At 37.6% G+C, this 71,280-nt stretch overlaps 1 protein-coding gene and 1 pseudogene across 1 annotated transcript; one reads left to right on the plus strand and one right to left on the minus strand.

Moving 5' to 3' along the window:
• Positions 1-4,852: 4,852 nt before the first annotated feature.
• LOC116865806 lies at positions 4,853-7,016 on the plus strand (annotated as a pseudogene).
• Positions 7,017-39,458: 32,442 nt separating this feature from the next.
• On the minus strand, positions 39,459-39,928 carry LOC116865503 (60S ribosomal protein L23a-like). The gene has a single exon (XM_032853715.1). It carries the CDS (start codon positions 39,926-39,928, stop codon positions 39,464-39,466), a length of 465 nt encoding a protein of 154 aa, XP_032709606.1. The 3' UTR covers positions 39,459-39,463.
• Between the last annotated feature and the right edge of the window lie 31,352 nt (positions 39,929-71,280).

The raw sequence follows: 71,280 nt of genomic DNA on the forward strand, positions 1-71,280 counted from the left end.
TAGTGGATCAACTGATTAGGGCAAACAGGCCATGACCTGTTTGCCCTCTGATCTGCCTCTTGCTCCTTTTCTGCTGGTCCCTGGGTGACAAAGGAGCTATCTCTGCAGGCTCCCAGATCAGCTGACTTTTAGCTGTGTTCAGAGACTGAACCAAGAGACTGGAGAGCAGGAGGAACAGGATGTCCAGGGATTTTCTCTTCTTTCTCTGCCTCAGGCTGGGTCTATACAGCATCACAACTACTTTACTGGTTCCAGTTTAATCTTGTCCTTCTCTTGGTTCCTCCTGCCTAGGATGGCATAGACATTTTTTTTTTAAGATTTTATTTATTTATTTATTTGTCAGAAAGAGAGAGAGAGCACAGCAGGCAGAGATGGAGAGAGAAGCAGCCTCCCTGCCGAGCAAGGAGCCCGATGTGGGACTCGATCCCAGGACCTTGAGATCATGACCTGAGCTGAAGGCAGTGGTTTTACTGAGCCACCCAGGCGTCCCTGGCATAGGCTTTTTGCTTTTGCTAATCTCTGGGTTGTACCAGAGTCTTCTTCTGGTTTCTTAGCAATTCTATCATTCATATAACAAATTCCCAGCACTTTCTCTACTGTGGCTTATGTCCTTCTAATGGCTTCTGTTCTCCTGATTGGACTCTGGCCAACGTGAAGCATTCCTACACTACAAAACATTGTTTAAAAATACTGATGCATTGTTATTTTCTCATAGGACTCCAGAGATGAAAATGATCTTGGAAATTGCTTAAAGGTCAGAATGCAGTGGCTGGTAGAGAGAGGGAGAGAGCCAAATGGATAGGGATGAGAAACCCTTACCTTTATTTCAACAATATCTTTATAATATTTTACCTGTTTACATGTGCTAGTTCTATGTAATAAATAAAAAGAATTCCATAGATGTATTTGTTTCCCCTAATATTGAAGAAAAGCCCAGATAAGGATTGACTTTTATTTTGTCCAATTCACTTTCCACTATATCCTTCCAGGTTCAACGACCTTTTTATTGAATGGATCTGTTCTTTTGCTTTGTCTTTTTTTTTTTCCTCCAAGTATCATAAGGAACTTTAATCATACAGTTTTGCTTTATCTTCCCATCAATCCTATGGAGGTGGAAGTCGTATTCAGAAATTGAGGTTTAGAAAGGTAAAATAGCTTGCCTACACCTACACAATAAATAAGCATCCAAAGTCAGACCTAAACACCAAACGAAGGTCTTTCCACAACACAATCCTGCTTCCCTTGATGATTAAATGCTTATCTGATCTTAAAGTTACAAGAAGAGAAAACGATGCATTTAACTGTGCAGATGTCAAAGAAAAATCAACTGAATGTGCCTTTTAGCAAGAACTTAACATAAAGCCTGATCTAACCCTGATATGGTAACTTTTGCCAACTCTGTTGTTTCTGTTTAAACAATGTCTTGTGAAATAGAGCCTCCACCCTTAAACTATACCTTTCTCACAAATTATTCCACCTCAGCTTCTTGAGTAATATTAATGTTCTAACCACCATCATTAGCCTCTCCAAAATAATTCAAGATACACGCTTTGTCTGATGAGGGAACAAATAGACAAAAATCTTTAACAGATTCCCATACAGGAGGGAAAAACCAATTAAAGATTATCTCTGAACCAGGACTGCCAATATGAGATGAGATGCATAACTAATCAGCCCCAGATATACAACAGGTGAAGTGATGAAAATGTGATTGTGAGAAATGTAGCAACAGTCTGATGTGCATAATTCATTTTTCCCGTGGAGCCCCTGCCCATCTGCTGTGACTCAACTGAATATCAGAAGAGGGAAGGAGGCCATCATTCATTAACTCAACAAACTCCTTCAGGGCCCGGCTTCGCCTTCATTTTATTTTTGTTCCTGCACCAAAGACTTGGAAACTGTTAATATTGCTCTATAGGCTTCTGAGCTTTCCAGGCTAGGATCGACTCGGCTCCTCTTCTAAAGGGGGCAGAGGTGTGAAGTGCTTTTATACACAAAGCGAAGAGTGTCTACTGTTTGTTGATGCTCCAAAGAGTTACCTTCTCCTGGGCTATGATGGATTAAAACCATGAAAACACAGGCCTATTCCCAATGTTCTGGCACACAACCCTCTCAGGTTTTATTTTTTCTGTGTCTATTCTAGGTTCATACAGGTTTTTGACACTAAGCATTTCCAGCTGGCCTTTGGAATCATTGTTGAAAAGAATTTCTGGAACTTTAAGGCACACATGGGATCAGTAGGTAATTTTAATCTGATTTCTGTGTCACATACTGGCCATTTATTTAAAAGATCTTTATCAGATGATGCTTTGTATTGAAATGTCCTTAATTATTCTCTTGTATTTTAGGAGCAGCTTTGTCTCTCTCACTTATGTACTCATGGATTCATTTGACAAATACACAGTGAATGTTTTCTGTGCCAGGCCCTGGCATATACATTGGGGTTCAGTGGACCCTAAGACCTAGTCACTTTCTTGAATGAGCTCGAGTTCTGGTAGTACCTGCATTAATGCCGCTGCAAGAACGGGCATTATTTTCCCCTTTCAGGATATCCTTCTCTCTAAATCTCGGAATCCTGAATCTTGTCCTCACATTCCTCTAGATCTGTCTAAGCTATAAACTCCATGAGAATGATGACTGTGTCTGCTTTTGCTCACTAGTTCTTTATTCTCAGTCCCAAAAGTGCCTATCCCATAGTGGGCATGCAACAAACATTTTAATTAGATATTTATCAGAAAATCCTTTTGTTATAAATTAAAGACAGTATACAAATAAGGAATATACAAATATTAGGATTGTTCTCTATATGTTATAAATCTGTATTAAAAGGCTTGATGTGAACATTATTCTTTTTTGGCAGCTTTAAAAGTAACATTATTTTGTTAAAAATGTAAATTTAAAAAGTTTATACTTTGGTGAGTCTCTACAAATGCATAAAGCCTTGTAACTGTCAGCAAGATTGAACTATGGAACATTTCCATCAACCCAAAAAGGTTTCCCTCAAAATATCTCAAAGAGGGAGCTACTCTTCCGTTCTCATACTTCATACAAATGGAGTCACACAGGAATATAAAGCAGGTGTGATAAAATATCTATGATAACATTACTCTTTCAATACTTTATACACAATTCAGAGCTTTATATACATTGGGTAACTAACCAGTGGACTGAGCATGCAAGTTTTTCTGCTGGAAATATGAGAACACACATAATTATTTTATTTTTTTCCCAATTACCACTCCAATTAACCTATTTTATTTATTTTTAAAATAACAAGTCAAACCAATGTTGATCTTGAAAATAACATATTGTTAAAGGAGTGAGTGGAATGGTGTGAGAGAACCTCTTAACACCTTTGGGGGAAAAAGGGCATAGAGCATCTTGTGGTGAATGCCTATCTTGAAATATAAAACCTAATTCATCTCATCAGGGAGTCTTACTTAAAATGGGTATGGTTGGCCAGAATCTAGCATCTTGGGTTCCAGCAGGACAGTGGTGAAATGTTTTGGTTCAGCTATAATTTCTAAAAGCAGATTAGAACTATAAAGACTTCAGGAGCTGCTAGTGGAATGCAGAAATTCTGCAGCTCTGAGTGTTATATTTAAGTATGTCTACCAAGATCCTTAAGAATGTAGGCTTATCTGTAGTTGGAAGGCGGCAAGTCCTGTTTTCCTGCCAGAAATCATAATAAACTGAAAGCATTGGCATGGTCTACAAACAATAAACAAGATTAGCGGAAGTTACACATCCCACTCATTATTGCTTTGTTGAAGAATCACTCAATTGCGAGAAGAGTGTTATAGGAGTTATTTACACTGATGTGAATCATTTGGTCCATAAACAAATGAGTAATGACCTGTTAGTCCAGGAGATTAAAACCAAAGCAGATGTTTCACAAGAACAAAATTAGTCTGGGGGAGGAAACAGAAAACAAATTCACAGTTGCCAATGGCTTTCAGACTGGATGGAGTTAGACAACTTGTGTTTGTTGAGTGGGACCAGGGAGCACCTTTGCCTTTCCTGCTCAGGACCATTTATAAAGAAGTTTCAAAAGTCCTTTTTGAAAAATGATGCATTTTTCAACAAGAAAGTGGGTACAGAGAAAATGTGTCTTCAAGCAGTTCACCTTCAACTTCATAAAAGGCCACCAAACCTCTGTGGATTGAAATTTATGGCCCAGGGACTGGTTTCACTGGCTTCATCCCAAACCATCAATCCAGGACGTGCTCCAATAGGTCACGCTACTTCCTGTTAACTGTTTAGGCTACCACCAGTGAAGTAGAGAAGAACTTTTTCCAGGATATTGGACAAAGATGAACAAAAGGAAAGTGGAGTTCAGCTGATCAAAAAGGCCCATCTAGTAACAAGGTAATGAGAGTACATGATTCATAAGGAACCTAAAGTTGACAATTATGTGCTTTTATACATGGATTGTCTACAATGAGTGGTGCACTAAACTGAACAATAGTGATGCAAAGATAAGTCTCCCCACTACGAAGGAACTTACCAACTCATGAAAAAGACTTTACAGCCTTGTAATAAGGTGTTTCCAGTCTGGATCTCTGGGCCTCCAAGGATGCACAGACTTTCTTAGAAATCTGTTAAGTCACTTAGGTCAAAAATATTGCTGATGCTGGTCAGATGCGAACATGGATTTACCATGATCAAGGTAGCTGACACTTAATCTTATAATCTCACATGCTTCTGTTTTTTAGAGAAAGATAACTAGTCTTAAGTGGGCAACACTAAATCCTGAGAATGCAACATTCTTTTTCTCAGTTGACATGATCAGTTTGCATACTGAATACCACAGTCTTAACTTTTCAGTTAAGAAATCTATGAGGCCGAAGGAGAGAAAATGGCGTCCACGGATTACAGTACATACAGCCAAGCTGCAGCCCAGCAGGGCTACAGTGCATACACCGCCCAACCCACTCAAGGATATGCACAGACCACCCAGGAATATGGGCAACAAAGTTATGGAACCTACGGACAGCCCACTGATGTCAGCTATACGCAAGCTCAGACCACTGCTACCTATGGGCAGACCGCCTATGCAACTTCTTATGGACAGCCTCCTGCTGGTTATACTACTCCAACTGCCCCCCAGGCATACAGCCAGCCTGTCCAGGGGTATGGCACTGGTGCTTATGATACCACCACTGCTACGGTCACTGCCACCCAGGCCTCCTATGCAGCTCAGTCTGCTTATGGCACTCAACCTGCTTACCCAGCCTATGGGCAGCAGCCGGCAGCCACCGCACCTGCAAGACCGCAGGATGGTAACAAACCCGCTGAGACTAGTCAACCTCAATCTAGCACAGGGGGTTACAACCAGCCCAGCCTAGGATATGGACAGAGTAACTACAGTTATCCCCAGGTACCTGGGAGCTACCCCATGCAGCCAGTCACGGCACCACCATCTTATCCTTCTACCAGCTACTCCTCTACACAGCCGACTAGTTATGATCAGAGCAGTTACTCTCAGCAGAACCCCTATGGGCAGCCGAGCAGCTATGGACAGCAGAGTAGCTATGGTCAACAAAGCAGCTATGGGCAGCAGCCGCCCACTAGTTATCCCCCCCAAACTGGATCCTACAGCCAGGCTCCAAGTCAATATAGCCAACAGAGCAGCAGCTACAGGCAACAGAGTTCATTCCGACAAGACCACCCCAGTAGCATGGGTGTTTATGGGCAGGAGTCTGGAGGATTTTCCGGACCAGGAGAAAACCAGAGCATGAGTGGCCCTGATAACCGGGGCAGGGGAAGAGGGGGATTTGATCGTGGAAGCATGAGCAGAGGTGGGCAGGGAGGAGGACACGGCGGAATGGGCGCTGGAGAGCGAGGTGGCTTCAATAAGCCTGGTGGACCCATGGATGAAGGACCAGATCTTGATCTAGGCCCACCTGTAGATCCAGATGAAGACTCTGACAACAGTGCAATTTATGTGCAAGGCTTAAATGACAATGTGACTTTAGATGATCTGGCTGACTTTTTAAGCAGTGTGGAGTTGTTAAGATGAACAAGAGAACCGGACAACCCATGATCCATATCTACTTGGACAAGGAAATAGGAAAGCCCAAAGGTGACGCTACAGTGTCCTATGAAGACCCACCAACTGCCAAGGCCGCTGTGGAGTGGTTTGATGGGAAAGATTTTCAAGGGAGCAAACTTAAGGTGTCTCTTGCTTGGAAGAAGCCTCCAATGAACAGCCTGCGGGGTGGCATGCCTCCCCGGTGGCATGCCTCCCCGTGAGGGCAGAGGGATGCCGCCGCCCCTCCGTGCAGGTCCAGGGGGCCCAGGAGGTCCTGGGGGCCCCATGGGTCGCATGGGAGGCGGTGGAGGAGACAGAGGTGGCTTTCCCCCAAGAGGGCCCCGGGGTTCCCGAGGGAACCCATCCGGAGGAGGAAATGTCCAGCACCGAGATGGAGACTGGCAGTGCCCCAATCCGGGTTGTGGAAACCAGAACTTTGCCTGGAGAGCAGAATGCAACCAGTGTAAGGCCCTGAAGCCTGAAGGCTTCCTTCCACCACCCTTTCCACCTCCTGGCGGTGACCGTGGCAGAGGTGGCCCTAGTGGAATGCGGGGCGGAAGAGGCGGCCTCATGGACCGCGGTGGTCCCGGTGGGATGTTCAGAGGTGGCCGTGGTGGAGACAGAGGGGGCTTCCGTGGTGGCCGGGGCATGGACCGAGGCGGCTTTGGTGGAGGAAGATGGGGTGGCCCCGGCGGACCCCCTGAACCTTTGATGGAACAGATGGGAGGAAGAAGAGTTGGGCGCGGAGGACCTGGAAAAATGGATAAAGGCGAGCACCGTCAGGAACGCAGAGACCGGCCCTACTAGACGCAGAGACCCCGCAGAGCTGCATTGACTACCAGATTTATTTTTTAAACCAGAAAATGTTTTAAATTTATAATTCCATATTTATAATGTTGGCCACAACATTATGATTATTCCTTGTCTGTACTTTAGTATTTTTCACCATTTGTGAAGAAACATTAAAACAAGTTAAATGGTAGTGTGCCGAGTTTTTTTTTTTCCTTCTTTTAAAGATGGTTGTTAACTAAGACTAAATAATGGGAACCCTTTGTGAGCATGCTCAGTATCATTGTGGAGAACCAAGAGGGCCTCTAACTGTAACAATGTTCATGGTTGTGATGTGTTTTTTTTTTTTTAAATAAAATTCCAAATGTTTATAAACAAACAAACAAAAAAAGAAATCTATGAGGCAGACAGCTTAACAAAATAGCTAAAGTTGCCCCAAGGTAAGTAACAGGGTCAGGATAAAAAATTCAGGTGGGTTTGAGTCCAATCTGGTGTTGTTTCCACAAACCTAAAGGTAAGGATCTGTAAGTATGAATCAAATGGGGAGCTTTTGCAACTGTATGTATCAAAACTCCATCACTGTGAAAACCATGCCCCACTGTAAATATACCAATTTTTAAAATATTGTAATTTTTATTGAAGATGTGTTGGCATAGTGTTTAACATGTCTTAGATTCTTTAACTTATGCAAACTATCTGAAAATCATCTAACTATGCAAACTAGTACATTACCTGGAATGCCCCAATTAAGAACATCCTAGTCTTCTCAATGTAATTTAACTAAGCTTCTTAGTAAAACTTTAAAACTGCATGAATATTAGGAAATTTTGAATGCATTTGCTAATATGCTGATTACATAATCAATGTAATCAATGATACTGATCATGTAGTAGGATAAATTGCCATTGACTTTGAACTGCCTTCAAATTCCCCAAACATAGATTACCATAAATTTTTAATTAGAACTAACTTTGTTTCTGGAAAAAGCAACAGACTATCATTTAGTCTATGTAGTTATTTGTAATTCATTGACTACAATTAGTGTTCTTAATATATCAGATGAAGTCTTTTAAGTGAAAATTTTCCTGGAAAAAAAAATTTAGGGTAGACTTCCAGTGTCCCTAATATGCACCATGTGCTTATATAATCCCACACCTGATACACAGTTCCATTCCTTACATTTTCTGTCCTAATACGTTCCTTCTTCCTTCCTAAAGCATCACTTCCTAAAACAGTATCTTTCCTGCAACTACAGGTTATGGTACATAATATATGTGTAATATATTCTCACAGACAGAAAGGAAGGAAGGAAAAAGGAGGATACAATATTAACTATGCCAGTTCTGCTGCTAGGAATAATAGCAGCTAACATTTATTGATAATTACTCCATTAAGCACTCTACATACAGTCCTCCAATCAAAAACCACCGGGACCCTGGCTATGCTTAAAAAAGTCAGTTTATTATTCAGAACACAGGAGAATGCATCCCATGGGGAAGCATGGGATAGCTCAATAAAATTGTGGTAGGTAGGACCTATTATAGATTTGTGCTCTGGTTGGCTTGGGGTGGGTCCAAAGAAGCTGCTGGACCTTGCACTGGGTTGAGGGATGTCAGAAATCAGGGATAGTTCTATGATTAAGATTCTCAATAAACCTCACCTTTAGGAAAGGAGAACTTAATAAAGGGAGGCTAACACTGTATTTGGTTTAAAAAAAAAAAAAAAGCAGCAGCAGCCATTCATACTAGCGAGGAGAATACAGTGCTTGGTATTTGGTGCCTTGGACAATACTCATATTTGGTCAGTTTTTAGACCTGATAATGGAGAGGTCTTATTTTCCTCTTGGGCCATCATGACCACAGAGTGGCCTTGTCTGATGTTGATATTCTCTAAAATTGTTTGTGTTCCACAGCAGAACAACAGGGTCTAGCAGTGAGTGCCCACATAATGTGTAGCAACACCAAGCCTTAGCGGATAGGACCAGGCCAGCTCTTGGATGTCAGAGACTGCTTTTCTCTTTATTAATACATATATTATAAAATTTATTTAATCAAAATCCCATCAACTTTAGGATATTTCCATCTCCATTCTATTGGTGAGACAAATGCAAGTCAGATGGGTTATGGAACTTGCCCAAGGACACAGTGATGGTAATTGGGCCCAGTATTTGAACATTAGGCCATCTGCTGCCCTGATTTCAGAGGCCAAACCATTAATCCTAAATTAAACTCTTCATGAATAGACATATGAGAGAATTAATAATTGTCTTTTTCCCCTTTTGAGTCAACTCATTACTCTAAGAGTTACACACACATTTTTTTTCTACTACTCTAGATCCACTGATAATGTCTAACATTTCAAATTTAGCTCTTCCCTCCTTCCCTTACCCCTTCCCAGTGTTTGGTTTGTAAAGTGGTCAGTTTGCTCTATACTGTCCTTAGATCTACTCATTCAAAGTATATTATTCTCATGCTTTTAGGATGAAATACAGAAGGCATATAAATGTCTATAGGCTGAGCCAACCTAAACCCACGAATAGGCAAAGCCTGTCTTTCGCCCAAGGAGACGAGCAGAAAAACTTTCTTGCATAATCCCTGCAACAGATCTAAGATTACTTAGGGATCTGTTTGGCTCACAACTGCGGTCATGGCGGCCTCAGACAGTTCAACAACACAATGTGGTTTCTCATGACTCTTTTTTTTTTGTACAGACTGGCTTTATCTTCCACCTCGAATTCAGTTATTCTAGGAAGGATTCAGAACCATGTGACTTCAGGTTTCACAGTTCTAAAATAAAAGATAGTTGACAGCTTGATGCAAAATTTGGCTAATGTTATTTTATGTTTACAGATAGGTAACATTTTGATACAATCAGAGTGTTTAATATGATAATTATATTTCAAAAGATCTATCTAATGTTAGAGATAAACCACTAGTTTTAGAACATCATTGCAGGGGCACCTGGGTGGCTCAGTGGATTAAACCTCTGCCTTCAGCTCAGGTCATGATCTCAGGGTCCTGGGATCAAGCCCCGCATCGGGCTCTCTGCTCAGCAGGGAGTCTGCTTCCCCCCCCCCCGCCACGCCCCCCGACTGCCTGCCTCTCTGCCTACTTGTGATCGCTCTCTCTGTCAAATAAATAATTAAAATCTTTAAAAAAATAAAACATCATTGCAAATTCTCTGATATACCTCCCAGTGAGAGGTAGATAAGTCCCCTCCCTTTGAATCTGGGCAGTCTTGTAACTGGCTGTTAAAATAAGGCAGAAGCGGCACAGTGACTTCTGAGCCTAAGGCATCCAAGGTTATGCAGCTTCTGCCTTGGTTGCTGGAAAACTCATGCTTGAAGTCTTCAGTTACCATATGGGCGGTCTGATGACCCTGAGATTACCTTGATGGGAGTCGTGAGCCATCCCTGTCAAGGCATCAGACCTATGAATTTCATTGTTTTGGGCCCTTCAGACCATATGCCATAATAATACCACTTAAAAATATGTGACAATACCATAGAGGATAGAAAAATCACCCAGCAGGGCCCCACCTGAATTTCTAAGACACAAAATCATGACATAGGGTAAAATGGCTATAGTTTTGTCAGAGTTTCATGTACAGAAGTAAGTAACTAGAATAAATACATTTATCTCTGAAAACATGAAGGATGCATGAATTTCACATGGCTGGAGAAATGGCTCTTTTTATTTCCATTTTTTGGCTAAGAGAGATCTTTTTCACAAACTCGATTCACCATGAATGTGATGCAAACATTTTTTTTCTTTTCTTTTTTTTCTTCTTCTTCTTCTTTTTTTTAACCTAAAGGCATACAGTCTGAATGGGGTTAGGAAGAAAACAAATAGTCCTCTAAATTATTTTGTGTATACACACCAACTACTACTTAAGTATTCATTCATTCAATCAATGAACAATTGTTCACTGCAGAGAATAAATTCTGATTTGGGGTTTACTTTGTACTAGGCATTGCATTAAGCACTGTGGACATAGTAGTAAGACACACACTATTTCTTCCCAATGATTTTTTTAGTTTAGAGGAAAAATACAAACATTTTAAAACATTCTGGCATTTTTTCATGAGATGGTTCCAGTTATTTTTAATCCTTTCAATCATCTGTTTCAATTTCTAAATTCAAATGTCAGCAGGGAAACACATTTTAGTATGATGGGCAGTCTCATGAATGATGAATATAAAATGATGTGAGGCAGTAAGAAGTGATTCTGATACCAATACATGCAAACAATACTTAATTGAAGGGAAATGGTTACTTAATAAAAACTAAATTACCCAATGTAAAATATACTATGTAACGAATGTATGTATCAGATTTCTTATTTTGAGTCCATATTTTTATTTCATATACTTTTCAGCAAGTGTGCCTAATATTTTTTGCAGTTAAGAAAAACCTCAAGATTCTATTTGTCAGTTCTCACTAAATCAATGTATTATTTGTCTTTGGGACAGGAAATATGTAAACTCAGATGAGGAAAATCTTGATTGATCCCATTTTTGAAGTTTTTTTTGTAAAAAAAATAAATGTTAGGAAATAGGTTTTAAAAAAGTGTAATTTACATTTGATTACAAGTTGCTAAAAATGTATAACCTCTTATGAAATTATATTCTATAATAAAAAACAAGAATTTATTGACTAAAAATAAGCTAAAACTAATTTCTCACTCTAAATGGTTAGGATACAGGAGTAAATGATAAGTGAATTTTTTGGAGACCCATGAGGAGACTGCAAATACAGCATGACTAAGGCAGAAGCAAAAGACAAGTCAACAAATAAAAGGCCAGAGAAGGAATTGAAAGAAATCCTAACACTCATCATTGATAAGTGCTATGCAGACTTCAGAGAGAAAAACACGTGGGGAACCCTGGGGTCACGTACACCTGCACACTGATGCTGTGGGCAGCCATTCACGTAGACCAGAACTCATCCTACATGTGGCCCATAAAATGATTTTGGGGGTAGAATAGCAAAATATGAACGAAAATAAGATCTCCTGTTGAGAAAGCTATCTTTCTTTTATTTCATCTTTCTTTTTTTTTTAAATTTTATTTATTTATTTGACACAGAGAGAGATCACGAGTAGGCAGAAAGGCAGGCAGAGAGAGAGGAGGAAGCAGGCTCTCTGCTGAGCAGAGAGTCCGATGCGGGCCTCGATCCCAGGACCCTGGGACCATGACCTGAGCCGAAGGCAGAGGCTTTAACCCACTGAGCCACCCAGGTGCCCTATTTCATCTTTCAATTCTTTTGAATACACTCAAAGATTCAGTCTGGCATTGGTATGTTCTGAACACAATTCTAAAACTTGCTTCATCTAACAAAGAGTGGGTTCATGGCACAGAGCCTTCAGAATGAACAGTCTCCTTAGAATATCATTGCACAGCTTTTTTCCTTTGCATTTATTTTTATATTTACCTTACATTTTTGTCAAATGATACGGATTTTTCCACCCGGAAGTAAGAGAAAAATGGGCTTCCTAAAATGCTGAAAAGCTACACATCAGTATTTAATGAGACATACATGGTCACTGCCTGAGAGTTCTTCAGAATGAAGGTAAGTCCTTACATGGAGTCTGAATTTGATTCCACAGCCAAATATATATATGCATGCTATATGATCTTTTTTTAAAGATTTTGTTTATTTGACATAATATATATATAGGATATATATATATTCCATAGCCATATATATATATATATATATATATATATATACACACACACACATCTCAGATATAGATATCTATCTCAGTCTCACATCCAGAGTCTGATCCTCCCCACTTCAACCACTACTTCCTTTGTCAGAGCCACCATCATCTCTCATCTCAATTAAACGGCAACAGCTTCTAAGTGATATACCACTTCCTACCCCTTCCCCTATACTCCATCCTCAAAACAGCACCCAAAGTGTCCCACAAAAACTGCAGCTGCTTTATTCAGACTCCTCCAATATCTCCCCCATTTTATTCAGAATGAAAGTCTATCTATCTGCAGTGCCCTGCTAGGGTCTAGCTGCTGGGTTATCTACTTAATCTCGTCTATTACAAACCTCATCTTGTTTCCACTTACTGGCAAGAAGTGATCCTAAGAACATTATGTCTTCAAGAAGTTTGAATACTAATACACATATTTTCAGTTAAATGGGATTCTGCTAATAATTGTTACTAGATGTTGCTATTTCATTTCTAATTTTTGAGATAGGTATGTAACCTCTTAAATAGCTAATGTTTTATGCAATTGAGATAGTGAATTTCTGATCTTTATACAATACAATGTTTGAGAATAGTAACATTTTATAAGTTCTATTGTTCACTACCTCTCAAGCCCAGCTTTATTTTTCTTCTGAAAGGCCAAAATCGTATGTTTTCGAACCAGATTTAAGGAGCCCAAATAACAGGATTCTGAGGCAAGCAGGAAGACAAGCTGATCATTCACACACTCCATTATTACCATGTTCCCAAAGCTCTCTGTTTTACATTTCACATCATGTATCAGTAAAATTGTGGCAATGACAAGGTAATAGAAGGATGATTAGCTTTAATGTACTCCCTTTCATGTTTGTAGTTAGAGCAAATATGAACTAATTTATACCCTTAGCTATTTTTCTTTTCTGTGTGTATTATAACAAATGTGAAAATTGCTGGTGTAAGTGTAATCGATCAATTGAGATAAATGCAAGTTGAGTTCGATGAATCTTTAACAAATTTTCATATGGCTGCCCTTCTTGGTAAAAATTGTTAGTAATTTCTATGTCAGCATAAGCACTGTAGAATCCTGTGAACTCCAGGTTCCGGTAGGTTACATGGATTTTTTGATTAAGCAAGTGAATCAAATAGCAACAAATCAAGTTAGCAAACAATTGGATGGTACAGAACAAAGAAATCATAAAGCATGCATTTTATCTTAAAGCTGCATTTTATGTTATCAACAGTACAGCTAATCAATATTTTCAAAGGACTTGGACAAGAATAAAATCATACAGGCAGTCAGTTCTCAATAACTCTAAATAAAATGTACCTACAAATTATTCACTGTTTTTATTTGGGTTTTTATTTCTGGATATGCTTTATACAGTTTGAAATATAATCAGACTGATTAATAGAATCCTCATCAAATTTAATGATATACTTAACATATCTGCAGTGAATGCATCCAGAAAGACAGCTGACATTGTTTACCAGAGCAGACATTGCTGGAGCCATAAACGGGCAAGAATACTTACATGTAATGGAATATTATTCAATGAGAAAAGGGATGAACTGTCAAGTCATACAAAGACATGGATGGATTTTTTAAATGCATGTTGGTAAGTGGAAGAAGTCTGCCTGAAAAAGGTGCATGCTATATGATCTTTTTTTTTTAAGATTTTATTTATTTATTTGACACAGAGAGAGAGAGATCACAAGTAGGCAGAGAGGCAGGCAGAGAGAGAGGAGGAAGCAGGCTCCCTGCTGAACAGAGAGCCCGATGTGGGGCCTGATCCCAGGATCCTGAGATCATGACCTGAGCCGAAGGCAGTGGCTTAATGCACGGAGCCACCCAGGCACCCCATGCTATATGATCTTACATAACATTCTGGCAAAGTAGAATTACAGAGATGATAAACAGATCAGCTGTTGGCCTAGATTCAGAGGTTGAGGGGAGACTGGGTGAGGCACAGGGTAATGTTTATGTATGATACTGAGTCGTGGATACATGACAGTTATACATCTTTCCAAGTGCATACAATTATAGAACATAGAGTGAACCTTAAAATATACCAATAATTAGGAGGTTGGGGTTCTAAAATATAATATAGAACGTGACCAAAAATAAAACTTACTGTTTGACAAATGTATGGGAACGACTTACGTAAGAGGTGGGTAGAAGAAGGTGCAGAATTAAATGACTTTGGAAGTGGGTAAAACCTGTAAGACTAAAGGCAAAAAGAAACTGTGTATGCACATGGTGCTGCAGTCAATAACGTTGTTTCCTATGGGAGTACAGGTTAAAAATTCAGAATCACTATACAGCGTAACAGAATTAAACACTATACAGTGCTGCAGAGAGTGGCAGCGACTACTAAAGTGAGAGGTACAGATAAGCAAGAAGAAAAGGCTGGAATGATCCATGGGATAACGGATTAGAGTTGATGACATCAGTTTAGCTAGTGACATCTGTATATGGATACAAATGGTTACAATTAGAAATATTATAAACACATGTGTATGTACAGGTTAGTGTACTCACATACTTCCTTTCTCAGTCAGTTAAAAGGTCCTAGAAGTGGGGCACCTACGTGACTCAGTTGGTTAAGCACCTGACTCTTGATTTCAGCTCTGGTCATAATCTCAGCGTTCTGAGACTGAGCCCTGCATTGGGCTCTGTGCTGGGTGTGGAGCCTGCTAAGAATCTCTTTCTCTCTCTCTCCCTCTGACCCTCGACCCTTAAAAACAAAAACAAAAACAAAAAACAAGTCCTAAAAGCAGTAACACTCCAGTAACAATGAGCTCATCTTGCATTAAGCTCTTGGTTACTAACACCATTTAAAAAAATAAACAAAAACAAAACACAGGCTCCTTGGAGAAATAATGAATCCTAGGAATGGAGAAGGATATATAGGCATCAGAAACGTCTTTTAGTGCCAGACACTAAAGAAATGCTGAAACAGAAATAAAACCAAAACCAAACCAAAACAAAAACCTTCGTAATAATAGGTCTATGTTAAAGGGACAAAGAAGCCAACTGATAGAGTTGCCAGCAGCCAAAGCTGAAACAATTTGACCAACATGATAAATCAAGTAGCAATGGATTATAACCTTAAATATAATATATATATATACATAAGTCTTTACTGACATGCATAAATAACAGCAAAAATAAATATATGGAGAAGAGACAAATTTCCCATGCAAAAGAATCTCAAACTAATAATCAAGGATAGAAGCATACATAACCATTCCTACATGTGAACTGTCCATGAAAACTTCATTCCAAGGGGAAAAGAATGAAAAGAAGATTTGTCTTCACTTCTTACAGCGAAGACACCTCACAAACATTATCTTAGCTAGTGTTATCAAGGTCAACATCAAGAGTGATAAATCATGTTGATATGATATATCATGACTTGATATGATTTAATACCATTTGATAATAATGATATGATTTAATGATAATGCCACTTTACTTCTGGGGTCTTCCTCCCCAAAACCCTAACTCCAATCTAATCATGAGACAAGAACACCAGTGAAATCCCATTTGTGGTCCTTCTATAAAATACCTGATCAATACTCATCAAAACTGTCAAGGTCAATAACAACTAGGCAAGTATGAGAAAATTTCACAGCTCAAACAATGCTATAGAGTCATAATAACTAAATGTAATATAGTGGGTGGGATCCTTTAAGAGAAGAAGGCTCTTAGGAAAAAACGAAGGAAATCTTAATAAAAAACAAAATTTAGTTAATAACAATAAATTAATATTGTTTCATCACTTGTAACAACTATACCATACTAATATAAGATATGGGAAATTAGGTTTGGGGAGCATGGGAACTCTATACAATCTGCCATTTCCTTGTAAATCTAAATTATTAGAAATAAAAAGTTTAGAAAGGAATGCAGCACTGTATCTGAGTTTTAACTGTTATTTTTTGAAGGGTGCATTAAAGTTGCAATAGCACTGGTGCAGTCACTATGGAAAATAGTATGGATGTTCCTCAAAATACTAAAAATAGAGCTACCATATGATCCATGAATCCCACATCTAACTATATATCCAAAGAAACTGAAATAAGCATCTTGAAGGGATATTTGCACTCCCGTGTTCACTGCCACACTATTCGCAAGAGCCAAGACATAGAAGCAACCTGAATGTTCACTGATGGATAAATGGATAAAGAAAATGTGGTATATACATACAGTGGGATGTATTCATCCTTAAAAAGAAGCAAATCTTCCACTAGTAAAAACACGGATTATGCTAAGTGAGATAAGCTAGAGAAAAAAGGACACATACTATAAGACTATAAGTCTTATAAAGAGGAATATAAAATAGTCAAACTCACAGAAGCAGAGTGGATTGGTAGTTTTCCAGTAATTTGGGAGAGGGAGAAACGGAGAGGTATTAGTCAATGGATACTAAGTTTTAGTTATGCTAGATGAATGAGTCCTAGAGATCTACTATTCAGCACAGTGCCTCTAGTTCACAATAATGTATTACATACCTAAAAAATTTGCTTAAGAGACTAAATCTTAAGTGTCACACACTTAAGATTTACATACAAAAACATAATAATAAAAAAGAGGGTAGAAGGAGACTTTTGGAGGTGATGGTATAGATTGTGGGAATGGTTTCACAGATACATACCTGTATCCAAACTCATCAAGTTGTATACATTAAATATGTACAACTTTCCATACATCAACCATACCCCAGTAAAATAGTTTAAAAATGAAAATTTAAAGCAAAAAATGTACGACTGGCCAAAACCCACCATTGTAATCCTGACTGTTTAAATTGAAAATCTGTACCCTTTATGAACAATTCATGATTTCCCTAGACAGATAAATTCTCTTTCTCTATTCCCATATCATTTTATTGGTTGATTTGGCCTCAACAAAAGAATAATTTCCTTTTCATAGTAAGAAAAATTGCTAAAGCACTATGTACCTCATTTTCATGTAGGGTTTAGAGTGGTCCAGTTTTAGGACAAAATTATTGACATAAATAAACATGGTCCCGACTTATTTTAAAAGGTAAAATATTCTCTGTGCTATTTTTATACTCAATTCATAAGATGAATAAACCTCTTTTTAGAAATATATATTTAAGCCCCATTTTAAATAGGACTACCTGAACTTTAATGAATTTTTTAGTTGTCCGAAATGGTAAGAGCACTTCTCAATATATTCAGAAAATTTTCACATCTTAGTGTGGCAGTCCCTCAGCCTGGTTCACACCAAGTACTTCAGTTTTCCTTCCACTGAAACAGCAGAATTGCATTTCCCTACCTCTTAAAGTGAATGTAGTCATGTGACTGACACTGGCCAATGAAATATGAGTGGAAGTAATATATATGACTTCTAGCTGGAAACATTTAGGAGTTATTGTACAATTATCCTTATTTCATTTTTCTATCTTTGCAAGCATGACAACATAGCTAGACACTGAATCTACTTTGTATCTACTTCATACTGAGTCTCTGAATGAGGCTGATGTAGACCTAATCTATCTACTGGCTACTCTGTACTGTTCATGTATCATCAAGAAGAAATAAACCTTTGTTACTTTAATCCACTGAGATTTTTAGAGTTGTTTGTTACCACAGCATAATCTAACCTGTCCTGACAGATACATTTATTATCTTTGTTATTTATTTATGAGAAATATATGGCTATTTTCTGGAGCCATATGTTAAAAATAAAATATCAAATATTGAATGCATATATATTAAACATGAACTACATGAACTGATGTGATGTGTTCTTTTCCTTCAAAAAGATCATTTCATCAGAATGGAGGGCATGTAACAGTTATCTGTCAACAAGTCGTCACTTTGATCATGTAAAAAGAAAGTTACTTTATAAATCCTTTAATTTAAAATGTTTAATTATTAATTTTACCCAGAATCCTATCTGCCATGCTCAGTTATGACACCAATCAAAAATTAAAAATTATACTGATCAAAAAAAGAGATTATAATAACTTGACAGCTGAAGGCACCTAACTTTAAAGACTGATAAAAGTTCAAAAAGTTGATAAGTATGTTTGAAAATGCACAATTTCTGTAATAAGTATCAACTTCCTGGAAAGGAATTCACTTTGTGGTTTGCATATTAGATATGCCGATATCAATTATATTTAAAAGAAATAAGACCATAGGGTTGGAAATGTCTGTTTCTGGCCCCTTTCACCCTCAGGTGGGTCCATATGACAAGCTCTGGCCAATAAAGTGTGAGCAAATTTGATGTACATTATTTTGGGGGGTGCATAAATGTAAAGTCTTCACTTGATTTCTCAATCTATCTTCCATCTCTGAAACTCAACGAAGCCTCATATTCCAGGTAGGGTGGGTGAAAGACAGTTTCAACTTTGCTAATCCTGCACTATCTCCTGTGATCCCTTTACACTCTGCACACCTTAGCAAACTGACTCTTGATTAAATATTCCTTGAATTATACTAATTTAAATATGCCATCTGCTTCCTGCTGGGTCTCTGACTCACAGAATCAGACCAGGTCCCAGAGTGTTATATAGATAAAAACACTCCCCCCTCCAACCGGCCTATGATAAACATGTAATATCAAGAAGAAACAAACCTCATATATTAAGCCACTGAGGTTTGGGGATTGTTTGTTAAGGCACTATAACACTAGTCTATCCTGGCAAATATACCTTCAGACTAGATAAGGATTCATATGAATCCTATTTTCCTAAAGATCTCCTGTCAGAAGAAACTGGAGAAGGAGTGGATGTAGAAGGAAAAAAGGCCAAAAGAAAATAAAATTTCAGGATAGTTTTAGCCTAGTCTTTCAGGGGAATTGTGAAAGTAAACTTTACCTCAGGGTTTGTACCAAACTAAGGCAAATGAGCTCGAGTTTCATCCTGAACACTCACTGATCATTTGTGGAGCTTTTCTTATACCTCTGTAAGTGGCAGAGACTCCAAGAGCAGTGTTTGAAGATGTACTCAAAAAAGCAGTAAAGGTGAAATGAGCCTAATTTGAAATTAGCACAAGCAGTACCTACTAGAACAACTTTTAAAACAGAACACATTCTTATAATTAACATTAGTTATAACCCACATTATAACATCAGAAGGAGGAATAACAACAGTTATATTTATAAAGGTCACAGAAAAGTTAAAAATATGAGGTCTCAACAGAAAAAAATTAATTAGGTACCCAAATTTTGGAAAGCTTTCTGTTCTAAGAAAGACAACTTGATTGATTTACTTCTTATACTTTAAGTCACATACCCAAAACAGCAATGGAAGAACAGTATCAGGTGGTATGTATCCAAGAAATTTTATTATTTCTTTAAAGGAAAAGTGATTATGGAACTACTACATACCCATAGTGAATACAACAAATGTAAAAGACTCTATTTCCTCAACCAGCATATATTCTAGCGAGAGAGAAAAATATAAATGAGTTATAATATACTATCAGATGGTGAAAAACATTATGAGAAAAATATCAGCAAAGTAGAGAAAAAGCAGTGAAAAGAGAGTGGGCAGTAGTGAAGTATTGGAAGGTCTCTGATCAAGTAACTTCAGGTAGAGACCTCAGTAAATTGAGGAAGTGAGCCTTGAAGGCATCTGGGAAAAAACATTCCGGTAGACAGTACCTTAAGTGCAAGTTCTCAGAGCCTACATCATGTTCAGTGTGCTCAGGGAACAACGAAGGCCAGCATTCTGGTCATAGCTAATGGAGAGAAGAACCGAATGTTGGAATATGCTGTTGGAGAGAGACCCAAAGCCAGAACATGCAGGTTCTTACAGGCCAAGGCAAGGTTATTTGTGCGGATGTGTTTGTTGTTGTTGTTATTGTTTTCACTTTGAAGCCACTGGAAGATCATTAACATAGAAGTTGCATTAACTTATTCTGGACATGAAGAAGCAAGAGAAGCTGAACTTAATCTCCCACTATAAAAGACTAAAAAACTATATATAATATATCAAACAACTGGTTTCACATATTGGACAACAGGTAGCACTAGAACGTGATCCCCAAAAGAAATGAAAAATGAGTTGAATCCTATAATTTTCCTAACTTCTTGCCTGGATACACTGTCTAGATTGTATTCAGAGACAGAGGCAAGAATGCAAACAAAAGCCCGCTAGTCTCATTCAGCTGAGTAGCTAGAGACTAGGGTTTAGGGAAGCTTAAGTGACTGAACTAGTAGGACAGTTACTGGAGGGTGGGGGGTACTATGTAGAAAGAGAGCTTCAGAAATCTGCATGGGATTCTCTTTAGTCATTGCTGAATACTTAGTAATATGTACATACAGTAGAATTCCAAAACACTTGGCCAAAAATACCAGTAAGGTATAAAATTAAAAAAGAATGGCAGGGGCACCTGGGTGGCTCAGTGGGTTAAGCCTCTGCCTTTGGCTCAGGTCATGATCCCAGGGTCCTAGGATCAAGCCCCGCATCAGGCTCTCTGCTCGGCGGGGAGCCTGCTTCCCCCTTTCTCTCTACCTGCCTCTCTGCCTGCTTGTGATCTCTCTCTGTCAAATAAATAAATAAAATCTTTAAAAAAAAAAAAAAAAGAATGGCAAAGCTCACCTAAGGTAGGCAGTTGTCTAAAGTTTAACCAGAGAGTAGCATCCTCGGTGATTAGCCAAGTCATTTGGTGGAGGCCTCAAGAGAGTCATATCTCAGAAATATGGCTTAATTATCCCTAGAATGAAGTGTACTCTAGATACATCCTAGAAAATCTTAAAAACAGGGTCAAGGTCATAAATTTTTCCACAATAACTCAATTGCCAAAATTAACTGCCAAAACAGTAGTATAGGATCATAAAGTCCAGGTACTAGTCAAAATATTTTAAACATGCTAAGAATCAGAAAAAGGTAACCAATAGCCAAGAAAAAAAATCATTAGAAAAAGACAAAGAAATGAAAGAAATGCTAATGGACAAGGATGTTAAATAGCTATTACACCTCTGAGCAAAAATTAACTAAAAACATGAAGACAGTGGGGAGAGAAACTGAAGATATTAAAAAAATGGAATTGTTATAGATTAAAACAATATCTGAAATTAAGATATTGTTGTATGGGACTGGCAGATAAAACACTACAGAATAAAAATATCAGAGAACTTGAAAACACAGCAATAAACTCAAACCAATATGAAACAAGGAGGAAAAAAAGATTGAAAAGAATTATAAGAGCCTCTATGACTCATATAATATATTGAACAGTCTAACATACATAGACTTGGTCTCTTAGAGGAATCAGAGAGGAGACATAAAAATATTTGAAAATACCGTGGCTGAAAATTTCCAAATTTGATGAAAAACTGTAAACCCACAGATCCAAAAATATCAAGGAACTTGAATAGTATAAACATGCATGCACACATTCCAAGATATATCACATTTTAACAAAATTTTTGAAAACCATGAATAGAAAGAAGAACTTCAAAAGCTACCAGAGGAGGAAAGACACAAGTGCAGAGAAATGACCGGAAGACTAAAGAGAAGACTTTAAAAAAAAAAAATTATGCAAACCAGAAAACAACGGAATGATATCTTTAAACAAATGAAAGGGGGAAAAAGAGTACCTGTTTATCTAAAACTGTTATCTAGCAAAATATATCCTTTAAAATGATTTCAAAGAGCCTAAGAAGATGGCGGTGGGGTAATGGAACTATTCCAGAACTTGATTGTGGTGAGAGTTACATAACTCTCTATATTTCTAGAACTATACACACACAAAAAAAGAGTGATATTAACTGAATGTCCACTATATGTCAATGGAAAAGAAAAAGATGAGAAATAAAATAGTTTCATTCAGGGGAGCCTGGGTGGCTCAGTGGGTTAAAACCTCTGACTACGGCTCAGGTCATGATCCCAGGGTCCTGGGATCAAGCCCCACGTGAGGCTCTCTGCTCAGCAGGGAGCCTCTTTCCTCCTCTCTCTGCCTGCTTCTCTGCCTACTTGTGATCTCTGTTTGTCAAATAAATAAATAAAATCTTAAAAAAAAAAGTTCCTGATTTCAATTTAAAAAAAATAGTTTCATTCAAATAAAAGCCATGAAAACTTGTTCCCAATAGACCTATACTCCAAGAAATCTTAAAGAAAGTTTTTCATAAAGAGAAATGATACCAGGTGGCAACATGTATCTACACAAAGGAAAGAAGAGTCTAGCAATGATTTTTAAAAAATACATATGAAAATATGTAATATAAATATAATTAGTATTACATGATATATAAAATAGTATATATTAATATATAATATACTTTAAATGTGTTAAAAGTATATCCTATACACTAGGGTTGTATATAGGATACCAAATAATGGCTGCCATTAAGGTTGTATGCCAGTATAAGGACATTGTAGGAGACAACAGAGGAAAAGAGTTGGCCATCATAACAAAGGAGTTCTGTTTCTTCCCCACATACTCCTAATATTTACTCTTCTTTTCTCCACATACTAACACTAGATATGGTTAGCATTTCTAATTTTAACCATTCCAATAGGTGTGTAGTAATATCTCATTGTGGTTTTTATGTCCATTTCCTTAATGAGTAATGACATAGCATCTTTTTGTATGTTTATGCTCCCTCTTTGTATCTTCTTTGGTGGAATGTCTCATCAAATTTTTTCCTCATTTTTTATTTGTTTTGTTCTTCACTACTGGATTTTGAGATGTCTTTAAATAGTCTGGACATGCAAGTACAAGTAATCAGGTATACAATTTGAGAATATTTCCCTCAGTCTATAGCTTGTATTTTAATTCTCTTAATAGTGTTATTTGAAAAGTATGTTTTTTCTAATTTTGATTAAGTTCAACTTATCAATTTTTTCTTTATAAAGAGCATGTTTTTTATGTACCCAAAAAGTCATTTTATAATGTATAAAAATATTGAGTCATTATGATATACATCTGCAACTAATATTGTATGTCAATTACATTTCAATAAAAAAAAAAATCTTTGCCTAACCCAAGGTCACAAAGATTTTCTCCTACTTTTTTATATAGAAATTTTATAGATTTAGGGGTTAGAGTTCAAAAGATATGGATCAAAGTTCAATATTTTTTGGCCTATGAATAACCAATTATTCCAACACTATCTGTTGAAAAGGCTATTTTTAATCTATTTAATTGCCTTTGCTCCTCTGCCAAAAATCATCTTTCCATATATGTATGCCTAATATCTTGGACTACCAACTCTGTGTAATTGATCTATGATGATATTATGATGATACCAATCTCATACTGTCTTTATTACTTTGGCTTTATAACATATCTTGAAATCAGGTAGTCTTTCAACTGCGTTCATTAATTTTGGAAGCTTGTTTTGGCCAGCTTTTGTTCTTTTCACTTCATTAAGAATGTTAAAATTAGCTTGTGAATTTCTACAGCCATGCCGGCAGAGATTTTGTTTACAGTTATGCTGACTCTGTTGATCAATTTGGAGACAAAGAACAGGGATGTTCAAAGTTGGAGAAACAGGTGGAGAGTGGGAAATAACCATCTGAGAAAATGCTAAAATAGTTTTATTATTGCATGAAATTGTAGGATACTACATTTGTACTACTATCTAAAGTAGAAGAATCCTAAATTCCTTTTTTCATGATTTGTGAATTTCTAATACAAGAGATTTTCAGGAATTGAAATCATGGCTGGAAATGGTGAGAAAAAAATAGTATTTGGTCCTATCAGGATTGAGTTATTATTATTATTTACATGTGAATTTTTGAATTTTTTTCTTTAGATATTGAAAATAAAAAGATAAACAGGCCACCTAAGACCCTAAATGTTTTGGATTTTTCCTGTCTTCTTGTACTTTGCTTCACCCTCAACCTAACTCACATACTGGTTTCTTCCTGTCTTCTGAGCATGTCCAATCTAATTCTACCCTAAGTTTTTGCTCTAGCTGTTCTCTCTCCTGGTAATGCCCTTTCCTAAAGGATGGCCCCTTGGACATTCAGATTTCTGCTCACCTACCACTTCACAAAAATAACTGTCATCTGAGCAAGGGGGGCTGGGAGAGAGAAGAGAAAAAGCTTAGACTGAGAGACTGTTCTTACTAGAAAAATGATGCTACAGTTCTTTTTTTGTTTGTTTTTATTTTTTACTTTTAAGACATATCACTATATTAAGTTAGTGTTAATTTGTTTCCCAGCATCCTCTAAAAAGTAACATAGAGAATAGAACTGTCCTGCCCACTGCTGTATCTGCTGCTCACAGAAGAGTCCCCAACATACAGTGTATACAAACAAATACACGTGCGGAAGGAAGATAGAAAGAAGAAAAGAACTTTCAAAAGTGGATTTCAAACTTTCTTCTCATCTGTTGGCCTCGGGTCATTTGCATTCTGTTTTGAATCTGCATAAATTAGCTTTCTTACTGGGAGTTGAAATGTTATCTAGTTTGTTCTTTGGGAAATAATAAAGTGAGATGAAATTGAGATGGCATTTGGCCAGTATTCCCTCTCCTGAATTCTTCTAGGGAGATGTATACACAAAGGATGAAGGAAGGCAGAGCAAAACTTTATTACTGGTTGACATTTTGTCCCCACAGCCCAATGAAGAACGCTAGTGATACAGGCTAGAAAAACTGGAGGAATTATTTTTTAATCTGCATTAAAGGTCTATGGAAACCAGAATAAAGAGGGCCAAAAGGTTGGGTTTTCTTAATTTCCACCCCAATGAACAGACACAATTATCAAGTCTGCATTGCAGAGGGAGAAAAGGAGGGACAGGATACAACTGTGATGGTAAAAACTGATTTAAAAAAAAAAATGTATTTTATTTTCTATCATACCAGGCTATGATTACTATCCTCTGCTTAGCTGCCTTTTGGAAAGAAAGACACAGTTTGTTAAAAGAGATGAAACTGCTCCCTCCTCACCCCCCCCCAAAAAAAGAGATTTCTAGGCTTTTTTCAGTGGGAGCAAGCATTAAACATTTAAATGATGAAAAGATAATAGATTGATGAGATACTACCATGGTTTACTATCTCATGCATCCCTATTTCTATACATGGTAAGGAAAGTAAAAAATGAACAAAGAGAAAAAAGAAAAAAAAAAGACTGGAACTTGTGTAAGGCAACAGCTTTGTGTGATCTTTCTTCTAATTATTACAAAGTTACAAAAGCACGTAAAGACAGAAAAGAAGAGATGGTAGTAGTATGGGTCCAACGTCCTCCATCATGGAAAGGATCTCTTTCTAGTTTCTGTGAATCAAGTGAGAGACTGAATGCACAATGGCCAGACCACAGGGACAAAAGAACTCTGAGCCATCACCACCGCAGCAAGCATTCCCGAGGCCAAATCACAACTTCACAACCAGCCCAGAATGAGTGTAACTTAGTTCTAAATTCTAGCTTCCCAATTTTGGCCCCTGTTCTCCACACCAGACCAACCAGAGAAAGCCAAATATACTCCCTCAATCAATCCCATAACAGACCTCCCTTCTAGTTAGTTCGCCTCCAGCTTCCTCACACCAGCAAAGTCTAATCAAGAAGATCTGAAGTCCTCTCAGCTTCTCACTATAAAATAGCTCTCCAGCATCCCTGTCTGGTTTTGAACCTGTCCAAACTCAAGGGATGGCAGTTGATTCTCTTGCTGTAGTAAGCTCAGAGTACATAGTGTCCTGTTTTTATTTTTATTTGGGTAGTCATCCTTTATTTCTACCAAATAGAGAAATAAAATAAGACACATAGAACCTTTACCCCCATGTACAAGAAGAAGTCATAAATTGCTATATGAGCATTCTAATTTCTAAAGATTTTTTATTTGAGAGAGAAAAGAGAGCAGGGGAGAGGGAGAGAGCAGACAACCCCCCCACCTCCCGCCGCCACTGCGCACAAAGCCTGATGCAGGGCTTGATCCCAGGATGGGATCTGGACCTGAGCCAAAATCAAGAATTAGACACTTAACCAATTGAGCTACCCAGGTGGCCCAGCATTCTAATTTCTAAAATGAAGTACTTCTCACCTTATTGGTAAAGACTGATACCTTGAAAAAACTTAAGATTTCCATGAACTTCTCTGAATCACAACAGGCTTAAAATCAAAATAGTAATTAAGAATAATCATTTACGGGCGCCTGGGTGGCTCAGTGGGTTAAGCCTCTGCCTTCAGCTCAGGTCATGATCTCAGGGTCCTGGGATCGAGGCCCGCATCGGGCTCTCTGCTCAGCAGGGAGCCTGCTTTCTCCTCTCTCTCTCTATGCCTGCCTCTCTACATACTTGTGATCTCTCTCTCTCTGTTTCAAATAAATAAATAAAATCTTTAAAAAAAAAAAAAAAAGAATAATCATTTACATTATTAATAAATAAAGAGGAGAGAGCTCTATTGTGTTTTCTCTACCTCTCTCTTTCTATGTATATTTTTTTCTTTTTCTTTCTTTCTTTTTTTTTTTTTTTTTTTTTTGGAATAGGATTTAACTGCCCCACAATGGAACAAGAGAGAATTACATAAAAGCTGATACAGAGATTCTCCCATGGCATTTCCACTGTGACCACTACCAGCTTCTTGATGAGGAAGATTCTACAAAAGGTTTAGGAGAGAAAAAATAATCTCCATTCCTTCAAACCCTCTCCCTCCATCTCCTACATCAACAGTTCCATGATCTCTAACTTTTGTGACATATCTTCCAAATTCCCAATTTTTCTGTTACGTTGGTAATGAGTTTATACTCAGTTGCATTCTAGGTGACAGCAGGGTGAGGTACATCTTCGTACTCTGTGAGAAGCACAATTTTAAGACAATCAAACTTCCCATACAGGCAAAATGGGCCTCCTCTAAGCAAAGAGCTTGAAACTATGCTAAATGCTTTATTCACATCATCTAATTTAATCATGATAATGGTCAAGCTAGGTAATTCTGTCCTCTTCATTAAAATATGAATGAGACAGGTGTAGTGACTCCCCATCAATGCACATTGTGAGTAAGCAGACTTGCTGATACTTGAAACCATGTGCCCCTGACCTTAAATACTCTTCTTAGTCGATACTTAATGAATACTAAGTATTATGAAAATATTTTTGGAAAAAAGCATGTTTTAGAGACATTTGCAACCACAACTTTTTTCCAAATCTGGAGAGTGATCTCAGCTTATTTTTCTTTAAAAATCTCTTCCCAAGTAACTAGAGCATTGTTGGAGACAGAAGAACCTGATTAATTGGGCTTCAGTTTAGCTTAACATATTCTCTTCTCTTCCGATGCAATGAGAAATTAAGTCAATCCGATCTGTTCATTAAAACGTACTGTAACATGGATTGGAAGAAAAAAAAATGTATCATTTCAAATGCTTTGAAAAGTCAAGGACCAGCTTCTCAGCCCAGATTTCTTAGAAAAAAGAGCCTGAGGGAAAGCTTCAGGTAAAAGAGAGCTTGTATTATAACCTCAGGCCAGCAAGAATAAGGGAGAAAAGCAGTCAGTCAAGGGAGAGGTGAAAGCAAATACAAAGTGGTACATTACTGAATTAACCACATCAGGACAGTCTCAGCTGTATATGGAATCACTGTGACTCAGAATAGTCTATTAGGAAAAGGGGCGGGGGGAAGAAAAAGAATTTGTCTTCCAGCTCTTTCCCAGCTTCTGGACCTCACTGGTCTTGGTTTGCCCTTCGGTGAATTAACATTCCCAAACTTTCAGGGTTGGCAACCTGACCCTCCAGGGCTGCCCCTAGGAAATCCATTTCCTAAACCCCATTTCAGCTCTAATCTGAATCTGAGAGTCGAGGGTATATCTATTGTCTTCATAGGTCCAATTGGGGCAGATCTGGGAACTAGAGCCTCACAGCTCCCACTCTGGAAAAGTACAGTGGTGGTCACCCCACCACCTGGCCCTCCTACTAGGGCCGCCGAAACAACTGGTGGTACCAATAAATAAGTTAAATGGTAGGATAAATGGCTAATGTTCACAGGCTCTGTGTGTGTGTGTGTGTGTGTGTGTGTGTATGTGTGTGTCTGTGCGTGTGTGTGTGTGTGTGTGTGTTTTGGTTGAACAAGCATGCACACACAGAGGGGAGGTGGGAGTGGTGGGCGGAGGGAATCTGAGAAGATACACAAACAGTCTCATGTAGGAACTCCTTGAAATCTGCATTCAGTATTCCTGACGATTGTCTATTTCCTAAAGAGCAGTGCATGTGAATGAGTTTTGTGATTTTTAAAACAACACATAAATGGTAGAATATATTCAAATGAAATATCTCAAAGCAACCCATCCTATAGACTTTAGACATCACTTAGTTTATTTGATCCCCACCATCCACTCAGCATCCACTTAGTATTAGAGTCTATTCCAGGAACTAGAGTGAACGGCAAGGCATAAAAGAGACAAACGTTTCTGTCCTGGTAGGGTTTAAACTATTAAGATAACTATTAAGATAGTGTCAGCCAGTGATAAATCTTATGACGAAAATAAGACGGTGCATTGTGCAGAAAGAGCAGGGGGGGAGGATAGAGTTAATTTAAATTAGTTTTAACTGAATCCCTAATGATAAGAAAGAGACAGCTAAGCTAAATTGAGGGTATGGGGGGATTATAAGTTTTTGAGGGAGAACAGACTTTAAGTGCAAATATCTAACCAGGAAAAAACCTGGTGTGCTTGCAGGGAAAAAACAGCCACTTTTTCCCATACTTCTTGAATAGTTGAGATATGGAGCTAAAGTTTATATGAAAAAGGACATCTATATTTTCTACATAAGAGTAAGAAACATTCTTTCTTAAGAATGTTACTGGGGGGGGGCGCCTGGGTGGCTCAGTGGGTTAAGCCTCTGCCTTTGGCTCAGGTCATGATCCTGGGGTCCTGGGATCGAGCCCCGCATCGGGCTCTCTGCTTGGCAGGGAGCCTGCTTCCTCCTCTCTCTCTGCCTGCCTCTCTGCCTACTTGTGATCTCTGTCTGCCAAATAAATAAATAAAATCTTTAACCAAAAAAAAAAAAAAAAAAAAAGAATGTTACTGGGGGATACAGAGGGCAGGCGGTATAGAAGAAAGTACTTCTTTATTTCCTCTAAAAGGATAGCTGTGATATAAATGCAGGAGAAATTTCAAAAACATATTCATGGCTCCCAGAAGATAAATTATAGTAGGGTAAACCTTGATTAGCCATGAGGTGTGGCTAATTTTTACCTCGGGGGTTTTAGTACATAAAAATTGATGCTTTCATGGAAAAAAGAAAATTTTGTTCTTGGTCATAGGAACAGATTTCTGACACAAAATTGTCCTTATACCTAAAGGGTAAAACTTTGAAGCATAAGTCTTATTCAAGATTTAAGCCAAAGGCCAACCTGACTGCATTTCTTTTAGCATAAATTTTAAATTCAAAAATCAAATACAATCAGATACACCCACAGAAAATGAATACAAGCTATTCATTCTATCTGCAACCCCCCCACCCCTGCTTGCCCCCACCCCTTGGAGAACTCTGAGTCTTGTTTTGTGATGTATTTACTGATTCTCAAAAAACAGCAGAAGGAAGATGGAAGTGAAAGAAGAGGAGGAGAAATGGAGCTGCCTTGACTCAATAATTTTACAGATGCTTACATATAATTATATCCTATACATCAAACTGACATTTCCTTACAGTGGCAATATCAAGTGCCTGCAAAGATGAGGTCTATTTGATCATTTATTTGCTGTTAAAATAAGCATAATCTTTCTGGAAATCAATGTCTATCAAGAGCCTTCAAAAATTAGTATTTATTCTACTAATACCATATCCACTAGCCTTAATTTTTAAGGAAAATTAGAGTTGTAGGAATACTGTTTCTCAGTATGTTAATGATAACAAAATAAAACAACTTAAATACGATTTTCAAATTAAAATGCAAAGGAAAGAGAAATATGTAAAATGAGGGAAACAAAAAAATATGGTGTAGTACAAGGGTGGAAAATTAGAAAAAGAATTTCTTTTAAAAACAAAACTGTCACTGACATGAAAAAAAAACACATAATATTAAGGAGGAAAATTGGGAGCAATGTCTTATTGTGTTAGGGATTTTGAAATATTCAGTGAATTTTCATGTTTTCCCTTCCACAGAATAGAATTGTCATTTATAAGTGATTGTTACACCTGTTATTACATTTTCCAGCTTCTCTTACATCTAGATGAGCCCATAAAACTTCTGAATGTGAAAAGAAGATTTTATTTAAGATTTTATTTATTTGAGAGAGGGAGAGATAGAAAGCGCCCATGAGAAGCGGGGAGATGGACAAGCAGACTCCCTGCTGAGTGGACAGCCTGATGTGGTTCTTTTTTTTTTTTTTTTTTAAGGATTTTATTTATTCATTTGACAGAGATCACGAGTAGGCAGAAAGGCAGACAGAGAGAGAGGAAGGGAAGCAGGCTCCCTGCTGAGCAGAGAGCCCAATGTGGGGCTGGATCCCAGGACCCTGAGATCATGACCTGAGCCGAAGGCAGAGGCTTTAACCCACTGGGCCACCCAGGTGCCCCCTGATGGGGTTCTTGATCCCAGGACCTTGAGATCATGATCTGAGCCAAAGACAGATGCTTAACCAACTGAGACACCCAGGCGCCCTCAGATGAACAGAATTTATGTGTATCATTTCCAACCAAGGCTTTTTTAAAGAAGGTGTGTTTCCTCCAAGGTTTTTTATTTTGTTTTGTTTTTGTTTTTTGTTTTAACAGCCCTGTCTTACATGGAAGCAAACAACTATAATGTTCACAGCATGGAAGCAGCCTGCCTCTACGTATCACTCCTTGAAATAGAGTCCCCCAGAGACAAGGAACGGTCAGACTTGTACACAAGCAGAAATAAGCGGCTCTTACATTTGAGTCTTTATGTATTTTGAGGTTGTTCAGAAGCTAGTGTTACCTAATTCAGAAATCTACTATCTATAGTGAAAAATAATAATACACGTAAGAAAAGAAAGAAGGTGCACACATATACATGTGATCCTAAGTGAGCAGTTCTATAGGTTTTTAGAAACTGTGTCTACTCATTTTATGCATGTAACCACCCATGACCCCAGAAATTTCCCCGTGCTTCATTCCTGTCATTCTCCCCTCCTCAAAGAAATCACTATTCTGATTTCTATCACCAAAGATAAGACTTGCTTATTCTTGAAAATCATATAAGTGAAATCTTACATATCCCTTACAAATATTTAACTTAAAAAATGTTACTTTGAGATAATTTTACCTTCAGAGAGGAGTTGAAACACTTACAAAGATTTTTTTTTAATGTGCACTTCACTTGGCTTCCCTTAGAGTTAATGCAATTTTTAGGGACTGAATGTTTGTGCCCCCCCCCCCAAAATTCATACTGAAACCCTAACCCCCAATATGGTGGTATAAACAGGTGGAGGTTTGGGGAGTTAATGTGGTCATACAATGGAACCCCTATGCATGGGATCACTAGAAACGTAAAGCCATATGTGTTCTATAAGTGAACCAAGAAATAGCAAATGTCAGTTTGCAGCAAGAAGAAAGAATAAAATCAATATAGCTGTGGGTTTGTCTTATATGACCTTTATAATGTTGAGCTACATTCCTTCTACAGCTGACTGTTGAGGGCGTTTCTCATGGAAGAACACTGAGTTGTGTTAAATGCTTCTTCTGTGTCTACTGAGATGATCATGATTTTTATCTTTCATCTACCCATGTGGTGTACCATCTACCCATTTATTTATTCAAGCATGTTGAACAATCCTTGCACCCAAAGATAAATCCCACTCGGTCATGGGATTTGATCCTTTTAATGTGGTATTGAATTTGGTTTATTAGAATCGTGTGGAGCATTGTGCTTTCTGTATTCACTACGGACAATGGTCTGCAGCTTTCTTTGCCCTTAGTGCCAGGCCACATAGGTGTGCTTGACACCAAGAATCTCAATTCAAACACCATTGTATTTTCAACGATATTTATATGCTCACTAAATATTTGTATTATATTTAATGATCTTAATTTAAATTATAATTAAAATTTAAGAGTATTTAGTGACTGGGACTTGGCAGTAATTATACTAATAAAACTATTTTAGTTGAGCATCTGACCTGTTCGGATGCCTCTTGAGCTCATATTCCCTCCGTGATTCATACATTGTGCACTGCAATGAGAGATACTAAACGATGACTATTTATATGCAAATACACTTATAGTACATTGTGTCTTATTGTCCTTCAGCTTTGTTAAATGTGGTTTCCAGGTCACTTCTAAAGGAGAGCTCATCCAAATGGCTAGACCTCCAACAGAAAATTTGGTCCACCAGAAATGGTCACCCTCCCCCATGCAAAGTCCACATTTTCTTCAGTGTGATTAGGAAAGGATTTTTAAAAAGACAAGAATCCTGGTAAATCTTGTCTCTGTTAAGCTAGATGACTTTTAGAAACAGCACTTTACGGGGCTGCCTGGGTGGGTCAGTGGGTTAAGCCTCTGCCTTCAGCTCAGGTCATGGGCTCGAGCCCTGCATCCAGCTCCCTGCTTTGCAGAGAGCCTACTTCTCCCTCTCCTTCTGCCTGTTCCCTCTCCTTCCGCCTGCCACTCCCCCTGCTTATGCCCTCTCTCTCTGTGTCAAATAAATAAATAAAATCTTAAAAAAAAAAAAAAAGGAAACCACTTTATAAACCATTCCTACTTATTGTGAGTAATATCACCGAAATCTCAAGGTGTGGCAAGTTCTTAAAAATGATAATGAACTTAAGCTTCGACTCTGCTTGAATCTTCTGAGAAAATATTTTTCAGAAAAACAGTTTGAATACAACCAGAAAGATGTATCACCGTGTCACATCAGACATATTTTCATTGCATACACTGTGGAGAAAATGACCAAATGTTGAGCTGATATTCCATTTTTGTAAAATTTACTGTAAAATGCTGCCCATTCTCCCATTAAAATGCTTCTGTAGAGCAAAACTGGACAAACCTATATTGTGATATTTATAATTATTTGGGTTTTTTCCTCTCTTTTCATTGCTTTTGCTCAACATCCACCACAACTCATTCAAAGCTGAACTATTTATACAGCTTGAATAAAGTCAGATTAAATACTTGAGTTTTTATTTAGAAAACAAGTGAAGTTTTAAATACGCTTAAGTATCTAGGGATTTATCTATACTTTTTCTTTCCATCCCCATTCCTACAATGCTCTCTTTAACCCTCCAACACAAACACCTAATACCTGCATTATTACTGAATCCAACTGAAATTCTGAGTTTTCTCCTTGCTCACTGGCAGCATTTGACATAGCTGCTGCTCCCTCCTTGATAAACCCTCATTATGTGGTCCCTAGAACACCAAATACTCTTAGTTTTCCTCATACATTATTCTGTTCCTTCTTGGTCTTCTTCGATGGCTCTTATATCTGTCCTGAACCTCACTGTGTAAGATGTCTGAGAGTCAGTCCTTCGTTGCCTTGTCCTCCTTATCTGTACTTACTTCCTGGATGAGTTCGATAGTCTACTCTTTAAAATTCCATATACAGCCCACAAGTCTCATGTTTTCTCTAGCAAAGGCCTCTCTTAAACTCCAGATTTGTGTATGCAATGGTCCACTCAGTATCATCAGCTCTTAAATGTCTAACAGATATGGAGAATTCAATATGCCCTTTATTGGGCTCCTGAAATTTCACCCAAACCTGCCTTACATATAGTCTTCCTCATCGTGGTTGGTACCAACTATCCTTCTTACTGAATACTGAATACTGAAATTATTTTGACTCCTTTTTCCCCCTCCCATATCCCAGCAAATCATGCTGACTTATCTTCAAAATATCTTCAGAATTTCATCACCTCTAAGCAGGTCTGCTCACCATCTGCATTTGAATACAAATTATAAACTAAATTATTCTAATTTAATAGAGATGTTTTACAATATTTGGGACATGTTTTTAGACTTTGGACTGATCATATTAAGTCATTAAGGAGAAAGGGAAAATGTTTGACTCGTAACCCCCCTGTGTGCCATTTTAACAGAGTTATCTCATAGTACCAAACCTCAGTTTGCTTATATGAAAGAGTTATGTAAGAATGTCATCTTCTATCTAAGGTGTTACCTCCAAGAAACTCTGGAATCTTACCTCTAAAATATCCCGGGTGGGGCTGGTGGGGGGTGACCTGGAGCCTAGAAATGCACAGTGTGAGTCTCTTCTTTTATAATTCACTCAAAGGCAATTTTTGTGTTGCTTGCAAAGTCTACTGGATGGGACCTACGATATAATGCCTTTGTGTTACATTATATGTTGTGGCCCACAGCTCTGTAGTTTATCAAAGCCAGCTGTGGATGAGAGATGGTTTCAAAGTTTCAAGTCTGGATTTTGAACAGGAAAACAGAGGAAAAGCTGGTTTGGAGACATGGTGGTTACTTTAATGTCCAGTCTTGTGTATGAGAGATTCATGGAGAAAGAGCTCCTTCACAGTCTGAGACAGTATCTGGAGGCCAGCAGAGAGCAAGGGGCTACAATAAACAGCTGACCTAACACAAGATGATGGCACCTTCAGGAAAGAGAACAGAAGTATGAGGACCCAAGGAGACAAGGCAGTAGAGACAAATCTTTTACTAGACTTTGATTTCCACTTTGGGAGCTCTAGTTTTGGCTAGCATAGTAATATTATCCATCCAAATTTTTATTCTTGCCCAAGGAAATGCGTTGTGCTTTAAAAGCTCTCCCTAGCAACCAAAAAGTCTTCCACTGATAACTGTAATTTCAAAACAAAAAAAGAACAACAAAAACCTTGGTGACTCACTGAAGTGTTGTCTACAACATTTAGGACGTTGGACTGCCCGGTATGCGGAGCAAGTCTTAATAAAATCACCTAAATAATGCAGTAGCCTTGCTTGCTTCAGTAAGTTGTGACACAGACTCAGCTTACCCCCAACTCCTCTGAGGCAAGAAGGTAAAAAGCGTTGTGCTGAGCAGAATCCCCTCTCGGCATGACACTGTGAAGAGCACAGAAACTCTGGAGTCCGTGCCCTGAGTTTGAATTCTACCACTTCTACAGCTTGTGTCCCCGTAAGTTAAGTTTCCCCATCTGTGAAATGTGTACCTTCCTTGCGGTAATCTTGTGAGCATGAAGAGAGATCCAATGCCATGAAAAGAAACAACTGGCCCAGGAGGTGGATGGCAGGAATCAAACACTGTGCACTCCATTTGTCAGCACTTGAACCAAGGAGCCCAAGGTAGATCACTGGGCTCCATGTAACCAGTCATGAAGCCACGATAAAATTATGTTTAAGAATACACAGAATGCCCTGCCTGAACAGCCTCAAGTGATTTTCAGAAAATTTTTATTTTATAGAAAATTTTATTTTTATAGAAAATTCTCCTCTAGTGTTTCGCCTTCTCTTTGTATAAACACAAGAATAACCCAGAAAGGCCACTTGAATGCAGTCCATAAAAATGTAAAAAAGATATGTCAAAATTTAAAAGTATTCTTATTATGGGCTCTGAAGGTCTAGTATTCTTACTTGATGATCTTGAAATAGAAGCAAACCTATTATTGGTTGTTAGCATTACTTTTCCATAACATGCTGTTAGGAAATCCAATTAGATTGTGCTGATAATCTTATTTTAAAGGTACTTTAATTTAAATGTGAAAGTCTAAAATTTTATTGTGTGCTCTCTTGCCACAAAAACATTTTATTTTATGAACTTCTATTTTTGTTAAATATGAACAGAAAGGGAAAAAGAGAGAAAGAAATGCCCAAATGCAATGTTGCTGTAAAAACTGCGTGATTTTAGAAACACTGTAACTTTCGAGAGCTCCGTAACTTCAATAAAGAGAGGCAATACCACCAATATGGAAATACTTGTTAAAGAAGGTAAAAATCTCTGAAACAGCAGTACCCTGATTCTAACAATTCACACTTAATGAAACATTTAGAATATGTTATTACTGATACTGTTCATTTAAATATGCTATTACTGATACTGTTTCATTAGGTATACAATTTCTTGCTCAGTGTTTTCATGCCTAAGTGACCTCTAAATTGGTCTGCTGCAAATCACTGCTAATGGACTCACAACAATGTACACCACTCGACATTTACAGAGACTGAATGACACAGGGAAGAGACTCGGATTTCTCAGGAGACGCATGAATTCCAAACAACAAAATAGGCTTCCTTTTTGCTGGGTGTTCTTTTCTCTTTCCCTTTCAACACTTAACTTTCTTTTTCTCTCTCCCTTCCTCCCACCTGTGTGTCCTGCACTTTTTTCTCTTCACTCTCTCATCCTCTGACCCTTTCCCTAAATGCACCCCGACAATGGCTACATGGGGCTCCAGCGTGGTATGTTCTGCCTTTGAAAATAACAGAACCCATTGCTCAAAACTGTGATTTACAGAAAGTGATGAGAAATGGAATGTCTGTGATTTCTCCATGCCGAGTGGCATTGATATGGAATGGACAAAGCCAGCACCACCGTTACAGCGGAGGAGTGAAAGGGGGTGGTGGGCTCTGATGTCTGAGAGACAACATGAGTTCCAATGCTGGATTTCATTACCTGGACAGCCTGGAGTATGTATCTTTGCTGGATTCCTGCATAATCTCTGGAAATGGGGGCTCCTAACAAGATGTGTTTTGTAGACTTTTCACACGTTAAATCGCTTACTCAACAAATATTTATTGGGTGCCGCCTCTTCCTAGACATTGTTCAACAGGTTGGTGATACAGCAATGAACAAAACGAACAAAACCCTTCCCCTGTTGAAGCACGCCTACAGTCTGTTTAGAGAAGGTAGATCATAAGTAAATGTAAGAAAATGCAAGATAATGACTAAATACAATGATAATGCCTATGAAATTCTTAGCAGTATGGTTAGAACATAGTAAGTGCTTAATAAATATTCATTCAGGTTAATTTTCAGATTAACTCAACTCGTTGGTACGCAGTATCCATCATGAAATGAACAGAATCCTTATTGATCTCAGAACTGGACTGAAAACACAGAGGCAAAGACTGCCTTGAAGCAAAGGAGAGAATCAGTCAGCTGCCCGCACACAGGGAAAAAGAGCAAATCATCACTACCCACTATGCCACCATGTACCTTCCGGCCCCTGGAAGGTGAAAATAAAGGCCATTTTGTTCTGCCCATAAAAGAATGTGTCCAGTGCCAGAGAAAAAGAAAGTTGTTATTTTACTCTGACAAGGTCCCTAATAGAAATAATATATAAGGATCTATTGACTTTTTTCACAGTCCTGTGTGTGTGTGTGTGTGTGTGTGTGTGTGTGTGTGTGTTTTCCTTGAAGTTTTATGTTTACCATGCCCAAGCAAAAGGGGATTTTACTGTATTCTGACAACTTCCGTCAAGGAGTCATTTCAGAAGCTCCTTTGAGGTGACCTGTGTGTTCACATAATTGCACGCTAGCTGCAGAAAAGGGGAGCAAAGCCCAGGGAGGCCAGGGATTGTCTCTCTTCTCAGTAAGCGAGTGAAGAGCAGTTTAGAGACATGAGAGCAAACAGTCGAGAATGAAACAGGAAAATACCCAATTAACAGTCAGAGGCACATGTTCTATAGACCACTTGGCATTTATACATATGTAATTAAGCAACAAAGCAATGTGAGATTTGGTATTTGGGAGGCTGCCCTGCCTGTCTTTTTATGGGCCACCTCCCATGAGACGATAGCGTGATGTGGGGAGTGATGCAATCCTCCCGATGTGTGCTCATATCGTGTCACGGGGGCCATTAGCCCCAAGAATAGCAGCGGTAGGGCTGTTTTATTTTTATGCTGGATTGGCCATGCCACTGAGTTAGTCCATGAGAGAAGTCCAATTCGTTTCTCCAATATATGCCTTTTAAAACTCTGTGCTTACCAGAATCAATCTAATGGCCATTTATGATACAATAATCCCCATCCATTTGGTCTGTATCTGCCAGATTTATCCGACCATTTGGAGGGTTTAGTATTGTATAATTTTAGTTCTCTGGAGTAAAGCATGGCATGCCACTACCGAGTGCAGATTGCTCTGGGGATAAAGAGTATATACATTATTTTACAGATAATATATAGAGGTGTGTGTGTGTGTGTGTTTAAGCACTCATCACATATTGCCTTGGGATAGAAACAGGAAATAGTTACAGCGATTTGCTACAGGCTGAAGATATTTGTAAACCATGATTATAAATTTAACACATGCAGCAGGAGTCAAAGCTTATTTGTGCTGAAGGCTAAAAGGGGCCTTGGGGTACTGTTGCTTAAGAGTTACAGGATTTCAAATAACCATAGCTGCCCCCAATTTTGTTTTACAAAGTCTATCGGCATAACTCCCCTCCTTTGGCCCCACAGTATTTGCTGGGACTGTTCCTCGATAAGTTAAGAATTCTTGATGTACCAAGTACTATGCCTGTGACAGGGAGAGAAATTATCTGAGTGTCATCGGGCTGGTTTGAGAATGAAATAATATCACATATAAAAAGATCACGTATAAATAAGATCACACGAAGGCAAGATTCAACAGCTGATGGACATGTTTAAGGAAAGGGAGGCTGGCTGTTACTGCCATGAATCAGATTCTAAGATGCTGGGGCTGGTATGTCTTATTTCTAGGCAGGCTCCAATTTATTTCCCCTCCCTCAAAGCCCACACTCTTACTTTAGTGGGCATGAAGAAAGGGGAAGAGTTCTTGTTTGTCTGTTTCTTTGCTTACTTTTGCTTCTTAGATAAGGTGATCTATTTGACATTGCATAGCTTTGTCTTTATACATACATACAAAAGCTCCATTTCCATTTCTGCCACTTACTAGTTAGGTGACTTTAGGCAGGCTATTTTCTGAATCTTAGTTTCCTTTTATAAAATGGGGACAATAATTCCTACACCTTGGGATCACTGTGGGAATTAAATGAGAGCCTGGGTTTCCTTGAAGAAGGTGGACACTAAGTGACATCGAGCTGGTCCTGTGCCTCATTTTTCTCATTTTTTAAAATTATTTTATTCTATTATTTTTTTTTATAATGAAAAAAAACTGTATTTAGATTTAACCAGCTGGACTCAGTTTAGATGATCCCAATTTTGTTGGCAACATCCAAAGCATCATAGTCAGGAGCCAGTCGAACATATGCCTCCTTCTCTCCATCAGGCCTGATCAAGGTGTTGACCTTGGCCACGTCAATGTCGTAGAGCTTCTTCACAGCCTGTTTGATCTGGTGCTTGTTGGCCTTGACATCCACAATGAGCACAAGTGTGTTGTTGTCTTCGGTTTTCTTCATGGCTGACTCAGTGGTCTGGGGGAACTTGATGATGGCATAGTGATCAAGCTCTTTTCTCCTGGGGGCGCTCTTTCGAGGGTATTTGGGCTGCCTGCAGAGACGCAGAGTCTTGGGTTGTCTGAAGGTAGGTGATATGCAGATCTTCTTTTTTATGTGACTGTGGATGGCTTTTAGCGCCGCTTTCTTGGCCTTCAAAGGCTTTGCTTTGGCTTCGACTTTGGGAGGGGCAGGGGCTTCCTTCTTAGCATTCATAAATCTTCATAAAAGAGAGTCTTTTTATTTTTTTATTTAAATTCAATTAACTAACACAGAGTGTATTATTAATTTCAGAGGTAGAGTTCAGTGATTCATCAGTCTTATATAATACCCAGTGCTCATTATATCACGTGCCCTCCTTAGTGTCCATCACCCAGTTACCTCATCCCTCCACTCCTTACCCCTCCAGCAACCCTCAGTTTGTTTCCTGTGATTAAGAGTCTCTTATGGTTCGTCTCCCTCTCTGATTTCATCTTGTTTTATTTTTCTCTCCCTTTCCCTATGATCCTCTGTTTTGTTTCTTAAATTCCACATATACATGAGATCATAAGATAACTGTCTTTCTCTGATTGACTTACTTCACTTAGCATGATACCCTCTAGTGCCTTCCATCTCATTGCAAATGGTAGGATTTCCTTTTTTGATGGCTGAGTAATATTCCATTTTACACACACACACGTGTTATATATATATATACGTATATGTATACATATATATGTATGTATACATACACACACACACACACACACACACCATATCTTCTTTATCCCTTCATCTGTCAATGGACATCTGAACTCTTCCCATAGTGTGTCTATTGTAGACATTGCTGCTGTAAACATCAGATTGCTACATTTATATCCTTGGGGTAAATACCTAGTAGTGCAATTGCTAGGTCATAGGGTAGCTCTATTTTCAAATTTTTGAGGAACTCCCATACCATTTTCAGAGTGGCTGTACCAGTTTGCATTCCCACCAACAGTGAGAGAGGGTTCTCCTTTCTCCGCATCCTCACCAACATCTGTCATTTCCTGAGTTGTTAATTTTAACCATTCTGACTGGTGTAAGGTGGTATCTCACCGTGGTTTTGATTTGTATTTACCTAATGCCGACTGATGTTGAGCATTTTTTTCATGTGTTTGTTGGCCATTTTTATGTCTTCCTTGGAGAAATGTCTGTTCATGTCTTCTGCCGAGTTCCTAATTGGATTATTTGTCCTTTGGTGTTGACTTGATTTGATCTCTAAATTTGGCAGGCCTTCTATATCCACTGGAATTACACAATCAAAATAAATTCAGTAATGTTTTTTGTCTTACATTCTCTAGGACTACTGAAGTCTGAACAGATGTCCATCCCTTGATGAACCAGTATTCTTGGAGGCCATTAGGAAAGGGGTATATGCTTAACAGTGGGATCTGGGCAAGGTGTAGAGAATAATCTTGTGATACCCCAGAAGAACAATGGACACGTTTTTTTTTTTAGAATCCTGCAGTGTCCTTTCAGAGGACACTGTAACTTTTTTTTTTTTCAGTAACTTTTCCTTCCAGATAGATCACTGATAAAACTTATTTCATACTGTGGATATCTGTCATTAAAGTGAATCATTTATCTATAATACAAATACTAGTTGTTTCTTTTCTTCTTCTTGGTTACTAGAACATAATTAGCACTCATTTTTAAAATATCTTCATAATGTGAAGAAAGTTGGAAGACATCTGTTTATTTGGGATAAAAACACTAGTGTGTCTAAAAGCAGACTTAACAATTACTTTAAGTACTAATGGCAGATTCATGGCCCTGTTACTGATAGGCTGTTTCAGAATCCAAGAATCTGGGGTCAAGACACTGTATTCCAATAAATTTTCTGGGTGGCTCCTATGCAGACTTTATAGAGTTCTGCTATAAGTAATCAACATGAATAACTCGGGAAGCATTTGGGTAACACATAGTTTGCCTTCTCTCTAAGAGTTCTCAAATCATTGCTATAGTACAGTATGAAGAAGGGCAGTAACATTCATTAAGCACTTATTGTATACCTGGTGTTCTGCCAGACACTCGCCATGCAGATCTCATTCATCCTTCATAGAAAGCCAGGCACTTGCCATGCAGATCTTCATTTATTCCCATTTCCCAGATGAGTCAATGGAGGCTCAGAGAGGTTACGCCAGTAAGAAGAGATCAGTCACACAGTTGGTAGGTGGTAGAATGCAGCTCAGTGTGCCTTTAGCTCCTGAATGACTCAGTTCCATTTCCCCTAACAAATCCCTACATGATGTCCCTTAAAAACCCTTCCTTGGTCCTTCATTCAATTTATGTTCATTAAACTGAGTTGTTTTCAGTAGTTACAAAAACTTTTATGACTTTTTTTCCGGTTATTACTGGCAATATGCTTTTCCTACAGTGCCTTGGTAGTTAAACCCACATGTTACTATCTGTCTGGCCTCTTAATAGAATGTACTTATTTGCACAATCCGTTCCCTGTACAGTTGTTTATTTCTTGGCCCAGCTGTAGATTAATTATAATGCCCATGTTTATGTTCTTATGGGTGCTGTTCTAAAATCATTTTTTAAGTCAGTTATTAAAAATGCTAGATGACATAAAAATGGTTGTTCTTTTTCTTTTTTTATGAAAAATCTCCTAGTTTAAAATTCCCAAGTTCTAATTCAAGGATAGAAATTAATTTTATGGTGTGAAGTTGGGGGCAATTTATGGAAGCTAACAGAGATAAATAAAACATGATTCTTTTTCCTAAAACACATGTGATATTGTTTTAGGTCAACAAGTTCATTTTAAAGCAAAAAAACACTGCTACACAGCTCAGAGAATGAATAAGGCTGCTGTATTTAGGAAAATACTAGAGTTCAGCATTCCAAGTGTGACCTGTTTTTGAATTCAACCCCCCTAGTGGGGAAGTAGAGTTGAACCCTCGGCCATGTGTGGTGAAAGACCTACAATTAAGGTCCAATATGATGTGCCGTCACGACATCTGGTGAAACTGAGGTTGTGAATGGCCTAAGTACAATTCCCCTCCCAGCTCTGTTCCCCTAATGAAGGTCCCCCAGCCAAAGAATCCTCTTAATCAAAGGACCAGGTGCAGTTCCTAAATATCAGGTTCCAGTCTTTTGCCAACCGTTGGAATTATTCAAACAAAACAAAGATATTCCCCCCACATGGCACAGAGGACAATCTTCTGTTTTGCTCTTACACAGTCTCACTCACTGACCCCGGTTGCTCACTCTGCTCCCAAGTACACCCTTCTGTGGCTTTGTGTGGCAGGTGGTGAATTGGTGTCTTCCTTCATTGGGCTGTAAGTACATGCAACTAAAAAATTAATCATCTCATCTGTCCAGGGGTGGCTTCAGCCATTTCAGTAACCGTAGGGCAGGAATCCCTCCTTGTCAGTGGGGTGACTAGAAGGCTGTTCAAACACTAAGCCATTCTTTGCAGTTTTCATGTTCAGAACCTGTAACTCATGTGAATCTAGCTGGGAAGAAGTTAATAGGAGATATTCATATTTCGAGAGAGGGTCTTAGCCAACACGGTGAGAAGCCCATTCATTCAGACTGGCAGTGAAAGTGCAGAGTACACTTGGCATAGAGAGTATGGAGAGGAATCACATGCCATTTGGGGCTTTCTGCTGATACGGCTCTCAAGAAATCATTTCCTCGGACGTTACTCTATGACTGCTGCCTCCAGTGAAAGCATCTGCTAAATTCCTATTACTGGAGAATTATGCAAAATAGACAACTGACATAATTGCAAGAACACAATATACTTCAAAATGCACTTAATGGGACACCTGGGTGGCTCAGTTGGTTAAGCCGCTGCCTTTGGCTCAGGTCATGGTTCCGGATTCATGGGATCGAGTCCCAAATCGGGCTCCTTGCTCAGGGGGGAGCCTGATTCTCTCTCTGCCTCTGCCTGCCACTCTACCTGCTTGTGCACTCACTCTCTCTGACAAATAAATAAATAAAATCCTTCCAAAAAATGCACTCAAAATCTATGGAAGAAAATATTAAAAAGGTCACTCATAACCTCATTATTTAAAATTAGATATGTTAATGTAAAAGGAAGTCCCATCCTTCCACTTTAAAATTCCAGGTTCAAGAATTTGGTACACAACCTTTGTTGTTTTTCTAACGTCTTCATAAACACAGTTATATATACACAGGTACATACATACACAGTATTATATTTTACAAAAGTAGAACCATTCAATGCACACAGTTCAGCAAATTGTTGTTGTTGTTGTTGTTGTTGTTGTTTTTCCCCAACTCACAATGTCTCATGATCCTACATTCAGGTCAGTAAATATTTATAACTCATTGTTTTTTAAGATTTTATTTATTTATTGAGAGAGAGAGAACACAAGTGGTAGGGAGAGGCAGAGGGAGCAGACCCCCCGCTAAGCAGAGAATCCACCCTGAGGCTCCATCCCAGGACCCTGAGATCATGACCTGAGCGAAGGCAGACACTTAACTGACTGAGCCACCCAGGCATCCCTATAACTCATTATTTTTTACTAATTATTATTTCATTATTTTGATGAACTGCAATTTAACTACTACCCCACTGCAATGGGACACGCAGCTGGTTTCAGTATTTTGCTATTACACATGATATGCAGTGACACTGAAATTAGATAAATCAGTATGAGTCCCAGATCTGTCACTAACGTATCTGATCGTGGGTACTTTTCCTAACCACTCTGAGCATCATTTTTATTTTATATATAAAATGGACACTAGGAGAACTGTTCAGGGTTGCTGTTAGGATAAAATAAAGTTATGTGTTTAAATAAACACTTATTATAGTCTATGTAACGTTTTAATAAGTGACATGACTTAGAAACCCAAGAACCACTATTAAAAACCTTACATGCTTTGTCTGTTAAATAGTTCAGGCTTTCCTTAACTTTAACCGTTGGTATAACACAGTTACAATTTTGCCATATCTGTGAGCTATTTTCTCTCTTATTTATATAACAGTATATAAGTATATATAGTACATATAATTTCATATTATAATATAAAATACATATAAATATAATACACAATATATCCCAATTAAAAAATTTAAAAGTAGACACTCTCTTTCTGTCATGAAATAATGAATCTGTACCTAATCGCAATTTCATAAGAAACCTCATACAATAAAATATTATATACATTATATATGCATCAAGGTCCAGTCAGAAGAGAGAAACTTCACTGGCAATGTGAACAGGAAAAATTTAATCTAAAGAAATATTAATGAGTGACAGTGGTTAGCTACCAAAAGAGGTTTTTTAGAATAGATTCTAATGAAGACACAGCCACTATAAGGAGAAGCTACCATCCTCAGGGCTGAGGGAGAATCAGCAGAGAGGGAACCAAGCACGGGGACGAGCCCTGACCTACAAGGCTGAGATTCTGATCCCCCTCAGAAACAGCTCTCTGGAAGGTGCAAAAAAGTTCGTTGGTATGATTCGGGGCAGAATTTAGCCACAGGAAGCCTGCCGATGGGGTCTCAGTGGACTAGACTTTGTCCATACAAGGCTGTTTACCTGGGGTACCCAAGACAGTTGCTGGACAGTGAAGGCCACTGGGTATCCCGCACGCAACTGGCAGCCACAAGAGTTAAAGTAAACAGGAACCAAGAAGAAAAACCCTTCTCTGCTGAGCCTTCCAGTATCCCACCAGCATCCTCTATGGACAGCGTCCAACATTGCACCACCTGGCAAAGGAGATATATTTATAGGTTCTGGCTGGGACACTAAATAAAGAAAAAGGAAGGTGGATTTGGAGCTGAGAAGCAGTAGAGGAACCTGCACGGTTTTGCCCTTACCACTTAAAATCATCTTACGTAGTCTCAGGAGGGCACACACTGTACAGAGAAACACTGACACGGAATGCTGACTTTTAAATGCATAGTTTCACATCCATGATCACCTATTATCCTTAAGACCTCTGTGCAGATACATAGTGTTGATGGTCTAGATTTAACTCCACTCTACAGATTAGAAAACCAAGGCAGACACTAACTGATTGCCTAAGATCACCCATTTAGCTACCAGCGTAATATTGCTTTTCTCTCTCTTGATGTCCAATTTGGCTTCTTTCCATCCTTAGATCTTTTACATCCTGAAGCAGTGAAACAGAACACACAGGTTTCTTGGTTCTTTCGAAGAAATAATATGTGCAAAGTGTTCAGCTAATTTATTACATTTCCTCTCATTTCAAATTAGACAACAGTAAGCTCGCATTGAAGTGGAATGGACTGTACTATTAATATTAAATTTGAACGGATCATAAGAAAGAGCTCATGTGGATGGAAACTATCCTAGGCTAGGATTTTAGAAATTCCAATTTCAACCATTTTTCATTGTTTTGCTGTGTGACTTAGAGCAGATCATTTCCCTGTCTCTCTGGGTCTCAGTTTCTTCATCTTTAAAGAGGATTTTTATTTATCCCCGAGCTTCCTTGTAATACCATTATTTTGGAGGTGGGATCAATGCTCAGACTTTGGCAATATGCTGTAGGATATACAGGATTTCATCAGCAATCATCCTATTCCTTTCAAACTATTTAAACCTCATCCCTAAGTAGATAAAATCTAAGCATCTCAGTGTGACATACCAAGCTTTCTAAGACTTGGTCCCTGTTTTTAATCCTGTCTTATATCCCATAATTTTTCAGTTTTTGGACTCTTCCAAACACTGTACTCGTTCCATTTCTCATGGTTTCTTTGTGTATCTGCCCATTACAATGTACAACCCTCACTTCTTCGTCCCAATGGCCATTCCTTGATCTTCCTCTCCTCTAGGAAGAATGTCATCAACCCTTCAGCCTGGGGTAAGTGACCTTGCTCTGTGCTCTCCTACCATCCTTTGTCAATGTCTCACAGCCCTAGACATTTGTCTGTGGATAAATGAGAGTTCTTTATTTAAAAGCACCCCCCACAAGTATAAAGGCAGCCACAAGAACATATTAATGTTTTTATCAGATCATTTGTATTAAAAATGAACTGAACAACAACAAAAAAATGAACTGAACACTTAAAATTCTCATTCCCTGGTTGCTCAGACCTTTTCTACTCCATACTACTTAAAGAAAACTTGGCAACATGTGACTTGTATTTGTGTATACCCTGCAAAGTCTGTGTTAATGTTTGATCAGGAGTTATCTAATCCAGGTGTCAAATGATTTATTTTGATATGGGTTTCAGCATCCTTGGTCAGAATCTCTGCTTTGTGGAGCTAGGTGTTAATAGCTCTATAATATCAAAGTGTCATTTCTGGGCTGGAAATGCTTCACTTCAGCCACAAATGAATATTGTCAAAGGCGATTAACTGTGTCACCTGAATAGATGAGGCTGCTCTCCCTGCCTGCCCTTGCAGGGGTGCTCACCTAGAAGAAGTGTTGCTTTGTGAAGGAATGGAAAGGTAAAGAGGGCAATCTGGTAGAGGAAAAAAGTGAAGTGGACCATTAGCCTACTCAGTGTTCAGGGCATGGTTTTCAAGTTAAGCTGAAGTTCAGCAGTTTGGCATTTCTGCTATTGCTTAACTATGGAAATTGAATGAGTCCCACGTGCTTTTTCCTGGGAACTGGGAATTTCTTCAATAAGAAAAGGGGGAAAATTGGAAAAACAAAAAATAGGCTGCTTCCAAGTCTTCCCATACTGAATGTAATTCAGAATGGTTATTCCATATATGATTTGTTTTCATCAAATGCATGAATGTTAATAAAGTTTAAAGTGCATGTGCCATAACAAGGTAGAATATATTTTTTCTGTGGCTAGTCCCCCCAGGCCCCAAACGCAAATCTGATGTTCCACCTTTAATAAATCTACTATATTAATTCTATATTTATCCCTCCCCTAAATTCTGTGGCATACAAGTGGAATTTTTTATTTCAATTTTTTTTTTAGAACTTAGAAAGGCCAGGGTAATAAAAGAACACAAAAAGATCTTTGGGAGCTGTTGCTTCTCTTTTACTTTAACAAAAGGTAGAAAGTATAATGTGGGTCTCTGTAATGAAAATTGCATTGCTTGAGTACAGGCTTGGACTAAGTGTTAATAGATATAATTATTCCTGTAAGCAATGTTGTAATGTGGTGGAAACCACAAGTATAATGGAAATTGGTGATTTATTCTTATTTCTTCATCTTTTCTGAAACATCCATGCAGGTGAAGGTGAAACAACTCAAGATTAGATTTCTAATATCCTTATTTTGTAGCTGGTATGTGGAGGAGTGATGTGAACTGTCTACTGTCTGTTAGATGAGCAAGTTCAGGATGAAAACTGAGATCTCCAAAGTTCCAGGGAAATGCACTTTATTTCTAATGCTTTTTAATTACATAAGTAATTTAAGTAATCTTTACACAGTGTGGGGCTTGAAATCATGACTCCAAGATCAAGAGTCACATGCTCAAGTGATTGAGCCAGGCAGGTGCCCCTGGAAATATGTTTTTTGTTTTCTCTCTCTCTTTCTTGTTTTTTTTTTTTAAAGATTTTATTTATTTGACAGAGAGAGAGAGATCACAAGTAGAGAGAGAGAGAGGAGGAAGCAGGCTCCATGCCTAGCAGAGAGCCTGATGTAGGACTTGATCCCAGGACCCTGAGACCATGACCTGAGCTGAAGGCAGAGGCTTAACCCACTGAGCCACACAGGCAGCCCCCCCCTTTTTTTTTTAATTTATAGGAAGCCCAACACTTTCCATTAACTATTAACAAGAGATGAAACTCAGACATATTAATTTAAAAAAATCAAGGCTATTTGAACAGGCATATACATGAATACAAACTAAATATAAATAAATAATTAAGGAAAATTGAATAAAGTAGGTATGATGTTACTATGCAACAGGCAAACCCTAAAGTTCTCACAATGAAAACCTGCAAGGTGATGGGAAAAGCCCTCATTTTTAAATAGGAGAGCTTCATTTACCATAACCTAACTAACCTTGGGTAAGAGAAATATCCGATTGCAGCCCTTCTAGCCTTCTTGTTCTATCTAAAGGGGAAAATCAACCCAGAAGTATTTAAAAAGATCACAACCCAGGGGCACAGGTTCACTAAGAATAAAACCTGATCATAAGACTGTAGAATCCTTCCCACTTCCCCTTCTATACACACACACACACACACACACACACACACACACACACTACTACCACTACCAGATTAATAGGGACTCCTATTCAACAGGGGGAGAAAAAAATCAGAATTCTATAGGAATTTTTAGTTTCTGATACCTATAGGTAAAACAAATAGTAAATGCAGCTTACCCAAATACATATAAAGCTGCACACTGAAGATTTATTTGCCCAAGATTCCTTGGTTTAATTTACCATCTAGAACTTTCAACACACACCAAAAAACATCATAACGTATAATAAAAAAAAATACAGTGTAAGAGGCAGAACAAGGATCAGCACCAGATTTGGAAATAAGAGAGATGCTGGAATTATCAGACTGGGAATTTAAAAAAAATTTTTTTAACCAATATTTTAAGGCAGAGAATGGAAAAAGTGTACAACACACAAAAACAGATGGGTAATGTAAAAACTCTAAGGAAGAATCAAAAGAAAATGCTATTAATAATAATAAAAAGAAACTGTAAGAGAAAGGATGCCTTTGATGAGCCCCTCAATAAACTGTGGACATGAGAGGAAATAATCAATGAGCTTTAAGAAATATCAATAGAAAATTCTAAAACTGAAATGCAAAGAGAAAAAAATATAAAAGAACCAAATGACTAAGAACTTCAGGGTAGTTACCAAAGGTTAGAAACCAAACCACATATCTGATAGGTATCTCAGAGAACACCAAGCAGGATAAGTACCAAAATATACCAAGACATATCATATTCAAGCTACAGAAAGTAAAAAAGGAGTCAATCTTCTAAGAAGCCAAAGGGGGGAAATACATCTTACCTATAGAAAAACAAAGGTAAGAATAACACTGGGCATGTTAACTCAGGAACCATGAAAGCAAAAGAGAATGGAGGGAAACATTTAAAGCGATGAAAGGAAGAAAAAAAAAAAGCCACCAATCTATAATTCTATATCTAGTGAAATTATCTTTCAGAAATAAAGGAGAAAAAAAGATTTCCTCAAACAAAAATTGAGGGGAACTGTAACCAGTAGATCAGGTTTCCAAGGAAGGTTAGAACAAATTCTTCAGAAATAACGAAAAAAATACAGGTAAGAAGCCTGGATCTACCTAAAGAAAGGAAGAACACAATGAAGAATAAATGAAGGTAAAATTATGTACTTTATTTTTATCATTCCTAATTATTCTAATGGACAAAAATTTATTCAAATAATAATAGCAACAAAGTATTTGGTGATCATTCCCTATGTTTAAGTGTAATAAATAACAGAAAAGTTACAGGGAAAAGAATTGAGAATCCTCTGTTACTAGGTACTTGTACTAACTGTGAAATGTTATAGTGTTATCTGAAAGATAATTTGGCTTCGTTGTAAATATATATTGTAAACTCAAGGGGAACCACCAAAAAAGAGTAAGAAGAAAAAGCATAATTGGTATGATAAAGGAGGAGAAAAATAGGATATAATGTTGAATTCTATACAAAAAAGAAAAAGAATAGAAAGCAAAAAAAAAAAAAAAAAAAAAGAAAGAAAAGAAGAGATGAGATCACACAGTATTTGTCTTTCTCTGACTGACTTAATTCTCTTGGCCTAATATTCCTAGCCCTATCCATGTTGTTGCAAATGGCAAGATTTCATTCTTTTTGATAGCTGAAGAGTATTCCATTATATATACCACATCTTCTTTATCCATTCATTAGTTGATGGACCCTTGGGCTGTTTCCATAATTTGGCTATTGTAGATAATGCTGCTATAATGCTGATATATACAGTGTATATATCCCCTTTTTAAAGATTTATTTATTTGTTTTAGAGAGTGAGAAGAAGAGAAAGAGAACATTAGCAGGAGGAGGGGCAGAGAGAGAATCTTGAGCAGACCTCCCACTAAGCATGGATCCCCACACAGGGCTCAATCCCATGACCCCAAGATCATGACCTGAGCTAAAACCACGAGTTGGATGCTTAACCAAATGAGCCACCCAAGCACCACTTTCCTTTGAATTAGTATTTTTCTATCTTTGGGAAAATACCTAGTAGTGTAACTGCTGGATTGTATGGTAGTTCTATTTTTAAGTTTTTGAGGAACCTCCACACTGCTTTCCATAGTGGCTGCACCGGTTTGCATTCCCACCAACAGTACAAGTTGGGTTTGAGAGGGTCTGCCTTCCTCCACCTCCCTGCCAACACCTGATGTTTCTGTGTTATCGATTTTAGCCATTTTGACAGGTGTAAGGTAATAATTTTGATTTGTATTTGCCTGATAATCAGTGACGCTGAGCATCCTTTCCATGTGTCTGCTGGCCATCTGTATGTCTCCTTTGGAAAGTGTCTATTCATATCTTCTATCCATTTTTTAACTGGATTATTTGTTTTTGGGGCATTGAGTTTTATAAGTTCTTTATGTATTTTGGAGACTTACCCTTTATCAGATATGTTATTTGCAAATATCTTCTCCTATTCCATAGGCTACCTCTTTGGTATTATTATTATTATTGTTATATTTTCCTTTGCTGTGCAGAAGCTTTTTTATTTTGTTGAGGTCCTAATAGTTTACTTTTGGTTTTGCCTCCCTTGCTTCAGGAGACATATCTAGAAGGAAGTTGCTGCAGCCCACATCAAAGAGGTTACTGCCTGTGTTCTCCTTTAAGACTTTCATAGTCTCAGGTCTCACATCTAGGTGTTTCATCCATTTTGAATTTTTGCAATTGGTGTAAGAAAGTGGTCCAGTTTATTCTTCTAAATGTTGCTACACAATTTTCCCAGCACCATTTGTTAAAGAAACTGTCTTTTTCCCATTGGATATTCTTTCTTGCTTTGTTGAAGATTAGTTGAACACAGAGTTGAGGATCCATTTCTGGGTTCTCTTTTCTGTTCCACTGATCTACGTGTCTGTTTTTGTGTTAATACCATACTGTCTTGATAACTACAGATTTGTAATAGAGCTTGAAATCAGGCATTGTGATGCCCCCAGCTTTGGTTCTTTTTTTCAACATTCTTCTATTTGGAGTCTTTTCTGGTTCCCTACAGATTTCAGAATTGTTTATTCTGGTTCTGTAAAAAATGCTATTGACAGTATAATAGGGATTGCTTTAAATGTATCACTTTGGGCAGTACAGACATTTCAACAGTATTTGTTCTTTCAACCTATGAATGTGGACTGTCCTTCCATTTCTTTGTGTCATCTTGAATTTCTTTCATCAGTGTTTTACAGTTTTCAGAGTACAGGCCTTTCACCTCTTTAGTTAAGTTTATTCCTAAGTATCTTATGGTTTTAGGTGCAATTGTAAATGGGATTGAGTTCTTAATTTCTCTTTCTGCTGCTTCATTACTGATGTATAGAAATGCAATAGATGGCTCTACATTGATTTTGTATTCTGTGACTTTACTGAATTCATGTACTGGTTCCAGGGGGTTTTTGGTGGAATCTTTCAAGTTTTCTATATGGAGTTATCATGTCATCTGCAAATAGTGAAAGCTTAATATCTTCCTTGCCAATCTGGATGCCTTTTAGGTTTTTTTGTTGTTGTTGTCTGATTGCTATTTCTAGGACTTCTGGTACTATGTTAAATAGCAGTGCTGAGAATGGACATCCCTGTCTTGTTCCTGACCACAGAGGAAAAGCTCTCAATTTTTCCCCGTTGAGGATGATATTAGCTGTGGGATTTTCATAAATGGTCTTTATTATGTTGAGCTATGTTTTCCCAAAACCTACTTTGCTGTGGGTTTTTACCATGAATGGCTGTGGTACTTTGTCAAATGCTTTTTCTGCATCTACTGAAATGATCATATGGCTCTCATCCTTTCTTTTATTAATGTGGTGTATCACATTGATCAATTTGTAAATATTGAACCACCCTTGCAACCCAGGAATAAATTCTACTTGGTCATGGTTAATTAATTTTTTAATATATTGTTGGATTCAGTTTGCTAATATTTTCCTGAGAGTTTTTCCATCCATGCTCATCAGGGATATTGCCTTGTAGTTTTCTTTCCTAGTAGATTCTTGATCTGGTTTTGGTATGAGGGTAAGGCTGGCCTCATAGAATGAATTCAGAAGTTTTCCTTTCTTTTCTATTTTCCTAAGAAGAGGAAGTATTAACTCTTCTTCAAATGTTTGGTGGAATTCACCTGTGAAACCATCTGGCTCTGGACTTTAGTTTTTTGGGAATTTTGTGATTACTCATTCAATTTCTGTGCTGGTTATCAGGTCTATTCAAGTTTTCCATTTCTGTTTTCTATTTCTTCCTGTTTCAGTTTTGGTAGTTTATGTTTCCAGGAATTTAACTATTTCTCACAGGTTGTCCAATTTGTTGTCATATAGTTTTTCATAATATGCTCTTATAATTATATTTCTGTGGTGTTGGTTGTTATTTCTCCTCTCTCATTCACGATTTTGCTTATTTGGGTCCTTTCTCTTTTCTTTTTGATAAATCTGGCTAGAGGTTTATTAAACACCATATTATTTCACTCATATGTGTACTTAAAGAAATAAGTAAAGGGGAATTAAAAAAGAGAGAGGCAAACCCAGAAACAGACTCTTTATTACAAGAACAAACAGATGGTTCCCAGAGAGGAGGTAGGGGGTACATCAGTGATGGGGATTAAGGAGCGCACCTGTGATGAGAACTGTGTGTTGTATGGAATCACTGAATTAACAAATTGTGTACCTGAAACTAATATTATACTCTATGTTAACCACCTGGAATTTAAATAAAAACTTAAAAAAAAAACAATAATAGCAACACAAAGGAAAACAATGAATCAAAATTCTAGATATATGTTATGATTCTGTAATCTTGAATCATATATCCTGAGGATACTGGCAACCAAGGAAAATTAGAAAGATGAGTTTGCCAGGTATAATGATTTTTTAGGGGAAAATGCTTTTTCCCCCTAAATGCTAAGAGAATTTGTGGCATTGATTTGTCTGTAAAAGATGTTATGCAATATCTTCAGGAGCAATCACATAAAAAAAAAATTGGTTTTATGTGGAAAAAAGAAAGAAAGAAAGAAAGAACAAGGGCAATGGATGGAAAACAGCAAAAAATAAAGTTGATATCAGTCCAACTATATATAATCACTTTAGACATCAAAGGTCTAAATGCACAAATTAAAAGAGACTCAGAATAAATAATATAAAAAAAGACACAACTATATGTTGTGCACAAGAAACTCACTTTGAATATAAGACAAACTGAAGACAAAAGGGGGAGACATTAATTAAAATAAAGTTAGAGTAGCTATATTAATTTCAGGCAAAGAAAACTTCAGAACAACGAAAATGATCAAAGATTAAAAAGGACCACCACATAATGACAAAGAGATCAATTCTCCAAGAAGACAAAACAATCATTAATGTGCCTGTACCTTTTTGTAGAGCATCCAAATACATGAGATAAAAACTGGTAGAACTACGAGGCAAAAGAAATGATTCCACTATACAGTTGGAGATTTAAATACCCCTTTATCAGAATCTTCCACATACAATGCAGAGTAAATCAGTAAGACAGAGAAGAACTGAAGAGCACCAATAACCAACTGGATTTAATCGGAGTCCATAGAATACTTCATCCAATGGCAGTATACACATTTTTCTCAAGTTCGCACAGACCATTCATCAACATAGACCATATTCAATGGCCACACAAAAAAACCTGAACACCTTTAAAGGAAAAGGAATTATATAAAAGATGCTCTCGGACAGCTATGTATTTAAACTAGTAATCCATGTCAAGAAGTCAGCTGGAAAACACCAAAATATCTGGGGATTAAATAGCATACTTTGAAATAGCACATGGGCCAAAAAAGTTCTTAAGAAAAAAATTAATCTTTTGGCAAAACAAAAATAAAAATAATAAGTTTGTGGGACCAGTGAAAGCAGTGCTTAGTAGGAAATTTATTTGTAATTGTTGTAATTACAAATTACAAAAGTAAACGTTGAGTACTGTTTACTGATTTGCATATGTTAACCATCTTTTCATACCAGGGATAGATTCCATTTGATCATAGTGTATGATCCTTCTAATGTGCTGTTGAATTCAGTTTGCTGGATTTTGTTGAGGAATTTTGCATCTATATTCATCAAGGGCATTGGCCTGAAATTTTATTTTCTTATCATCTTGTTGTCTAGCTTTGGTATCAGGGTGATGCTAGACTCAGAAATGAGTTTGGAAGTATTCCCTCCTCTTCAATTTTTTTGGAAGAGTTTGAGAAGGACTGGAGTTAATTCTTCTTTTAAATGTTTGGTGGAATTGACCAGTGAAGCCATCTGCTCTTGGTTTTCTTTTTGTTAGGAGGTTTTTGGGTTCTTTTTATTTCTGTAGCATCAGTTGTAATGTCTCCACTTTCTTTTCTGATTTTATTAATTTGGGTTTTCAAGAGACTTTTCTCCAAAGAAGACATACAAATGGTCATTAGTTACATGAAAAATGCTCAAAATAATTACCAGGGAAATGCAAAGCCAAAAAATGATGAGGTATTATCTCACATCTGTTAGGATGACTATTAAAAAAAAAAAAAGATAAGTGTTGGAGAGAATGTGAAGAAATTGGAATCTCACTGTTGATGGGAATGTTAACTGGTATAGTCACTATGGAAAACAGTACAGCAATTCCTTAAAAAATTAAAAATAGAACTCCCATCCAGCAATACCCAAAATAATACTCCCAGGAAAACTGAAAGCAGGATCTCAAAGAAACACCTTGACTCTCACGTTCATTGCAGCCTTATGCACAATAGCTAAGATATAGAAAAACCTACTTGTTCATAATAGAAGAGTGGATGAAGAACATGGGTATATATATATGATAGACTCTCATTCATCTTTAAAAGAGAGAAAAATTCTACCATTTGCAAAAACATGGGCGAACCTCAAAGACATCATGCTAAGTGAAATAAGCCAGTCACAGATGGACAAATACTGCATTAGTCTACTTACATGAAGTATGTGAAATACTCAAATTCACAGAAGCTGACGATTCAGTAGTGATTGCAAGGGGTTGGGGGTGAGTGGGGAAAGTGGGGAGTTGTTGTTTAGTGGGTATAAAGCTTCAGTTATGCTATGTGAATGAGAACTAAATATCTGCTAAAAATCCATATAATGTAGTGACCATAGTTAGTTAACACTACGGTATTGTGCAATTCAAGATTCTTTGAGTTGATAGATTCTATGTGTTCCTACCACTAAACCAGCCAACCAATCAACCAATAAAAAAGAGACACAAAGAAACCTTGAGAGGTACTGATTGTGCTGATGACATAATGAGTGTTTGCATATATCAAAACTCATCAAATTCTATACATCATATATATGCAGTTTTTGCATACACCTCAATATAACATCAAATAGATACATTGATAAGAAGATCTGAAATCAATACTCTACGCTTCCACACTAGGAAACTAGGAAGAGAACATGTTAAAATGTGTGTGATGGGATATTAAACCCTCTCTTACACAATTTAATAAATTTGTCAATTCCAGTAAACTCAAGATCCAAGCCCAAAAGACACTCTTGTTTTGTGCTGGTGTATGTTAGCTACGTCTTGCACTTCATTTGGGTATATTCCTGTTCTTTCCCAAAAGGATCATTGCTTGTCCAGACAAATTATGGTACAGCGGACCATTTTTATATATTTCTATAAGCCCAGAACATTGTAAGGCATATTGGAATTCAAGATTTTTGGATGCATCAACAAAAGTGTTCTCGTCTTCTATCTGCAAAGCATCCTGGTCCTTTCAAATAAGGACAATGAGATAGAGAATTCAAACTTTTCTAATATTTTGCTATTCTTTTAATTAAGTCCCAGGCCTTACCTGAATATTTTCTGATCTTTGGTTGCATGAGACTAGTATTCCTCAATACAATGCTAACAATGTCTTCTGGATTCAATATCAGTCCTTTATCCACCTAACCTCATTGTCCTATAACTACTACCCTCCCTCTGCAGGCCTCCAATTTTTTCAAATACCTGAACCACTGTCTTTGACAGCACATTCTCTTTCACTAGCATCTTATCCCTTTTAACCATGACTGAAAATTTTTATGATTGCAACAACATGGCATACTAAAAAGACTGTTCACAATCCAGGTACCGCTAGTGATGGGGTGATTATTGCCAGTTGTTTGATGATTCATCTAGCTCCATAGTCCTTTGTCAGAGCCTGATTCTTCTTGGCACCACTTGCCTAAGGTTAGGTTCTAGGACATGGATTCAAAGAAGGATATTTGCATGTAGAACCTTTACAGGAAAGTGATATAAGTATGATTAGACAGAGGGCTGGAGCAATTTAATTGCAATGTATTCACAGCAAATCTATCAGCTGATTCCATGGGGAACTGTGGAGTTGGGATAAACTTTCAGAGTTGTTATGCCTCGAGGCAAAGAAACTAGGCATTGTTAAGCACAATAATGACCAATAAGTAGTTATAGAGTGCCCTCGGAGAAGGAGCACTACCATGAAAGAAGGCATCTTTTTGGCTAGGGGCAAATTCCCAGAGAGAAATTCAGCTAAATGTCAGCTGACAACATTCCAAATAGTTGGAAGAATGAATACTTCATTCCTGAAGGGGGATCTGTGCATAACCACTAGACTCTCTTGTCAGATTCTTGATTCATGTCTTATCTAACTGATACTTGGTTTTATACAGAGACATTAAAAATCAGATTCTATTTGTAATTGTAATGTTTATACTCTTGGACAAAGTACTTAACATCCCCAGACCACAGAATTTCTGTACAAAATAAAGATATATTGATATCTTCTCTAATCTACTTCTCAGCGTATTAGTGCACAGAAAAATAAAATCATGAATAGAATATCTGAAAACTACAAGATTAACTAAATATGACTCATACAAGCTCCTGCTTTTCCGTAAGCCTGAATATGTACTTGTTTCTCATGTCCTCACATCATAGAGAGTCAAAAGCTGCTATCTGGGTGAAATTTGATGTATGAAATTTTCCTTGAAAAGAAAGGACATACATACATGATGTCAAGTTTCTTTTTGTTGTTTCATGTTGGTGAATATCAGCACATATTTTACTTCTAACATATTAGGGACAGAAAAATTGGAAAATGTATATAAGTACGTGAACATGACCAGTCCAAAGATTTATACTGGCAGATAGATTAGAGCTTCTACCTTACCCCCAAGAGAACTCCTAAAACCACCTCTTTAGAAGAACACCAGCCAAGGCACTCAAAGACATTAGACAATTACATACAAAAGAACTCTCTTTTTCTTTCAACTTAAAGGTGAAAACACTACCACCACCAACAAAAACAAAATGAACAACTTGCTCCAAAGTGCACTAGGCCATTAAAAAGAAGAAGAAGAAGAAGAAGAAGAAGAAAGGAAGAAAATGGTTTCTTCTCATGCCAAGTTATGTAAGTGTTAGGTAGAAATGACTCAGAACTCAGAACCACCCACGCTGCTTGGGTAGAATGCCAGCAGAGCAGATGGGGTGCCTTATAAAATATCTTTCGATGGACCCAACCATTTACTGCATCTGCTTGTACAATGTGAATAAATGGGAAAAAAAATGTCTTTGGCTTCTTAGATTTTTACTGGTTTCAGGAATCAGGTTATGTCGTTTTAAAGTCTGCCTATGGAAGGAAATCCTCTTAATTAAATCCTTCCAATAATGACTGGATTTAAGCTCTCAGTGTTGACTGCACTGTACATTCATATGTTATTCACAATACTCACTCTGAGTCATTTGCTTTCAAAATCAGCTGTTCCTTCTGAGGAAGCAGGCTCTGGCTTATGTCTCTGCTGGCCATCTTCTGACCGTGAGGAGAATGAGCCTAAGGAACAAAGTTGTTTCTAGAACTTACCAGGGAAGAAAGATGAAAAGATAGATACCTAATGACATTGAACCTCTGCTAGTGTGTAACTCGTCTTTCTGTGAGGATATTTTGTTATGAGATATGATCATATTTTTCCTTTTATGTTTAAAAGTCATTTTTACATTGAGTCCTCTGTTATATACGAACAAAACACACAGAGGAAAAAGGATGTACATGAGGAGTTTTTTGTAATGGATGTTTAGGTAGAAATGGCGTTGAACCTTAATATACAAAAAAAAAAAAAAAACCTCTGTGCTCGAGATTGTACTCTATCTTTTATTAGCCATGTGACTTTTTATCAATGACAAACTCTCCTATTAGTTAAATGGGGTTAATATCTTTCTTGAATCTTTTTTTTTTTTTTTTTTTTAAAGATTTTATTTATTTTTCAGCGACAGAGGGAGAGTGAGCGAGCACAGGCAGACAGAGGCAGAGGGAGAAGCAGGCTCCCCGCCGAGCAAGGAGCCCGATGTGGGACTCGATCCCAGGACGCTGGGATCATGACCTGAGCCGAAGGCAGCCGCTTAACCAACTGAGCCACCCAGGCGTCCCTCTTTCTTGAATCTTTGGGAGAAAAAGATGTTAAATGTATACGAACTCAACTTAGAAAATTATTAAAGATGCTACGTAATGTGCTACTCAAAGTGAAACATTCCCGGAGTTTATACTACAACTTTCACATCAAGAACTGTGCCAACAGAATGACTCCCATGTGTGAAATATATGTGTTTGATGACATCAAGATTTTTCATAAATAAATGAACTGAAGCTTTTATGCCATATCAACAACCACTGGCCCTTCATACATACTAATTTGATCAGAGGTGATCATTTTGATTGGGAAAATTAAACACAACAGGCAAGTAAACAAAGATTTCCAGAACAATGCCTACATTACAAAATCACCTCCAGGACATTAGGGAATTAAAAGCCCTTCATTTATAAAGTCATGTTTTCCTGGTAACTTTGATAGGCTGCATTTTGATTTTTCATTAAGAAAAATAACAGCAAATGCTTAACTCTTCTAGTTGGCTGGCATAAATGGAATGAATTTTTCTCAAGGGAATGTTTGTCAAATTTCTAAAGACAAATTACCAAGCTTATCTAAAAAAATCACATTTGTGAAAATGATAAAATATAACAATGAGTAATCAAAATTAGGGTTCTATTAATTCTATCCAATTATTCACCATATGTCTTTAAGTTGATCCATGCTTTGGGTTAAATAATAATAATAATGTTAATTTCCTTATATTTTAGGGAATTGTGTGTGTGTGTGTGTGTGTGTGTGTGTATATATATATATATATATATAGTCTGTAGTTGTTGACTTTTAGAATGTCAGTGATAGGAAATGCAGAGGAAACTCTATTCATTCACAACACCATATTTGAACTTGGCATAACCAAGGCTTAGAAAGGATAAAAGCCACCATTTATTGATGACTACTTACGTGGAAAGGACTTGACACTCATGATTGAATTTAATCCTTGCAACAGCCTGTGACATTAGAACCATTATCCTCATCTTACAGATAAAGACAGGTTAAACAACTAATTCAAGATCACACAGCCAGTGGACAAGGAAAGAAGAAAGTCAAGCTCACATCTGTATGACACCAAAGTTCATGGTTCTATGCATTACTCTATGCACCCTTGAAAATCAGGAGACTTGGATTTTCACTCAAGTATAGTAAAAAGATTCAGGTGTTTGCATCAGAGAGGCATGGACTTAGATTCTGTTTCTGTGCCCCCTGATGCTGAGTTTTACATTTCTTACTCTGTGTGTGGGGCTGAAATAGGATTGTAGAGATACTTCAAAATTTTCTAAGCTGATATTTAAAATACAAAAGCTACAACTTTCCTAGATGGGCTCAAATGCTTCATTCATACTTATGTTAGCCAGGAACTAACTGGCACATGTTGACAAAGTCTGTAGTGAAAACTGATTACCCACAAGAAACATTGTATCCAGATGCTTCTTTTAATGGGTTCCATTTTATATTGGATGTCAGGCCCAGTAACTTATTTTTTGCCACATCTATTTCACATTTTTGGATTCAGTCCTTACAGATACAGGGAATAACAGAGGAGGATCTAACCTAGCCACATAACTCTTTTGTACCTTACTCAGGTCCTGTGGTAAAGGCATGGAGATCCACTGTCCTGGAAAACTGAGACTCAAAGAATATAGTAAGGACATAGGCTCAAAGCTTTCTCCCTTCAACTGCCTTGTTCAACAACAGCACAATAATGACACCAACAACATGTGCAATAATGACAGATAGTGTTTACTGACATATTAACGATGTGCCCGGTGCTGCACTCACCATTGTACTATGTACTATGCTGGCTTACTGAAATCTTGTGAGGGAATATCTACGGATATTCCATTTCACAGTTAAAGGAACAGAAGTTACTGAGTTTGTACAACTTGTGCTCAGTCACACAGTCAAGGGGAGCCAGAGCAGAGATTCAAACCTAAACCCTAAGCTCAGTGCCTGAGCTTTCAACCATGACATCATTTTATTTTTAGTGTGATTAGAAACATCACACTGAATATTATTTGAATTCTCTTCCTGCTAATGCTTCACTTTCCTATGATTATTTATTTGGTCCTCACAACAAACCCATTGAGGAAGTATGATTATCTGCATATAGCAGGCAAGGATACGGAGAGTCACTGAGTCTATAAGCAGGATTTCCATTAGGAAGATAGTGGGAAATGAAAGTCTCTTTCAAACAAAAATTCCTGTTGTTCCCCTCCACTTCCAGGAAAAAAAAAAAAAGGCACATACCACACACACAAAAAGAACATTATTTCGGATACATTTTTATAAACTACAAGTTCTAATTATATAAACAAAGCCATCATAAACTTTAACCATGCTAAAAATGCTCTTTTTTTTTAAATAAGAAAAAGAGGAATAAATACTCATTAACACTGAAGGCCTCAAGAACTTAAATTCTACGTTGAGACAGAAAATTAGTATGAAAAGAAGGATGTATTAGTTACCCTATCCACTCTTCCCATTCTCCTCCATTAAAAAATAATTTATACAAGTAATCACCTGTAAAGCCAAAAGTAATTTTGGGAGAAATGTAAATAATTTACTATTTAGACTCTTAAAAGGAGCAGACTGCACTGAGGGTATAGGTAAGTGTTAATTCACCTCTTTAGACATTCTCCTCTTTTTGCCCTACTGGATCTTTGGTGGTAGCAGGGAAAGTTGATTTTAGCCTGCATGTGTTTCTGCATGTGCATATAAACATAGGCATATGTACACATGCACATGTAAGGGGTAGACAGAGAAATACAAATTTTGTTGGATTCTTGTATGTTGAAACACTTAAAGTATGTGTTTTAAGATCATGCATCAGAGCAAATACTCAAAAATGTTAGCTCCTTCATGCAGTCCTTCTTTCCTGGCCAGCCTCTAACGGCTCTCAGGTTGTGGCTTTGTTGGTCCAGTTATAAGTAACTGAATATGCTTGTGCAACCTCACAGGTGTCTTGGCCAGCAGTTGGGCGAAGTAGGAACTTATAAAAATGCACATGGTACATTCCTGTTAGATGTCACATCAGCCTCTTTCACCCAATTCAGTCAAGATGTGCCAAGTCTACACTTTGACTATTTCTATATCCAGGAAAACTTGAGACACTTATGACCATGACTACAACAAGAGCAGCCAAAGTAGTACCAACTATCACTGCTACTCATGATGATGTCTAACACGCCGTCTGCATATGGGCCAGGTACAATGGTAAGGGCTTTATTTATGGCTATGCCTTCTTTTCAGGCTCACAAGCCCAAGAGGTAGATACTATTATTATCATCTTTCTGATGTTGACATTGGGTTGGGGGAAGAACCAACTGGTTCACCGTTTTTCTGTCACTGAATATCTAGACTCTGATCTAAGACTGCCTGACTCTCCAAACTTCCCTTAGCCCCAGGATTAAGTCACTACCTTGTGCCTTATATCTTTCATTTCTTCCTCCAGATCATTCCCACACATCCACACTTGACTCTTCCAAGAGGAGCTGACCCGTGGGCAGGTGGCCAAAGCTCCTTCATCTTGTGCTTCCTACTAAATCCAGTCCATATGAGCCCCTGAGAAAGAGCAGACAGAAAGAGCAGAGAATGATATTCCCCACCTCTGCCAGTTGCTGTCGGTGAGCTGTGTCCTGTCAGGCATCCTATTCCACACAGCCTTTTATCTCTAGGTCTGGAAAACCATTCTCCCTTTACCCTTCCAGACCTAGAGATGCTACTAGGTTTCGTACTGTCCTCCACTCTGCCTGCATCTTTGAAAATGGTTGTCTTCTCATTCTCTTTTACTGATCCCAACTGAAGTGTACCATCTGTTTCCTACCAAAACCCTGACTGATGTATGCCCCGTTACACAATTTTGAACACAGCTCTTTCTCTTTAAAGGACTTACCATTGTTAATAATTACAGATTAGAGCCAGAAAACATTTATATACTAGTTAATTTATCTCTTGCCTGATCTCCACTAGGACAATGCCTATGCTCTCTTTTTTAGTCTTACATCCTTGGTGCCTAGAAGAATGCCTGGTGCTTAGCTGGTACCCAAAATATCTCTCTGACTGATCACCTCCTAATACAGGGGTGGTTAACTTTTATTTTATCTCCAGAATTTCCTGTTTGTTTTCCAGAAAGAGTGAGGAAGACGAGTACACCAACCCAAAGCTCTCTGTCCAGTTTCTTTATTGAAATTCATGAGGTAATAAGTAGTTTGGACACTTAGCATAATAAGTAGAGTATCAACAAGCATGCCAACCCAGAAGTCCAAGGTCCAAGACAACACATATATTTTTTTTTTCTCCTAAAAGGAGTTGAATATTGTAAACTGACAAAGGGTTGAGAAGTAGCCAGGATTGCAGCTTAAAATGTCATGTCTCCACCAGGTTTTAAACTAGCCTTTCATACGGTCTCTTTGAAAATATTTAGGAAGATATGGAAAAATTATAAAAATTACATCACAACAATAAAAGAAGAGTGGCAAACATGCAAATACATTCCAGAATAAATTTTCAAATGGCATCTATTGACATAATGGGGGAGGGGACATATAGTCTGTATAAACAGAGTTAAGACTGCTCACCTACTAAAAGTGGCAAGATATAATATTTTTTACCTTTACTCTCCATGCCCTCATAAAAGTCTAGGGTTTGTAGCAAACAGAAAATTTGACAAAGCTCTCCCTCTCATTTTTTGAAGAAATGTGTAGAACCCATGAAGAAATTAGCAAAGAAAAGTCAACTTCTTTCTTTATAAGATAATAACAAGCTTAGAGAAACTGTCATAGAAAAAATAGGTCCTTAAAAAACAAGCACCAGTATTATCTATATAGCACAATAGTAGAGCTGTCTTATTAAAATCAGGAGCATGACTAAGGTTTTGTTTTGTTTTAAGATTTTATTTATTTATTTGACAGAGAGATCACAAGTAGGCAGAGAGGCAGACAGAGAGAAAGGGGGAAGCAGGCTCCCTGCTGAGCAGAGAGTCCAATGTGGGGCTCGATCCCAGGACCCAGATATCATGACCTGAGCCAAAGGCAGAGGCTTAATCCACTGAGCCACCCAGGCACCCCATGACTAAGGTTTTTATGGTACTATCCTTAAACAATGTTCTTGAGATTACATCCAATAGACCTAAGCAAAACCAAGAACAAACCAAAATAAAAAGGACAAAATTTGGAAATGAGACAAAATCATTATTCCTTACAGATGATAAGCCTATTTGCCAACAAAACTATAGATAATGAACTAAAAGTCTATTTAAATAGTTGAGTTCATTTAAGTGGCCAGTTAAAAAGTATACAAAATCAACAGAAATTTTAGAAGACTCTGCCAGAAGGAGGAAAAGAAAAGAAAGTAACGGGATCCTTAGCGAGGTACATTGAAAAAAAGAATGTTGAGATAAAAGATAATAGGCTAATGTTAATTCTACCTTGTTTACAAATATTAGGTCATAAATATTTTTCAATTCAAATAACAGTTCATAGTTATTTTTAGCAGAATGTCTCTGATATGGTTATAAAACTCCTGAAACATCTACACTTCCCAATAATCCACCTTTGAAGTCTTAGTCTTAAACCTCTAAAAGTCTCAAATGGTTGAAAAAGCAGAAAGTAAAGTTCATTGACTTATCAGCATTCTGTTCCTGTGGATCATCTGGTGGGTGGATGTCTCCTTAGGTGTAACAATTCTGGATTCCATAATGAATCCCCCACAGGGTCCCATCTGTTGGCAAGGCATTATGGGAAGAAGGCCAGGCATTTCATTCTCGGAATGGCTGTCTAAAGTGGAAGCTCTCCATGCTTCTCAACAGTGAAAGCATCCACCGGCAAAGTGATGGCAATAGATGGGAGTTGGACATGAGCACAGGGAGGTCTGATATGAAGAACAGAAGCAGAGATAGATAGATCTATCTATCTATCTATCTATCTCTGCTTCTGCCATGCTCCTGCTACTCTTAAAGGCTGGAAAACATTCTCTTTATACCAAAGGAGATGGAAACCACTTTAACATGAAAGGAAAAATAGAACTTGGTTTTATTTTGTTTGTTTCCTTCTCCTTCCTCTGTTTCTTCTTGTAGAAGTGAAGGTGACCCAGGAACTCATAGAATCAAGACTTTGGTGGAACTTCCATTATCTGTACATCAGTAAACGGCTTCTTTCTACCACACACACCTTTCATTCATTGAGTATGTGAAGCAGAAGTGCTCAGCAATGGCCCTAGAACCAGATAGACCTGGGCCAAATGCCAGCTCTGCCACATTCGGGCTATGTCAATTTAAGCCCCCCAGTTCTCTATTTGTAAAATAAATATAATAGTATTATTTGCCGCAGAAGATTGTTGTTGGGATTAAACATGATATTGTATGCAAAGTTTATAGCACTTTATGATAAATTTTAGTTGCCTATTTCAGTAATTATGTTGTTAGAAATAAATAAATCTTAGTCATCTATACTTCATAAGAAGTATTTCTTTTGGCTAATACTATTTTGAATGACTTTGATTATAAATATCCAGAAAACTCAATGAAGGATAATTTAGAACGACCGAGAATTTGGCGGATCACATCATCTAAATATCCAGAATGAGTTTAGGCATAATTTCACCAGGGCTGTGATTTTTTTCTTGGTGTTGTTGCCGGTTTCTTGGCTCACATTGCTTCTGTTTTTCAGTTAGGCACTGGAAGAAGCTTCTCCCTCATGGTCGAAAATGTCTGTAGAGGCTCTCAGCTTCATGTGTGTGCTCCACAATGTCCAAAAGGAGATCACTATGTTTAAGATTCGGAAGAAAAGTACTGATGGCTCTTTTAAGTGATCTACTAATGAAACCAGCCAATATATCTATGGGAAGCCCTAATAGCAGAGACTAAGACCTAGTGTAACTGAACCAAAAACTTTAGCAAGTAGGATATGACAAACTCATTTATTTCTAATCATGCCTTTGCCCTAGAATTAGATATAAGTTGATAGTGACTTCAAATTCTTTGTTCAGGAAGAGTTGGGAGGGGAGGAAAGACTGAGAATAGAGATGTATGAATGAAAATGATATTCTTCAAATAGATTTCAAAATTTCTGTATTAATAGAACAACATATTCTAAGACTTCCTCCCTAAGTTCTCATGTTTGCAGGCATAATATGCCTTGATATTTTTAGCTTGATATCTGGAGTTGCAATTACACTGAGTCCTATTCCAAACCTCAACCATGAATGATTTTTCAGGATCTTCAGCAACTCACATCTGATCTATGGGCATCAGTGTTTTCATTTGTGAAAAAGGAGGCTGGATTAGATGACCTCAAAGTTTCCAAGAGTTCTCATGGGTCTCAATGAACACAACACATTTCCCTTATAAATGGGGAAGATGGCTGTTAAGCAATCTCTCAACTTCTGTTCTGGAAATTATACAAAATAACCCAAGTTCCTTTTATCTTTCCTCACTGGTACTATTTTCTATCCCTTTAATCTTTTTGTTGATATTCTATGGACCTGTTCCAATTTCTCCACATCCTATTCTCTGTGTGAAATCTCTAACAGGAAAAAAAAAAAACATCTTACAGAGATATCAACAATGTCTCCTAAGTAAGGAGAGCTTTATTCCAAGAAATCATTGTAAATCTTGACTGTGTTTTTAACAAAAATTTTGTTCTTGCAAATTTCCATCTTAGACTATTTTGGCAGGTACTTACAATGTTCAACTGTTTTTTGGTGGTTTTTTTTTTTTTGAGTTTACAGTTATCTTTGTTATAAAATTTAAATACAATGAAATGTGCAATTCTTAGTCCATGTTCACTAGATTTTGAAACACATCCCATATGTCACATATCCCTTATAAAAAATCGGAACATTGTCATTCTATAATATTCCTCATGCCCCTTACAAGTCCAGCAACACATAATGGCCCCAGAAGCAATGGTTATTCTGATTTTCTTACCACATATTAAATTTATATATCCTAGAACTTTGTATGAATAAAATTGTGCAATATGTGTTCTTTTGTATGAAAACGGTATATTTCTCTATAGTCAATCTACTATATTGTACACACCAATTTCTGGACTCTGGATTCTAGTCCATTGATTTGTATGCTTATTCTTTTGCCAGTACCACATTGTCTTGAGCTCTATAACCTAATAGCACACCTTGAAATCTGCTAGTGGGACTCTACCTGCTTTGTTACTCTTTTCAAGCTGGTTTTGGCTCTTCTAGCTGCTTTGCCTCTCATATACATTTTAGAATAAGCTTGCTGAGAGCTACAAAGAAAACTCTGGCTGAGATTGCTTTGAATCTGTAAATAAGTGTTTGGAGAACTGACATCTTAACAGTCTTTAAACTATTAACCCAACTTTAACTTTCACTATTAAAAAAAAAAAAAAGAAAAGACTTGCGGTTTCCTTCCTTCTTTGTTGCTCAAGAAAGCAAGCCAGGATTTAAATTATTAACGTTAGCCTTTGGAAGAAAGGATAAAACAAACAAACAAACAACAACAACAATAAAAACCCACCAGAAGTCTTGAGGAATTTCTAGCTAAGGATCATGAATTAAAAATACTAATTCTAATAAACTAGTAACTTTTTAAAAAAGATTTTATTTATTTGAGAGACACACACAGAGAGAGAAAGAGCTAGAAAGCACAAGTGGGGGAGAAAAAGAAGCAGGCTCCCTGTAGAGGGAACCTGACGCAAGTTGGGCCCAATCCCAAGACCCTGGGATCATGACCTGAGCTGAAGGCAGACACTTAACCTCCTGAGTCACCCAGGCGCCCCTAAACCAGTAATTTCTAAGATTAAACTGTTGGTAGATTTATTGACACCAAAATAAAGATGCTAAGGAAGATTTCTGGTAAACATTCTTGTGTCAATCTTGTGTGATAAGGGGAAAATCTGATATAAAGCATCCAAGAACCATAAAGTAAAAAGATGGAAGGGGCCTGGTCTACTTAACCAATTCCATCTTCTGAACTGACTAAACAGAGAAGACTCACACAGGACCAACATCCTCAATAGCTACAACACTTTTGCAGAAGATCATACAACAAGAAGATGAGGTTAAAAAACATTTTCCTAATTTATTCTGAATCTCTTTGTTCCAGAGTAGCTGGGTTACTGGGGTGACCAAGAAGGCTACAGATGTTTGAGGAGAGAGTGATGAGTTCCAAAAGAGAAGAAGATGGAAGAAGACACATTTGAGTTAGGTCTTAAACAATAGTTAGATTTCAGACTTTTGGGGAAATTGGGAAAAGTTAAAACAATGGTAAAGATGCTTATGTTCTTTCCTTCTCCTACTCCCACCATATCTTACCTCTTTCATTCTGATAGCAAAGAGCAAGTGCATTCAGTGGGCTAATCTCTCGGCTGAGATAAACTAGGGACAAGTGACTAATGTAAATACTAATGCGAGTAAACTTGTTTTTGATTTTTCAGGTTTTTTCCTTCTGTTGTAGAGGGAACATCATAGTATCCTGACTACTTCGAGGAATTAATGAATTAATATACAGATGTTTCCTCTGACTACCTTGCAAATTCTTAGAGGGAAGGGACTTTTCTAATTCATCTCTTAGGGTTGATAGTTTGCTTTCAAGAGAAATAGCTATAGAAATATTTAACACACGGAGGGTTACAGAGCTAACTACAGAATTTGCATCAAGTAGGTGAAGTTATCTCAGGAGTTCTCTAATATTCCAGAGAGCAGAAAATAATTTCAGATTAATTAACCTATATGTTGGGTCTCTAAAAAATAAGAGGTATTTCTCTGGCAGTTAAAGGGAAACATAATCCTACCACTTTTGTTGTGAAAATAAATCCAGGTGTTTGATAAACATTTATCAAGATACAATGTCAAGTACTATTGTAGGGACTTATGATCCAAGGTAATCAATACCAGACATAGTCTCTCCTCTCATTTAACTCAAGATCTCAACCCCATCAGGATAAACAAACTCAACTGCCATCTTTTGCACTAAAGCATTTTTTTCCCCATGTTATTTCACTTCGTTCTCACAACAACCCTATGAGATGGTTAGTATCATTAGCCCCAATTTTATAAGAATAAAGCTGAAGCAAAAAAGAGGTTAAAGAATTATCCAAAGTGATTATCACCATATCAGATAAGTGACACATGTGGGAATCATACCCAGCCTGATTTCAGGTAAATCATACTCAGCCTGAACAGCTGGTGAACTGTGGTGAATATGAAGGCAACTCCAGCAAAAATGCAAAGGATGAAGGACTAAGTGATGTGAGATTAGTTTTGAGAGGTAGACAGGACCAGTCTGTGGCTGTGTACATCTTGTTAAGGATTTTATTCTCCTCAGAGCAATGGGAAACCACTGAAGGGGTTGTATGTTTGTTTGCAGCAGATGTGGATGTGAGCAGGCAGGGTGACGTGAAAAAACTGGAGATGGTCCAGAGGGCTGTGACAAACCAGTAAGGAATCTATTTCATTAATGTAGTGAAAAATGATAGTAGCTTAGAATAAGACGAGAGGTATAGCTGAAATAGAAAAAGCTGAATGAAATTGAGAGATCTTAGGAAGGAAATGTATTGATAGAATAAAATAGAAGGACCCCACAGCACAGTAGTTATTTACTTAAAACATAAGTAATATAAGTAATATAAAAGAATCATTATAAATAAATTTAGATGGTAAAGCAGGCTAGAATACAGCTCGACGCAGCACACCAGTATTGAGGTGGTATGGTATGGTATGGTGGATGGAACTTTTAATTTGAACCTTGTATCTGCAGTTAACTTTCTGAGAAACTTTGTGCAAGTTATTTTTCCTTAATAGAATTCCATTTCCATGCAGAAAATGTCACCTAGGTGACTAATATCTCAAGATGGCTTGAAACAAAGTCACATTATGTGGTTTGAGAGGAATACAAAGTTCCTTACACGTGGGCAGGAGGGAATTCTACTATTATAGTTATTAATTTGGCATATTAAAGTGCCTTCTTCCCCACGATCCTCCCCAAATACTGAAAACCCTGAAGTTAAGACATAGCTTAACATCTGGGGTGAAAAGAGAACTTTTGTTTACCAACTTAGTCCAGAAGAAAATAAACCCTGTTTATCCCTTCTTAGACTGTGCTCTTGGAGCCTATAATCTGGTCTCCCAAGGCAGATTCAGAAAACATAGGAGAAGAACCCCACTTGTTAGGTTTCAACAAATAGAAATATATAGACAATGGTGGACTGGACTACATAAAATGCACAAACACAAAATACATTTCTTTTAAGAAGTCAAACTATCACTCTTCGCAGATGATATGATACTATACGTGGAAAAGCCAAAAGACTCCACTCCAAAACTGCTAGAACTGGTACAGGAATTCAGTAAAGTGTCAGGATATAAAATCAAAATGCACAGAAATCAGTTGCATTTCTCTACACCAACAACAAGACAGAAGAAAGAGAAATTAAGGAGTCAATCCCATTTACAATTGCACCCAATACTATAAAATACCTAGGAATAAACCTAACCAAAGAGACTAAGAATCTATACTCAGAAAACTATAAACTACTCATGAAAGAAATTGAGGAAGACACAAAGAAATGGAAAAATGTTCCATGCTCCTGGATTGGAAGAATAAATATTGTGAAAATGTCTATGCTACCTAAAGCAATCTACACATTTAATGCAATTCCTATCAAAGTACCATCCATTTTTTTCAAAGAAATGGAACAAATAATCCTAAAATTTATATGGAACCAGAAAAGACCGCGAATAGCCAAAGGAATACTGAAAAAGAAAGCCAAAGTTGGTGGCATCACAATTCCAGACTTCAAGCTCTACTACAAAGCTGTCATCATCAAGACAGCATGGTACTGGCACAAAAACAGACACATAGATCAATGGAACAGAATAGAGAGCCCAGAAATAGACCCTCAACTCTATGGTCAACTAATCTTCGACAAAGCAGGAAAGAATGTCCAATGGAAAAAAGACAGCCTCTTCAATAAATGGTGTTGGGAAAATTGGATAGCCACATGCAGAAAAATGAAATTGGATCATTTCCTTACACCACACACGAAAATAGACTCAAAATGGATGAAGGACCTCAATGTGAGAAAGGAATCCATCAA

This window comes from Lontra canadensis, unplaced genomic scaffold (genome assembly GCF_010015895.1).
Source record: "Lontra canadensis isolate GAN:19392208 unplaced genomic scaffold, GSC_riverotter_1.0 scaffold8, whole genome shotgun sequence".
Taxonomy (NCBI): Eukaryota; Metazoa; Chordata; class Mammalia; order Carnivora; family Mustelidae; genus Lontra; species Lontra canadensis.

Bases quoted from the DNA above. Each gene is read 5' to 3' on its own strand.
- LOC116865503 (XM_032853715.1), bottom strand. From the start codon at position 39,928: ATGAATGCTAAGAAGGAAGCCCCTGCCCCTCCCAAAGTCGAAGCCAAA.